The sequence below is a fragment of the Bos indicus genome, chromosome 6 (assembly GCF_029378745.1).
Source record: "Bos indicus isolate NIAB-ARS_2022 breed Sahiwal x Tharparkar chromosome 6, NIAB-ARS_B.indTharparkar_mat_pri_1.0, whole genome shotgun sequence".
In the NCBI taxonomy this organism is placed as follows: domain Eukaryota; kingdom Metazoa; phylum Chordata; class Mammalia; order Artiodactyla; family Bovidae; genus Bos; species Bos indicus.
This window is the reverse complement of record NC_091765.1, coordinates 98,720,051-98,787,968: the sequence shown is the minus strand read 5'-3', so window position 1 is coordinate 98,787,968 and position 67,918 is coordinate 98,720,051. Positions and strand designations below refer to the sequence as shown.

At 43.2% G+C, this 67,918-nt stretch overlaps 1 protein-coding gene and 1 long non-coding RNA gene across 3 annotated transcripts; one reads left to right on the top strand and one right to left on the bottom strand.

Annotated features, from left to right (window-relative positions):
• Positions 1–15,091: 15,091 nt before the first annotated feature.
• Positions 15,092–64,146, top strand: HPSE (heparanase). 2 transcript variants are annotated; one of them, XM_019963030.2, is made up of 12 exons: positions 15,093–15,471; positions 34,052–34,197; positions 36,705–36,830; positions 45,975–46,148; positions 48,487–48,655; positions 49,112–49,159; positions 49,701–49,794; positions 50,231–50,337; positions 51,887–52,001; positions 55,449–55,567; positions 56,722–56,868; positions 62,378–64,146. In XM_019963030.2, the coding sequence occupies exons 1-12, from the start codon at positions 15,215–15,217 to the stop codon at positions 62,535–62,537; spliced, it is 1,662 nt and encodes a 553-aa protein (XP_019818589.2). In that variant the 5' UTR covers positions 15,093–15,214; the 3' UTR covers positions 62,538–64,146. The 2 variants fall into 2 exon arrangements, with proteins under 2 accessions (XP_070647806.1, XP_019818589.2); XM_070791705.1 differs by lacking the exon at positions 45,975–46,148 and having other exon boundaries at positions 15,092–15,471.
• Positions 58,634–60,672, bottom strand: LOC139183666 (uncharacterized). Its single transcript, XR_011567263.1, has 2 exons — positions 60,130–60,672; positions 58,634–59,558 (listed from the first exon to the last, which is right to left on the bottom strand). It is a non-coding gene; the product is annotated as an uncharacterized lncRNA (long non-coding RNA).
• Positions 64,147–67,918: the final 3,772 nt, after the last annotated feature.

The following is a 67,918-nucleotide window of genomic DNA, read 5'->3' as shown; positions in this document are numbered from 1 at the left end:
TGGGAGGTTGGGGGGAGCAGATGTAAGCTTTCAATGTGTAGAATGGATAAACAAGGTCCTACTGTATAGCACAGAGAGCTGTATTCAATTTCCTATGATAAACCATAATGGAAAAGAATATGTGTGTGTGTGTCTATGTATAACTGAATCACTTTGCTGTACAGCAGTAATTAACACAACATTGTAAGTGAACTGTACTTCAATTTTTTTTAATGTAAAAAAAAAACAAGGTTTGCCTCTATCACCACACCTAATGATTTCCCACCTAGTTGCAAATGAAGTAAGTTAACAAGACCCAAGTTTCTCAGCCATAGTGTTTTCCATTTTCTATTCATTTTATGAATAGATGACAGTCTAATGCAATATTCAAATAATTGCACAATCATGCCCAAATAACTGTTCAATGAGAGTTGTAGAAGCCACTGACCATCCAGTTCATTGAGCATTCCAACATGCACTTTGGCCACAATCTGCATGCAAACAATTACCATTACAAGGCCCAAGTCACCAGCACTAAATCAGTTCCACCACAAGGCCTGTTTCCTACACAGGCCACCTTAACTCCTTATCTGGAGTCAACAAAGCAGGCAATATTTCCACTCCACTTCATAGCACTTATTTCTTAAGAGAGCCCCAAGCTAGCTGATTGCTCAGTCACTAAGCTATGGTATTCTCCAGGCAAGAATACTGGAGTGGGTAGCCATTTCCTTCTCCAGGGGATCTTCCCAACCCAGGGATCAAACCCAAGTCTCTTGCATTGGCAGTTACCTGATGCCTGGACCCAAACCAAGAACACAATAGATAGTGAATGCTACATGTAACATGGGATAGGACACCTCCTCCCTATCTCCTCAACTACTTCCCTATTTCCAGGGCATTTGCAGGAAATTTCCTCTTCGCCCACGTTTGCACTGTTTATACTGTTTATAGAACCAGAGATAACAATGAATAATGTCCCACTTAATTCACTTCATTGTGCTTTTTTTGGCATGAGTATAATAATTATCAGGGTCTTCCAGGCTCTTCCAGCTTCCCTGGTGGCTCAGATGGTAAAGAATCTGCCTGCAGTGCAGGAGACCCAGTTCGATCCCTGGATCAGGATGATGCCCTGGAGAAGGGCATGGCAACCCACTCCAGTATTCTGGCCTGGAGAATTCCATGGACAGAGGAGCCTGGTGGGCTACAGTCCATGAGATCACAAAGAGTTGGACACCAGTGAAGCGACTGAGCATGCATGCACGCCCAGGGCCTTCATCATCCCAGAGATAAGTGACCAAAATTGAGCAGTCTGTTTCCTCTGGGGACCTCTGAATAAATCCTCAGCTCACACCACAATAACCTACCTGGTTACCGTAAGTGACCACTGCGACTTATAGGTCCTTATTCTAGGAATACTTCCTGCTTTCTCTGACACCCCTAGGCTTACTTCCTGGCTCCAAGTACCTACTTTCCTATAGACATAGAGTGAAATACACATTTACAGGTATACATCGACATAAAGCTCATAGAAACAAACTGGGAACCTAGTCTAGAGCTGTAGAGAGATGCACATCCATGTTGTACAAACAGACATCCACCCAAGAGTGGAAACAGAATATCTACAGTTTGCTTTTTAAAATATAAATCTAGGACTCTCCTGGTGGTCAGTGGTTAAGAATCTGCCTGCCAATGCAGGGAACATCGGTTCAGTCCCTGGTTTAGGAAGACCCCACAGGCTGAGCCCACAAGTACAATGCTACAATTACTACAGTCTGCATGCCTAGAGTCCATGCTGTGCAACAAGAGAAACCACCGCAGTGAGAAGCCCAAGCACTGCAACTAGAGTGGAACTCCCACTTGCTGCAATTTAAGAAAGCCCCATGCAGCAGTGAAGACCAAAATTTAGAAACAAATTGTAGTATTATATAAAATATAAATCTTGTCATATCACATCCCTTCTCTGCTGCCAAAAGCTTGAAGCCCTTCCAGTGCCCTCTCTAGCCCCATTGCTACAGGGATATTTCAAGGCCCTGCAATGCCAGTCCCCGCACTCTCCAGTCCAGCACCCTCACCCATGCACAAGCCATCTCCTTGGCCTCGAATGCTTCCCACTCCCCAACTTTGCCATGTTGTTTACTCGTCATTCAGCTTTCAACTTAAGTTTTACCTCCATTGGAACAACCCCACCCACCCAAATTCAAATCTTTCAACATATGCATGTAAAGCACCATGATCATCTTTGAAACATCTGCCACACTTGCAGTTTCACTTCTGTGCGATTTTTATTTTTAATACCATCTGCCTCCCCAGGGAGACTGAGAGTTGCAGAGCACAGGGACTCCTTCTGCTTGCTGCTTCCTACTGCCCAGCCCAGTGCTTGACATGTTATAGGCACCCAATACATCTTTGAGGGGCTTCCCAGATGGGGCTAGTGGTAAAGAACCCACCTGCCAATGCAGGAGACATAAGAGACGCAGGTTTGATCCTTAGGTTGGGAGGATCCCTTGGAGGAGGGCATGGCAACCCACTTCAGTATTCTTGCCTGGAGAATCCCATGGACAGGGGAGCCTGGTGTGCTACAGTCCATTTCATAGCAGAAAGTTGAACACAATATGCGACTTAGCATGCATGCATGCACAACTTGGAATCACTAGATGAATTAATAAACATGTAAGAGCTCCTTGAAGAATAACATATGCTCAGTACATGTTAACTTCCTTCTTTCCAACCTCTGGCATATACTTGCTTTTAGTTTCTCTTTGCTTTATACTACAGTGGGATCACTAAAAAATTTTTTTAATTTTGGTCAGTCTTAACCCAATAACTGAAAACAACACAGTAGCTGTGTACCATGCTAGTGGTAAAGAACCTGCCTGCCAATGCATGAGACATAAAGAGAAATGGGTTCCATCCCTGGGTTGGGAAGATTTCCTGGAGGAGGGCACAGCAACCCACTCCGGTATTCTTGCCTGGAGAATCCCATGGACAGAGGAGCCTGGCGGGCTACAGTCCATAGTGTTGCAAAGACACGACTGAAGTGACTTAGCACGCATGCACCACAATCTGAAGGGAGCCACAAGTGCCTGAGAGATTGCTCTCACTAAGGGATTTCTGCAATAGGAAAATCTTAATTTTTCTAGACAGAAAAGTGAAAATATTATTTTCTGATGATGTTCTGAAATCAGCTGTTGTCCTACAAGTGTTTGCAGTTGTAGACCCTGGTAAACCTTCTGTGAGTCCCTAAAAACCCAGTGTCACAACTGAAGTCAATCCAAGGTCACACAGAAATGATGCCCCTCCATAATTATTGAGATTCACATGTACTGGTCCTAGTTTATTTGAAGGTTTTTATTTCTAAATCATGATCATCACAAAATTTGGGAGTCACTGAATCTGGGAGAAAATAGGGGGAAATCTTTGGACTTAGAAAGCTGGGTCCAAATCTACTTTATAAGATTATTGTGAAGATTAAATGAATCATAATAGTGAGTACTCATCTCATGAACACGTACCTCATATTGCATATGGAGCTAGATTGTGTTACATGTATAAGCTTAGCTAAGTCTCAAAGCAAGCACTGTGAACTATGCATTATTATACCCAGTTTCCCAATGAGGAAGTTGAGGCTCTGGGAAGTTGAAAAACTGGCCCAAATTGCACCCTCCCAAATTGCAGGGCTACGATGCTTGTGTTGGGTTGGCCAAAAAGTTAATTTGGGGTTTTCCGTAAGACAGGGGTTCACAAAAAACTCCAAACGAACTTTTTGGCCAACCCAATTAAAGCACTCTAGCTAGGATGTATGTAAGCTGGAAAGAAGTCTAATTATAAAGTGTCTCTGAAATGACAAGATCTATTAATATCACCATACAGCTTCCCTCCCGTGTGCCTGTATACTCTTATGTTACTAATATATTTTTATCTGGCATAGTGGATCCAACCGAGATCAGGATCCAGGAACTCATCGGATCTCAACCATCATTTATGAAGTCAGTTTTCTTCACTTCCTCATTTATGTTTTCCCAGTTTCCATATTAGTAACTCACATGTGGACCACAATGACCCACATCTCAGGATGTCACGAGAACTTACTCTTTAGGAAACTTGCAATGATCAATTTTTCAAATTGCCCAAATATTCCAGAGAAACCGGTGTGACTCTTGCCTCATGACAGCAAGGGCATGGGTGAGGTGGGGTGGTTGTAGAAGCAATGTCATGACAGAGGCAGAAAAGGAGCCCAGACATCTGCTTTTCCACCTCCATGTCTGTGGCCATATGATCTCCTGGGAACTAGGTGCTTATGCAGGAATTTTTTTCTTATGGATTGCTGAAGGATATAAACCTGATTCAGATTGCAAAATTACTAAGTCACGGATACATACATATGTAAAATATCCAAACTGTAACCTTCCTCAATTAACTATACATTTAATTTTTAATGAGAATTTGGAGGCCCAGTGGATAGGACTTAGAACTTTTGCTACTGGGGCCTGGGTTTCATCTATGGTTGGGGATCTAAGATCTTGCAAGCTCCGTGGTGTGGATGAAAAAAAAAACTTCTAAATTACTTAAGAATAGACAGATCTGTGAAAATTAGATACAAATTTCAGAATAATTCATTTGTACTTATTGCTTTATTGGAGGCACAATCTAAGCAGAAAATTCTAAGGGTTTTAATGTCATTTGCTTACTCAACGTTGATTGATGTGAGGGTGATTTGAGCTTCCATGAATGCAGTAGTAGTATAAACCCCATCTCTGGAGTTTATAATCCAGCAGGTGAGGCCAACAGGGAAGCAATACTAACAGATGTGGTTTGAGTTCTATCAAGTTCAGGATGCTGTGAGAGTGTGTCATGGGGAAATTCAGCTGCCTGGAGATTCCGGCAAAGAGTCTTTGAGGAAGTTAACATTTCAGCTGAGACAGGCTGCTGTTTCCTCTGGGTTCTATAACTGCTTTCCCATGCGGATTCTGACACTTGGAAATGTCAATGTCTCAGAGCTTGGGTGCTCACATGTAAAATGAGGATAATACCCACTTATTGGTGTTGTGGGAGTAAGTGAGAAGACAGGTAAAGCATCTCTCGCGGTACCAGGCGCAGGTAAAGCATCTCTCGCGGTACCAGGCGCAGGTAAAGCATCTCTCGCGGTACCAGGCGCAGCCAATCCCAAGTGCACGGCTGGGTTTCCCAGGTGTGCCCAGTCACCTCCAGCTCTTTGCAACGCCATGGACTGTAGCCAGCCAGGCTCCTCTGTCCATGGGATTTTCCAGGCATATATACTGGAGTGGGCTGCCATTTCCTCCTCCAAGGAATCTTCCGAACCCAGGAATCAAACCCAAGACACCTGCATTGCAGGCAGAATCTTTACCACTGTGCCGCCTGAGAAGACCAGTCCATGGAGTCACAAAAAGTCCAACAACTGAGCAGGCACCACGCAAGCACCACCACGCAAGTGGTGCTTGTTATAATGTTGTAGCCACATGTTTCAGGAAACAAACTCACTCAGAAGGACAATGCAGATAGTGGAGTGCAGTTTATTACACCAGTGGGGCCAAGGTAGAGTCTCCTCTTAGCCAAGGACTTCGACCAGTTTTTGTGAAAACCTTATATACCCTAAGTGTATGTGCCCAAACCCACTTCCCCAAATTCCCTGAAACTAGTCTGAACAAAGGAAAAGAAAGATTCAATCAAAGTTAACCCATGATTCATATGCCTTAAGCGTAGGTAGTTAACAGTGGACAATTATCAATAGGACTGTGGTCATACCCCAATAAGTATAATAGAATGTATGATTCTATTTGGTTACACAGATAATTAGGGTATTCTTTTAGGTGAGGGTTCCAGGAGCCTGGTTTTCTAGTTGGTATGTCGTTTCCATAGATACTGGGCCATAGCTCAAAATCCACAGTCCGGCCCAAGATGGAGTCCGGCTTTCAAGATAGAGCCTGTTCTGTTTCCTCCTTAAATAATGAATTATCAGTGTAGGGATCAAAGGGAAACTGAAGAAAAATTTGGCTGACAGGTAAAGATAAATGCATCAGGAGGAAACTTGGCGAAGGATCCACATTCAAGGGACAGTCGCTACCCCTTATTTGTAAGGGTTTCAGTTCAGTTTAGTTCAGTCGCTCAGTCGAGTCTGACTCTTTGTGACCCCCTGGACTGCAGCACACCAGGCCTCCCTGTCCATCACCAACTCCCAAAGTTAACTCAAACTCATGTCCATTGAGTTGGTGAAGCCATCCAACCATCTCATCCTTTGTCATCCCCTTCTCCTCCCGCCTTCAATCTTTCCCAGCATCAGGGTCTTTTCCAATGAGTCAGCTCTTCGCATCAGGTGACCAAAATAATGGAGTTTCAGCTTCAGCATCAGTCCTCCCAGTGAATATTCAGGACTGATTTCCTTTAGGATAGACTGGTTGTGAAGGAGGAAACAGACAGAGCTGGACTCCATCTTAGGCCTGTTCATGCTGATCATGCTCAGCCACCTCTCCAATGGACTCTGAACTCTGTGCTTAGTGCCTATGGAAACTACAATAGAAGGATAAGACGCCCTCTGGACAGGGGAGTCTTGAAGATCACATCCAGGTTAGTCATTGCCTAAGAGAAAACATACTCTAATCACCCCTCCCTGCCTCCGGACAGGTCATAAATTCTTATTGATTATTAACTGTTTGAACACATAACACATGAATGATGGGATTATTGTGATTTGTGATTGTATTTACCCGTCCTTTGTTTTATGTAAATCTCAAGGAAATTGGGGTGGTGGGTTCGGACATGTACACATGGGGTATAAAAGATTTTCACAGATGCTGCTCGGGGTCCTTGGCTAAGAGGAGTATAATAAACTCTCCTCACCGGTATAATAAACTGCACTCCACTATCTGCATTGTCCTTCTGAGTGAGTTTGTTTCCCGGAGTGCGTGGCTACAACATTTGGTGCATGGGCCAGGAAACTCCTCACTTTGAGGGGACAGGTCTCATTTGAGGCCACCCCGCGGCTTTGTGGCTTGAATCTCCTAGAGGGGGGAAGGCGCCTCACCCCTCTGGAAGAATTCAGCCTTTCAATGCCCGGTTTCTTCGCTTTGGCAGGTAGTGAACGGCAGCAAGAGAACTGAGCGCTCAGGTGAGGAGGAACCCACCCGGCAGGGTGGAAGAGTGGGCCTGATCACCCCCCTGGGAGGGACTAGAAGGGGCACGGACCCACAGGGGCCTGGATTAGGCAGGCAGCAGCAATTGCTTGGTACACAGGTTGACGAGTGCGCTCGGGTTTAGGAAGGAAATTTGTGAAGGTCATTTAGGAGGTGTGTCCACGCTGTCTCAGGGAAATTATTACCAGCGATAGCCAGGGGATTTTTAGGATAGAAAACTGGTCCTTGTATTCTTGTATTCTGCCCTCCCCCAGGAGGTGTCCCATCTGTTGTGAAATTTTTGACCCCCTCGGAATTGTCAGGCTAGAAGGAGGAGGATACATAAGCGAGAATGAATTGGCTTTTCCGGAGACGGCTTGGGATATAGGATATTTAACCCATTTGTGTTTTCATCCACACCTGATCAAGCCCACCAAGGTAGAACGGACTTTAAGGGAGAAACAGTCTTGGACCACGTGGTGTTCTGGTTCGGCTGTGCTGACCTGCAGGTGAAGACACGCCGATCCCCCTTCTCCCTCTGGGATCTGGCAGGTAAGGCTCTTCTCACCCCAATTAAGAAGGAGGCAGAATGGCAATTTAAGTGTCATTGAGTGGAAATATCAGAAGTACATAGGGTACTGAGAACTTCATAGAACGAAAAAGAAAAGTAGAAGAAGGTCCGAGAAGGTAAGCAAGATGGGAGGAAGTGAATCTAAGGCAACCGTATTGGAGTGCATGATTAAAAATTTAAAGAAGGGATTAGGAGGAGACTATGGGGCGAAGATGAAGCCTAACCGCCTCCACATACTCTGTGAGGTCGAATGGCCCCCTATGGGAGTAGGATGGCCACCAGAGAACACCATGAACTTACAAATAGTGGAAGCAGTCTAGACAGTAGTCACAGGAGAGCCAGGACACCCGGATCAATATCCATATACTGACTCATGGCTAGGGTTAGCTCAAGATCCTCCTACTTGGACAAGGTTCTGTATCCAGAAGGGAAAGGGGAAAATATTAATGGCACAAAAATTCACTGATGATAAAAAAGGAAATTCTACAGGATTTGGACAAGGACGACCTGACCCCTCCCCCATACTGGATAATGACGCACCTGCCTCCCAGTGCTCCACCATGACCGGAGGCCGCCTTAATGCCCCATCCAGGGCCAGGTGAAGTCCTGCAGCAGCTGTTGCTCCTCTGCCAGCTCTCCCCGAGGTTGTAGAGCCACCACCTTGGCAGGCTCCGATTCCGGTGACAGAAGCCTCTGGCCAACACTTCCAGGATCCAGCTCCAGCTGAACTGCCCAAGCTATACCCCCACCTCTCCGGGTAAGTACTGACAAGAGGGGGAGGGAGATGCTGGAATTAAGCAGAGACTGCGCTCTGCCAGAGAGCCGGAGGGAACGAAAGAGAACAGACAAGAGATTTGCAATGCTAGCTGCTGCTCTGGGAAAGTCTATCTCGGGCCCTCCAGAAAACCTCATCTGCCCCAGGGACAGGACAGTCCTTCAACCGGTCCCAACGGAGGCCCTGGACCCCGTTACAGCCAAACCAGTGTGCCTGGTGCCAAGCTTTTGGCCACTGGAAGAATGAATGCCCTAAGGCAAGGAAGGAAGAGGAAGCTCCCGCAGTTGTGGGGCTTGCTGACTTGGAAATTAAATAGGGCTGCTGGGGCTGAGATATCAGGTCCCCGAGAGCCCATGGTAACCTTAAAACTGGGGGACCAAAACATTGACTTCATGGTGGATACAAGAGCAGAACTGTTAGTAGTAACAAAACCTGTGGCACCACTGTCCAAAAAGACTACCACTGTAACTGGGGTATCGGGAGAAGTGGTGATTAAATCATTTTGCCAGCCCAGAAAATGTCAGATGGGGGGCACCAAGTGATTCATGAATTCCTCTATATTCCTGAGTGCCCAGTACCCCTGTTGGGAAGATACTTGTTCTCCAAACTAGGAGCACAAGTGACTTTCTCCCCTGAGGAGAGGCTCACCTTCCGGATGGACACTATGACTTATTTGCTGTCTTTCTCAATACCACCCCAAGATGAGTGGAGGCTGCATGAGCCTCCAAAGGAAGAACCGGCTGGGCCAGAAGAGCGTGAGAGAGAGCTAACTCAATTATTCCCTGAGGTCTGGGCAGAAGACAAACCCCCCTCCCCCCAGGCTGGCTAAACATCAAGCCCCAGTGATAATAGAACTCAAAGCAGGCACCATCCCCGTTAGAAAGCGCCAGTACCCACTACCGATAGAGGTCTGGCCAGCATACTGCCCTACATCAATAGATTGAAACAAGCGGGCATTCTAGTAGAGTGCCAGTTGGCTTGGAATATGCTGATCCTGCCGGTCAAAAAGGAAGCAGGACAAGACTATAGGCCTGTACAGGATCTCAGGCTAGTCAACCAAGCTACTGTGACTTTACACCCCACTGTTACAAACCCCTATACCTTACTTAGCCTCCTCCCGCAGAGGCCTAAAGTTTATACTTGCCTAGATCTCAAGGATGCCTTCTTCTGCATACGCCTCGCCCCAGCGTCGCAGCCCATCTTTGCCTTTGAATGGGAAGATCAAGTCGGGGGCACCAAACAACAGTTCATCTGGACTCCCCTACAAGGGTTTAAGAACTCCCCAACCATCTTTGGGGAAGCCTTGCTTCTGACCTGAACTCATTCCATCCGGAAGAGTATGGATGTTGGCTCCTACAATACGGGGGTGACCTGCTGCTGGCTGCAGAGACCAAGGGAAAATGCTAGAAAGGAACAAAAGCACTGCTCCAGCTGCTGATGGAAGCAGGTTACCAGGTGTCGAAGAAGAAGGCCCAGATCTGCAAGGAGGAGGTAAGGTATCTGGGGTTTGTTTTAAAGGACACAAGGTTCCAGACCCTAGTTGGGTCCTATATACTGATGGCACTAGCCTGATAAAACAAGGACAATGGCTGTCAGGTTAGCCAAAGCGGAAGGGGCCATCAAAACTGAAAAGGGATGGTGGGAATTGCCAAGTGACAAATTATTGGCACCAGAGGAGCTGGCACACAATCTGGTAAGCCAAACACACCAAGCGACCCACCTAGGCCATGCTGCCTGCTCACAGGTTAATGCTGCCTCTCGGGTATTCAGGCAAAAACCTCCAGGTATTCAGCTGAAAGGCACGCTGCCCTTTGAACACCTGGGAGTGGACTTCACTGAAATGAAACCTCACCGACTACCATTACCTGCTGGTCATGGTATGTATGTTCTCGGGATGGGTAGAAACTTTTTTACCTGGACTGAAAGAGCATCAGAAGTAGCCTGGTGCCTGCTTAGGGAAATAGTTTCCAGATTTGGACTTCCTACCAGCATTGGTTCAGACAATGACCTGGCTTTTTTTATGGTGGCTCAGAGGTTAAAGCGTCTGCCTCCAATGCGGGAGACCTGGGTTCAATCCCTGGGTTGGGAAGATCCCCTGGAGAAGGGAAAGGCTACCCACTCTAGTATTCTTGCCTGGAGAATCCCATGGATGGAGAAGCCTGGTAGGCTACAGTCCACGGGGTCGCAAAGTGTCGGACACGACTGAGCGACTTCAGTTCAGTTCAGTTAGTATAACAAGTAAGCAAAACTTTAAACATCAAATAGAAACTGCACACTGCATATAGGCCAGAATTCTGAGATGGTGGAATGAACCAACCAGACATTATAGAGACTCTCCAAGTGGATCATAGAGACTGATTGCTCCTGGGTGGACTTGCTTCCGACAGCTTTGCTCAGACTCAGGATGACCCCACAGTCCCATGGCTCTTCTCCATATGAAATTGTGTATGGCAGGCCCCCTCCCATAATAAAACAGGTGTCAACAAATTTGCCTTCGTAAGGGGGGATAGGATTTCACAGCAGATGGAACAGGGTAAGGTAATAAATCGGGTAACTAAGTTTGTATGAGAAAGGGTGCCATTCTCCCTTGGGGAACAGATTCATGAGTTTACGCTTGGTGACCAAGTATGGGTCAAAGATTGGAAACATGATTTGCTAGCCCCTTGGTGAAAGGGCCCTTAACCCCTACTGCAGTTAAAGTTGCACGTATTGTCCCTTGGATCCATCATATGAGGGTGAAGAGAACATACCACGCAGACCCAAAAAACGCTCAGTGGACTGCACAGAGGGACCCCGCTGACCCTCAAGAGACTAAGACCATCCTTAAGAAGAAGGAATAGAAGATCCTGGACGAGCCTCTTCAGGATGAAGCCACACAATCAACTCCTGCTGCTTGCCCTCATCAACGTGATTTTGAATTTAACTTCCGTTTCAACTCAGGACAATGTTTTCATCTCATGGGCACATTCCTACGCAGACTTCCACAACACTTCCAACTGCTGGATATGTAGGGCTATGCCTCCGTAAGTGATGGATGGATTTCATTGGTGGGTGTCACTGCTCTGCTAAGGAGATTTTAAACCATTCTGCTCTTTTCTGGGATGACAAAAAGAGACTTTCCTCTCTCTTGTCAATCATAACCTCTCCTTGCTCTCTTGGTGTAAGACCTACAGTCAATAGACTTGGGTCATGCTGTTACATTTGATATAAATGCCAGTGGAACAAAAGCCTAAACTACAACAGTTCAGTTCAGTTCAGTCGCTCAGTCGTGTCCGACTCTTTGCGACCCCATGAACCGCAGCACGCCAGGCCTCCCTGTCCATCACCAACTCCCGGAGTTCACTCAGACTCACATCCATCGAGTCAGTGATGCCATCCAGCCATCTCATCCTCTGTCGTCCCCTTCTCCTCCTGCCCTCAATCTTTCCCAGCATCAGGGTCTTTTCTAACGAGTCAGCTCTTCGCATCAGGTGGCCAAAGTATTGGAGTTTCAGCTTCAACATCAGTCCTTCCAATGAATATTCAGGACTGAATTCCTTTAGGATGGACTGGTTGGATCTCCTTACAGTCCAAGGGACTCTCAGGAGTCTTCTCCAACACCACAGTTCAAAAGCATCAATTCTTCCGTGCTCAGCTTTCTTTATAGTCCAACTCTCACATCCATACATGACTACTGGAAAAACCATAGCCTTGACTAGACGGACCTTTATTGACAAAGTAATGTCTCTGCTTTTTAATATGCTGTCTAGGTTGGTCATAACTTTCCTTCCAAGGAATAAGCGTCTTTTAATTTCATGGCTGCAGTCACCATCTGCAGTGATTTTGGGGCCCCAAAAAACAAAGTCTGACACCGTTTCCACTGTTTCCCCATCTATTTGCCATGAAGTGATGGGACCAGATGCCATGATCTTAGTTTTCTGAATGTTGAGCTTTAAGCCAACTTTGTCACTCTCCTCTTTCACTTTCATCCAGAGGCTGATTAGTTCTTCTTCACTTTCTACCATAATGGTGGTGTCATCTGCATATCTGAGGTTATTGATATTTCTCCTGGCCATCTTGATTCCAGCTTGTGCTTCCTCCAGCCCAGCATTTCTCCTGATGTACTCTGCATAGAAGTTAAATAAACAGGGGGACAATATACAGCCTTGAGGTACTCCTTTTCCTATTTGGAACCAGTCTGTTGTTTCAGGTCCAGTGCTAACTGTTGCTTCCTGACCTGCATACAGATTTCTCAAGAGGCAGGTCAGGTGGTCTGGTATTTCCGTCTCTTTCAGAATTTTCCAGTTTATTGTGATCCACATAGTCAAAGGCTTTGGCATAGTCAATAAAGCAGAAATAGATGTTCTTCTGGAACTCTCTTGCTTTCTTGACGATCCAGCAGATGTTGGCAATTTGATCTCTGGTTCCTCTGCCTTTTCTAAATCCATCTTGAACATCTGGAAGTTCACATTTTCATGTATTATTGAAACCTGGCTTGGAGAATTTTGAGCATTACTTTGCTAGCTGTGAGATGAGTGCAGTTGTGGAGTAGTTTGAGTATTCTTTGGCATTGCCTTTCTTTGGTATTGGAAAGAACACTTTTATAGTCCTGTGGCCACTGCTGAGTTTTCCAATTTGCTGGCGTATTGAGCGCAGCACTTTCACAGCACCATCTTTTAGGATTTGAAATAGCTCAACTGGAATTCCATCACCTCCACTAGCTTTGTTCATAGTGACGCTTCCTAAGGCCCACTTGACTTCACATTCCAGGATGTCTGGTTCTAGGTGAGTGATCACACCATTGTGACTATCTGGGTCATAAAGGTCTTTTTTTGCACAATTCTTCTGTGTATTCTTGCCACCTCTTCCTAATATCTTCTGCTTCTGTTAGGTCTATACTATTTTTGTCCTTTTTTGAGCCCATGTTTGCATGAAATGTTCCCTTGGTATCTCTAATTTTCTTGAGGAGATCTCTAGTCTTTCCCATTCTATTGTTTTCCTCTATTTCTTTGCACTGATCACTGAGGAAGTCTTTCCTATCTCTCTTTGCTATTCTTTGAAATTCTGCATTCAAATGGGTATGTCTTTCCTTTTTTCTTCTTAGCTTTTCGCTTCTCTTCTTTACCCAGCTATTTGTAAGCCCTCTTCAGACAGCCATTTTGCTTTTTTGCATTTCTTTTTCTTGGGGATGGTCTTGCTCCCTGTCTCCTGTACAATGTCACGAACCTCCGTCCATAGTTCATCAGATTCTGTCTATCAGATCTAGTCCCTTAAAACTATTTCTCACTTCCACTGTATAATCCTTAGGTATTTGATTTAGGTCATACCTGAATGGTCTAGTGGTTTCCCTACTTTCTTCAATTTAAGTCTGAATTTGGCAATAAGGAGTTCATGACCAGCGCCACAGTCAACTCCAGGTCTTGTTTTTGCTGACGGTATAGAGCTTCTCCATCTTTGGTTGCAAAGAATATAATCAATCTGATTTCGGTGTTGAACATGTTGTGTGGCTTTACGTCCTGAGTTTCAGATGTTGGAACATGGAATACTTCAATGCTCTGCTAAATACTGTTTTCATGAGAAACTGATAAGAAATGTTTGGAGTTTTGATCTATTTCCAGGTGTAGGTTAGCTAATGCCGAGGTCAGAATTTTTTCAGGCAAAAGTAAGATGACTGGGAAACAGCACTCCGGCCAGAGAACACACAGTTCATCAGATTTTGGCAAGCTGTAAGGGCTTCACTCATAGCTCAGTTGGTAAAGAATCCGCCTGCAATGCAGGAGACCCCCGTTGGATTCAGGCCTTGGAGAAGATTCGCTGGAGGAGGGATAGGCTACCCACTCCAGTATTCTTGCGCTTCCCTTGTGGCTCAGATGGTCGGGAGACCTGGGTTCCATCCCTGGATTGGGAAGATCCCCTGGAGAAGGGATAGGCTACCCACTCCAGTATTCTTGCGCTTCCCTTGTGGCTCAGATGGTCGGGAGACCTGGGTTCCATCCCTGGATTGGGAAGATCCCCTGGAGAAGGGAAAGGCTACCCATTCCAGTATTCTGGCCTGGAGAATTCCATGGACTGTAGAGTCCATGGGGGTCTCAAAGAGTCGGACACAGACTCAGCAAATTTCACTTTCAGTGGCTCAGCTGGTGAAGAATCCGCCTACAATTCAGGAGACCCCGGTTTGATCCCTGGGTCGGGAAAATCCCCTGGAGAAGAGAATGGGAACCCACTCCAGTTATTCTTGCCTGGAGAATCCCATGGACAGAGGACAGAGGTTCCTGGTGGGCCCCAGGCTATGGGGCCCCAAAAAATGGGACACGAAGTGACAGGCAAGTGTTCCAAACGCCAGACGAGAGTGAAGCGATGTATGCTCACTGGAGGCTTTAGTTGAAGTCAGAAGCCCCGTGGGCGCCACGGGGAGGACCTGGAAGGAGGAACCACTGGCCTTTTCGCTAACTGACTTCATGCTTCAGGGAGCCAGGTCCGGCGTGCCCAGCGCTCCTCCCCCCAGAGCTCCCCGGGCCTCCCGGACGCTTGGCTCTGGGCCACGTCCGCACCCTTCGAACGGGTGTGGGTGATTTCGTAAGTGGACGTGACACAGCCACCGTGGGGGAAAGCGTACCGGGAAGCGGGAGTGAGCCTGGAGGCGGGCGCGGTGGGAGGGGTGAGGGGAGGAGGGAGACAGGGAGGACCGCTGAAAGGACGCCGCGCCCCCGGCGTGAGGAAGTGCACAAGGTCTCGGCGCTGTCTGCGCGAGGCCGGCTGCAGGGGCGGCCAGGTGAGCCGGGGATGCTCGCGTGCAGGAAGCCGGGGATGCTCGCGTGCAGGAAGCTGGGGCTGCGGCCGCCGCTGCTGCTGCTGCTGCCGCTCCTGGGGCCGCTGGGTCCCTGCTCCCCGGGCACCCCAGCCGCAGCCGCGCCGGCCGACGACGCCGCAGAGCTCGAGTTCTTCACCGAGCGGCCGCTGCACCTGGTGAGTCCCGCGTTCCTGTCCTTCACCATCGACGCCAACCTGGCCACGGACCCGCGCTTCTTCACCTTCCTGGGGTAAGTGCGGGCCTGCGGGTCCCTGGCCTCCTCGCTCCTGATCTCCTGACGTCCACGGCCGGCCCGCCGGCCACTCCTCCTCTCTTTACTCCGGGACCTTCTCACCTTCTGTCTCTCCTTTCTCTCTCTCTGTCTCTCCCCAGCCACCCCCGCTGCTGGGTCCCCCGAACCGCCCTTTTCCGCCTTCATTCATTCAGCAAGTGGTGCCTGAGCGCCAACTGACGGCTAGATATTAGGGGAGACATTGAGAAAAGAAACTTTACAACTGCCCCCAGAAACTTGCAGGCAGGAGGGTACCCACCAAGCGCACCTGGAGGGCTTTGAGCGCTTGAATTTGCTGCCCAGTGTAGGACAAGTAACTCTGTGCCAGGCTCCAGTCTCTTACACGCTGGTAGTGTTGTAGCCACGCGTTCTGAAAAAGAAACTCACTCAGACGGACAATGCAGATAGTGGAGTGCAGTTTATTACACTGGTGGGCCCAAGGCAGAGTCTCCTCTTAGCCAAGGACCCTGACCAGTTTTTCTGAAAACCTTATATACCCTAAGTGTACATGTCCAAACCCACCTCCCCAAATTCCCTGAAACTAGTCTGAACAAAGGAAAAGAAAGATAAAATCAAAGTTAACCCGTCACTCATATGCCTTAAGCCTAGGTAGTTAACAGGGGACAATTATCAATAGGCCTATGGTCATACCCCAATAAGCATAATAGAATTTATGATTCTATTTGGTTGCACAGATAATTAGGGTATTCTTTTAGGCAACAGAGAGTCTAGGTAAGAGCCCTGGGCTCTTCCATCCAGGGGGCCTGGTTTTCCAGTTGGTATGTCTTTTCCATAGATACTGGGCATATAGCTCAAAGTCCACAGTCCAGCCCTAGATGGAGTCCCGCTTTCAAGATGGAGCCTGTTCTGTCTGTTTCCTCCTTCATTCCCTCCTCTTGATGCTCTTAACTCATAGTATGAGCATCATTCATAGGGCTATATTGCACCCTGACTCTCCGACCTCTAATTTGGGAGAACGACATCAACCTTTGGGTTACAAAGTTCATGATACATTGTAAAATAAGGGTCCACAAAGCAGAACTATCAAAGCAAATATAACCGTGGTAAATATAGTTTTCCACCAGTCACCCTTCACCCAAGATAGGACCGAAGTCCAAAAAGGAAGATTATCATCAGATGTAACTTTTACCTGACCTTTCATGTCATCTAGGGTGGCTCATATATAGCCAGATAAACTAGGAATATATAGACAACATTCAACTTTAATTAGAGCACAGGTCCCTCTTTGTACTGAAACTATGTTTAATCTCAAGATGATACCAGCAAATCCTTGTACCAGCAGTTGATCGTAGAGCTTCACCTCTTTTTCTTCTTTAAGATGATCTTGGTTTCACGGGGATCATTGGGGTCCTTTTGTGTAGTCCGCTCGGCGTCCTCCGAGTCTCGTGGTATGCTCTCTTCACCCTCATGTGGAGGATCCAGGGAGTGACACCTGCAACTTTAACTGCAGTAGGGCTGCTAAGAACAACAGTATATGGACCCTTCCAATGTCGGGCCAAGGAGTGGTGTTTCCAGTCCTTGACCACACCTGATCCCCAGGCACAAGTTCATGAATCCGTGCCCCAAGGGGGAATGGCACCCTTTCTTATACAAAATTCGTTACCTGATTTATTACCTTGCTCAGTTGTTCCATCTGCTGTGAAATCTCATCTCCCCTTACATGAGGCAAATTTTTTATTATTTTTATTTTACCTGTTTTATTATGGGAGGGGGCCTCCCATACACAATTTTGTATGGAGAAGAGCCATGGGACTGTGGGGTCATCCTGAGCCTGAGCAGAGCTATCAGAAACAAGTCCACCCAGGAACAGTCAGTCTCTAAGATCCACTTGGAGAGTGTCTCTTTAAGTGTCCGGTTGGTTCCTTCCACCATCTCAGAACTCTGGGGCCTATATGTTGTATGTAATTTCCACTTGATGTTTAAAGTTTTGCTTACTTGTTATACTAAATCAGCTACAAAAGCCAGGTCACTAAACCAATGCTGGTAGGAAGTCCAAATCTGGGAACTATTTCCCTAAGCAGGCACCGGGCTACTTCTGATGCTCTTTCAGTCCGGGTAGAAAAAGCTTCTACCCATCCCAAGAAGGTACATATTATGACCAGCAGGTAATGGTAGTGTCGGTGAGGTTTCATTTCAGTGAAGTCCACCTCCAGGTGTTCAAAGGGCAGCGTGTCTTTTACCTGAATCCCTGGAGGTTTCTGTCTGTGCTGAGAGGCAACATTAACCTGTGAGCAGGCGGTGTAGTTCTGAGATTTTGTCCTGCATAGGGAAGAGAGTCAGGGAGCCAAGAAATATTTTCCAATTTGCTCTTCCAGTTTATCACAGCCTAGATGGGTTGCTTGGTGTGTTTGGCTTACCAGAGTGGGTGCCAGCTTCTCCAGTACCAATAATTTGCCACTTGGCAATTCCCACCATCCCTTTTCAGTCTTGATGACCCCTTCTGCTTTGGCTAGTTGGTTTTGGGCTTCAGTGTATTTTGGAGAGTCTAGCGTTACCTGAGGTAGCTCTGCCAATATGAGAGCTTTAACAGGGGCTTCTCTTGTCACCCCCAAGCCCTCGGCTGCTTGTTTAGCGGTCTTATCTGTCAGTCTATTCCCTAAGCCCGGCGGGTATCCTCTTTTTGACGTCCTCAGCAGTGTATGACTGCCACCCTTTCTGGTTCCCAGGCAGCATCTAATAGGGTCTTAATTTCTTCCTTATTTTTAATATCTTTTTCACTAGCTGTCAAAGGCCTCTCTCCTTATACAGAGCCCTGTAGTGAGGCAAAAGCATGCCTGGAGTCTGTGTAAATGTTTGTCTTCTTACCTTTTGACAGCTGGAGGGCCTGGATTAGAGCATATAGTTCGGCCTTTGAGCGGACCAGTGTGATGGCAGAGAGCGAGCCTCTACGATGGTTTCTTCCGTGACTACTGCGTATCCCGACAGTCATTGTCCTTGTTTCACCAGGCTGGTGCCCTTGGTGTACAGGACCCAGTCTGGGTCCGGGATTGGCTGGTCTCTCAAGTCAGGTCTGCTGGCATATTTCCTTGCAATCATGTGAGGGCCCACCCCCTCCCACAAGAAAGAGAGTGGCCAGATTCAGGGCCTGACAAGGCTCAGTAGTAACATGGGGGTTCTCACATAACAGTCCCTGGTATTGAGTAATCCAGGATGTTGACAGCCATTTATGGGGGTCGCCTCGCAGGAGAGTGTTGACCTCATGCGGGACTTTTATGAACAAATCTTGACCCAAAGTCAGCTTAGTTGCCTCCCGGACCAGTAAGGCAAATGTAGCAACTGTCCATAAGCACCCCAGCCACCTAGTGGCAACATTGTCCAGCTGATTAGAGATAAGTCACAGGTCTGTCCTGTGTCCCCATAGTCTGGGACAATACTCCCATAGCCACCTTGTCCTTTTCAGTCACATAAAGAGTAAATGGCTTAGTGAGGTCTGGCAGGCCCAAGGTGGGTGCTGACTTAATTGTACCGGGTTTGAGTTCTATTACCAGTGGGACTTGTTTTGCAAATCTGGGGTGAGTTGTCTTCCACCCAGACCTCAGGGAATTGTTGAGTTAACTTTCTCTCTGGACTGTTTAGCCCGTTAGGTTTCCCTTCCCGGAGATCGTGCAACCTCCATTCATCTTGAGGGGTTACTGAGAGGAAGAGTAATAGGTGGTTGAGCCCACTTGAACTGTGGGTCTTTCGTTGGGGGAAAGGTCACTTGTGCCCCCAATTTAGACAGCAATTCTCTTCCTAACAAAGGCACTGAGCATTCAGGGATGTATAAAAATTCATGAGCCACTTGGTGTCCCCCATCTGACATTTTCAGGGTAGGTAGAGACACAAAGGCTGCATTTATCACCATCTGAGACCCAACAGCCTCTGGCTGGGTCTGTTGGCGTATAAAGTCTATAAGGTGGCATAGTCTTTCGCAGAACTCAGAGGGTGATTCGCTTTCCTTTCCTTTGAATCACTTCGGAGGGTTTTGCGATACTCATAGTTTTTCAGGCCCCCCTCTTGAGACCTTGTAAAATAGTCACCCAATATCTTTCCAAGTGGCCCCTCCTTTTTTCTGTGTTACAGTCCCAATTGGGCCTCTCATCGAGAGTGGCTAATTCTGCCCACCGCTGCAGGTATGCAGTACCCTCAGGTGCCATTTCTCTTAACCATTTTTTGGCCTCAGTTAGGATCCTGTGTCTTAAAAAAAAAAAAAAAAAAGGATCCTGTGTCTTTCCTCAGTGCTGAGAAGGGAGACTAGTAGTTGGATTATGTCATCCTATGCAGGGAGGTGGGTTCGAAAAATAGTCTGCATTAGCCTAATCGTGGCTTGTGGCTCCCCCGAGTACGGTGGAGCGTGTCTCTGCCAGTTTAATATATCCGCAGAGGAAAATGGCTGGTAATACTAGGTTACAGGGGGCTGATGGTAGTGCCTCTTTCGTCCTGAACTGGAGGCTGTTGTAGCTCTCTGAGGGGCATCTGTAGTGGGGTTCTTTCCCCCTGTTCCTTGGCAGAGCACAGCCTCTGTCTAATTGCTGTGTTTTCTTCCCCCTTCCCATCAGTACTCACCGGGAGAGGTGGATGCAATCTAGGAGGTCTAGCTGAGGTGGAATTCTGGGGGCATTGACCAGAGGTCTCCATTGCTGGGATTGGAGCCTGCCAAAACGGCGGCTCTATGAACTCCGGGAGAGCGGGTGCAAGAGCAGTGGCTGCTGCAGGAACTTCAGCTGGCCCTGGATTGGGGAGTGAGGCAGCCTCCGGTCCTTGTGGAGCGCTGGGAGGCAGGCCCGTCATTATCCAGTATGGGGGAGGGGTCAGGTCATCCGTGTTCAAATCCTGTAGAATTTCCTTTTTTATCATCAGTGAATTTTTGTGCCATTAATATTTTTCCCTTTCCCTTCTGGATACAGAACCTTGTCCAAGTAGAAAGGTCTTGAGCTAACCCTAGCCATGAGTCAATATATGGATATTGATCCGGGTGTCCTGGCTCTCCTGTGACTACTGTATAGACTGCATCCACTATTTTTAAGTTCATGGTGTCCTCTGGCGGCCATCCTACTCCCATAGGGGCCATTCGACCTCACAGAGTATGTGGAGGTGGTTAGGCTTCATCTTCACCCCATAGTCTCTTCCAAAACCCTTCTTTAAAATTTTAATCATGCACTCCAATACGGTTGCCTTAGGTTCACTTCCTCCCATCTTGCTTATCTTCTAGGACCTTCTTCTACTTTTCCTTTTTGTTCTGTCTACGAAGTTCTCAGTACCCTATGTACTTCTGATATTTCCACTCAATGACACTTAAATTTCCATTCTGCCTCCTTCCTAATTGGGGTGAGAAGAGCCTTACCTGCCAGATCCCAGAGGGAGAAGGGGGATTGGTGTGTCTTCACCTGCAGGTCAACACAGCCGAACCAGAACACCACGTGGTCCAAGACTGTTTCTCCCTTAACTTTTAAAGTCCATTCTGTCTTGGTGGGCTTGATCAGGTGCGGGTGAAAATACAGATGGGTTAAATATCCCATGTCTCAGGCCATCTCTGGAAAAGCCAATTCGTACTCCCTTATATATCCCCCTCCTTCTAGCCTGACAATTCTGAGGGGGTCAAGAATTTCATAGCAGATGGGACACCTCCTTGGGGAGGGCAGAATACGAGCACACAAAACCAAGTTTCTTCTCCTAAAAATCCCCTGGTAATTGCTTGGTAATAATTTTCCCCAAGATGGCGTGGACACCACCTCCTAAATGACCTTCACAAATTTCCTTTCTAAGCCCTAACACACTCGTCAACCTGTGTACCAAGCAATCGCTGCCACCTGCCTATTCCAGGCCCCTGTGGGTCCATGCCCCTTCTAATCCCTCCTGGGGAGGGGCGGTGATCAGGCCCCCTCTTCCACCCTGCCAGGTGGGTTCCTCCTCACCTGAGCGCTCAGTTCTCCTGCTGCTGTCCACTACCTGCTAACATGAAAGGTCCGGGCATTGAGAAGCAGAATCCTTCCAGAAGGGCGAGGCGCCTTCCCCCCTCTAGAAGATTCGAGCTGCAAGGCCGAGGAGTAGTCCCAAATGGGACTTGTCTCCTCAAAGTGAGGAGTTTCCCAGCCCATGCAGCAAATGTTGTAGCCACGCGTTCTGGGAAACAAACTCACTCAGAAGGACAATGCAGATAGTGGAGTGCAGTTTATTACACCGGCGGGCCCCAGGCGGAGTCTCCTCTTAACCAAGGACCCTGACCAGTTTTTCTGAAAACCTTATATACCCTAAGTGTACATGCCAAACCCACCTCCCCAAATTCCCTGAAACTAGTCTGAACAAAGAAAAAGAAAGATAAAATCAAAGTTAACCCGTCATTCATATGCCTTAAGCCTAGGAAGTTAACAGGGGGCAATTAGGCCTGTGGTCATACCCCAATAAGCATAATAGAATTTATGATTCTATTTGGCTACACAGATAATTAGAGTATTCTTTTAGGCAATGTAGAGTCTAGATACGAGCCCCGGGGCTCTTCTATCCAAGGGGCCTGGTTTTCCAGTTGGTATGTCGCTTCCATAGATACTGGGCACATGGCTCAAAGTCCACAGTCCGGCCCAAGATGAAGTCCTGCTTTCAAGATGGAGCCTGTTCTGTCTGTTTCCTGCTTCAGTAGGATGGTTAAAGAAAGAAGGAGGAGGTGGAAAAGGTCATCAGGAGAAAAAGCTTACTTATTATCCTATAATAAAACTTTTATTTTTTTAATGTTTATTTATTTGGCTGCATAAGCACACAGGATTTTTAGTTGCTGCGTGTGGGGGTCCAGCTCCCAGACCAAGGATGGAACACCAGCCCCTTACATTGTGAGTGAGTCTACCCCTTCCATTGTCTCAGCCACTGGATCATCAGGAAAGTCCCAATAAAACTTTTAAAGGGTAGTTTTAGGTTCACAGCAAAATCGTGCCCTAGGTAAAGAAATTTCCCGTAATACAGTCATTTAAAATTTTTTAATGTTACATCAGTGATACCTGGGGGATTATTATAGTGACGTACAGAGCCTTAACAAAAAGCTCTCTCTCCAAGATAAGGCTGCAAAATGTGGCATTGCTTTATCAGCTGGAACTTTTTTCTCCTTTGAGGAAGACTGAGCCTGGTGTAGGCAGGTTCCCTGACCCCTGCCGGTGAGTGTAGGCTGATCCTGAGATAGGGCACTGCCAGACCCAGGTCATCTAGGCCATTCATCTGGGTCATGTGAGCCTCCAGAAAATGCCACACCTTTCACCCAACTCAAAACAACTGGGTGTCCTGCCATTACCAAACACCTACAGTCTGGCCTTCTGTTGTCATTGCTAATTCTAGTTATTTACTATGCAAATAGGGCTCAGAGGTAAAGAATCTGCCTGCAGTGAAGGAGACCTGGTTGATCCCTAGGTCAGCAAGATCCCTAGGGAAGGGAATAGCTACCCACTCCAGTATTCTTGCCTGGGTAATTCCATGGACAGAGGAGCCCGGAAGGCTACAGTCCATGGGGTCGCACAGAGTCAGACACGACTGAGTGACTAAGCAGCAGCAGCAGCAGCAGCACTGTACAAATAAAAGCACATAGCCTAATGGTCGCACGACTGACACTGAGAGGAGCCTTGATTCCCAACTCTGTCAAAAATGGGTGGCTTGGTTTTTACAGGTTGCTTGGCAACTTCAACTTTAGAGTGGAACTTCTAAAACCTTCTTGTAGGATTGTGATGAGCATTTGATGAGATAATAAATAAGTACTTAGCATAATGTTTGACAGTGCTCAAATTTTAATTGCTTCTTTTGTTTGTTTTTTGTTTAATTGCTTTTTTGTTAATTGCTTCCTAGAAATTGATGAATATTTGCTAACCATTCATCAGTTCTCTGTGGATTTCTTTCGATGGTCATTAACCTCTATCAAGAATGTCCTGGTGGGAAGGAGTTCCCACTTTGAGCCCTTCCCCTTACTCATAGTGAGCTGATACTGGGCAGCCCCCAGTGCTGGTTGAGAGAAAGATTACTCTGGAGAAACACTGGGCTACAGGGCTCCATATGTGAGGACCCCAGGCCTAGAAGGGATGTGAGGAGTGGGGATGGGAGGATGTGATAGGGGAAGAGAGAATGGGAGGTGCCTTACTGCAAACAGAAAGACTAATAACCATTTACTGAAATGTGAGAACTTAAGTCCTTTTCTGCTATTGTGGCCAGCATATACCCTACCCCTCCCCTCCCCAAAGAAGAGCATTTGAGGATCCCTTCCTGGGGAAACAAGTCCAAAAAACCCCTGAAGTATGACTTTTGGGGTTCGGGTCTGATCATCCTGCAATCAAGCTAACCAATTCACAAGCAATACCCTCCCTCCCCGCCCCCCCACACGCCCTCGCCCCAGTCCCAGTCCCAAACACAACTTCCATCCTGTGATTTAGTGAATGGGATACCCTCTCCTCTTCTTAAATGCATCTCTTAATTTCTCATAGCACTCTTTCTTTCCCCACTGGTTTCCACCTTTTTGTTAAAGGCTGGAGGATAATGAAAACCAAAACAGTATAGAGTGCAATTAATAAAACTGTTTGCTTACAAAACACAGAGTATTATTGTTCCCAAGGGCTCCAGGGCTGGCTCCCGTATGAGCTCCTACTCATCTTCCATGTCTACTTCCAGAGGCATCTGCAGGAATATCCATGCAATTCTCATCTGAGACCTTAAAGACCCCAGCTCAGGAGACATAAGCTCCTTCCCCTTCTCACCTAGGACAGAGCTTCTGAGTCTGAGCTTCTGGCAGGTCCATCTCCCCAGGAGGGTTGGCACAGTGCCCAAAGTGAACTTGTCATCTCAAAAAACAAAATATTTAGCTTCCATCTCAGAAAACAACCCAGGGCTTATCTGTCACAGGAGCAGAGAGTCACGTGGGCATTTTTGTATTTCATTTCCTCAAAAGTTAACTGCTTGGATGAAGAGCTGAGCAGATAAAAGCTGAAATACTAAGAAGGAAAGTATTATAAAAATAGCTGACACTCATTGCGCCGTCATCACAGGCCAGTCCCCGTTCTAAGCATCTCCTGGGTATTAGTTCATTTAGTCCTTGCTACAAAACTCTAAGGTCAGGACTATTATTATCCTCATTTTTAAAATGAAGAGGTTGAATCTTAGGGAGATTCAACAGCTTGCCCATGGTCAGCCAGCTATGAGATGAAGGAGCAGAATTTGAAACCAGATTCTAATTGCACAGACACGAGGACACAAAAAGAAAGTAAAGCACTTTATATTTTTTTAAAGGCAGCAGAGGAGGGATGGGAGAAAAAGATCGTCTGGAAACAAACTGAGATAACTGATGGAAGGAATTGAGAATAGGAAACTCAAGGCCCATACCTCGATGGTACTTCAAAAAAGACCTCAGCAAATTCAGTCAGATGATTCTGGTTCCAGTTTCCCATAATGGCAAACAGATGTGTTTTGGGGTTTGTTTGTTTGTTTGTTTCCCACATTTGCAATTAGAGAACATGGAGTACATAGAACTTCAATGACAGTGAAAGAACAATCTAGAATCAGAAAGGAGCATCTTTTCAGTGTGTCCTCTTCCCGGAGGAAACTCATCAACAACCCAGGCAAAAACTTCCTAAGCCCGAAGATCTGGTTCTCAAAGACGGGAGGACAGAGACCAGCATAACTCAATGGAAATAGAATGTGGGCCTCATGTGCAAGCCTCGTAATATAATTTAAAGTTCTCTAGTTCAGTTGAGTTCAGTTCAGTTGCTCAGTCGTGTCTGACTCTTTGCAACCCCATGAATTGCAGCACACCAGGCCTCCCTGTTTATTACCAACTCCCGGAGTTCACCCAAACTTATGTCCATCAAGTCGGTGATGCCATCCAGCCATTTCATCCTCTGTTGTCCCCTTCTCCTCCTGCCCTCAATCCCTCCCAGCATCAGGGTCTTCTCCAATGAATCAAATCTTCACATGAGGTGGCCAAAGTATTGGAATTTCTTCTAGTAGCCATACTTAAAAAAGGTAAAAAGAAACAGGAAGAACTTATTTTAATATTGTATTTTGCTTAATACAAAAGTATCCAAATTATTATCATTCAACATACAATCAATACAAAATATTAATGAGATATTTTACACTGATTTTTGAACCAAGTCTTCAAAGAAATCTGGTGTGTATTTTATATTCACAGCATGTCTCAGTTCAGACTAGCCACATTTCAAGGGTTACCGCATGTGGTTACCATCTTGGCAATGCAGCCACATTTCAATCAAGGCACATATTAAGCACAGTTCACTAATTCAAGATAAAAATTAGAGTGCTGAGCCAGTGGTAGAAATCAGGAATGCTACAGAGAAAAAAACAGTGGTGCAACACAGTGACTATGCAGTAAAAATGCAGCTGTGTTTGCTTTTCAAAAGGATTTGAACTTTGGTTCCAGTGGTTAAGACTCCAAGCTCCCAATGCAGGGGGCCCAGGTTCCATCACTGATCAGGGAACTAGATCCCACATGCTTCATGGCATGACCAAAGAAATAAAACTGGTTTGCTTATTTTATTTCAGCAAAATACATCTCCTTTTGCCAATTCGACAAATACTTATTATTTGTAACTTTCAATAATCAGGTTCCTTTGTCTTCATTGACAAAGTTGCTTTTCATCTTGGGAAAAGCACTTATCAGCAATGCCAAATGCATGTTTGGACAACTGATGTTTGCTTCCCTCATGGCTCAGACAGTAAAGAATCCTCTGCAATGCAGGGGACTTGGGTTCCATCCCTGGATTGGGAAGATCTCCTGGAGAAGGGAATGGCAACCCACTCTATTATTCTTGCCTGGAGAATTCCATGGACAGAGGAGCCTGGCAGGTTCGAGTCCACTGAGTCGCCAAGAGTCGGACACGACTGAGCGACTAACACTTCTGTGTGCCTGCTGCTGAAAGAAAGAACCACAGCCAGCAAAACAACTGAGGGCAATCACAAGCCATAGGCTCATATGTTTTGACCCCTGAGACTCCCCTCTGGTTGAACAGTGCTCACTAAGCTCCCTTCCCTCCCAAACTATTCACTGTGCAGCCTGGAGCCCGTGCATGGTAACCCTGCTCCATCCTCCTTGGAGAAAATTCCTGCTTCTTCTTTCAGTTCAGTCGCTCAGTTGCATCCAACTCCTTGTGACCCCGTGAATTGCAGCACGCCAGGCCTCCTTGTCCATCACCATCTCCCGGAGTTCACTCAAACTCATGTCCATCGAGTCGGTGATGCCATCCAGCCATCTCATCCTCTGTCGTCCCCTTCTCCTCCTGCCCCCAACCCCTCCCAGCATCAGAGTGTTTTCCAATGAGTCAACTCTTTGCATGAGGTGCCAAAGTACTGGAGTTTCAGCTTTAGTATCATTCCTTCCAAAGTACACCCAGGGCTGATCGCCTTTACAATGGACTGGTTGGATCTCCTTGCAGTCCAAGGGACTCTCAAGAGTCTTCTCCAACACCACAGTTCAAAAGCATCAATTCTTCGGCGCTCAGCTTTCTTCACAGTCCAACTCTCACATCCATACATGACCACAGGAAAAACCATAGCCTTGACTAGATGGACCTTTGTTGGCAAAGTAATGTCTCTGCTTTTCAATGTTCTATCTAGGTTGGTCATATGAGCTCTTCTCTGAAGACCCAAGTGGAGACATAGATGCCACTTCTCCTCTGAAGTAGCCCTCCGGAGTAGAAGCTGTGCCTTGTCCAACACTGCAGCCCCTTCCCATTACTGGCTTATTAATACACATGACTATTCATGATTAGATAATATTTTCCATCTCCAGACTTTATGGCCACCTTATAGATTCCCAAGAGGGAAAATATAGCTAGACTAAGCTAGGTTTGGATTTTAGCAAGAAGAAAAATGAGACAGGAGTTTGGGGGTGTTATCATAAGAATGACTCATGGAATAAACCAAGAGGCCTAAATCAGATACGGAAGGAATAGAAAAAGAAAGAGGCTGTTCAGTAGAGGTACTTAAAAAAATAGTTGTACTAGGATCCACAGACTCAAAAAAACCTAAGAGAGTGAGGAGTTTAGTCCAAGAATAGAAGTTTTAAGAGTTCAGATGTCAAAGGTTCTTAGTGATGGATCGAAAAGAGTCGGACATGACTGAGTGACGAACACACACATTTTAACCATGGGGCTTCCCTGGTGGCTCAGAAGTAAAGAATCCGCTTGCCAATGCAGGAGACGCGGGTTTGATCCCTGGGTTGGGAAGATCCCCTGGAGAAGGAAATGGCAACCCACTCCAGTATTCTTTCCTGGGAAATCCCATGGACAGAAGAGCCTTTGGGGCTACAGTCCATAGAGTCGAAAAAGAGTCAGACACAACTTAGGGACTAAACAACACTTTTAACCATGTTTAACTGCACAGTTCAGTGGCAGTAAGTATATTCACATGGTTGCGCCACTCTCCCCGTCATCCATCTCCTGAATTTTCCACGTTCCTACACTGAAACTCTGTCCCCATTAAACACTAACTCCCCATCTACCTGACCCCCTCAGCCCCTGGAATCTACCAATGTACTTTCTATGATTTTGACTATTCTAGGTACTTTGTCTAAGCGGATTCAAACAGTATTTGTCTGCACCTAATGTATCAGTTCAGTTCAGTTCAGTTCAGTCGTTCGGTCGTGTCCGACTCTTTGCAACCCCAAGAATTGCAGCACGCCTGGCGTCCCCATCCATCACCAACTCCCGGAGTTCACTCAGACTCTCGTCCATCGAGTCAGCGATGCCATTCAGCCATCTCATCCTCTGTCGTCCCCTTCTCCTCTTGCCCCCAATCCCTCCCAGCATCAGAGTCTTTTCCAATGAGTCAACTCTTCACATGAGGTGGCCAAAGTACTGGAGTTTCAGCTTTAGCATCATTCCTTCCAAAGAAATCCCAGGGCTGATCTCCTTCAGAATGGACTGGTTGGATCTCCTTGCAGTCCAAGGGACTCTCAAGAGTCTTCTCCAACACCACAGTTAAAACCATCAATTCTTTGGCGCTCAGCTTTCTTCACAGTCCAACTCTCACATCCATACATGACCACTGGAAAAACCATAGCCTTGACTGGATGAACCTTGGTTGGCAAAGCAATGTCTCTGCTTTTGAATATGCTATCTAGGTTGGTCATAACTTTCCTTCCAAGGAGTAAGCGTCTTTTAATTTCATGGCTGCAGTTATCATCTGCAGTTTTGGAGCCCAAAAAAATAAAGTCTGACACTGTTTCCACTGTTTCCCCATCTATTTCCCATGAAGTGATGGGACCAGATGCCATGATCTTTGTTTTCTGAATGTTGAGCTTTAAGCCAACTTTTTCACTCTCCTCTTTCACTTTCATCAAGAGGCTTTTGAGTTCCTCTTCACTTTCTGCCATAAGGGTGGTGTCATCTGCATATCTGAGGTTATTGATATAGTGGAATGCATTTTTTAAGTTTCATTTAATATAAGATCCATGGAATTTATACAGTCCATGGAATTCTCCAGGGCAGAATACTGGAATGGGTAGCCATTCGCTTCTCCAGGGGATCTTCCCAACCCAGGGATCAAACCCAGGTCTCCCACATTGCAAGTGGATTCTACCACCTAAGCTACCAGGGAAGCCCAATATATGATCACTGACCTTCATTTACTGAGAAATCCAATAAATACCTTTCAATCCTTGTCTTACTTGTCTCTACTATGGGTTGAATGTCTGGATGGCCCCCCTACAGTTCCTATGTTGAAGTCCTCATCCCTGGTACTCAGTCTGTGACCTTATTTGGAAATAATGTCATTGCAGACACAATTGGGCTTCCCAGGTGGTGTGGTGGTAAAGAACCCACCTGCCAACACAGGAGACCTGGGTTGGATCCCTGGGTCTGGACAATCCCCTGGAGTAGGAAATGGCTACCCATTCCAGTATTCTTGCCTGGAGAATTCCATGGACAGAGGAGTCTGGTAAGGTCTCAAAGAGTCAGTCACAACCGAAGCAATTAAGCATGCACACACGCAGACACAATTAGTTAAGAACTGGTCATACTGGAATGGAGTAGGGCCCCATTCAGTATGACTGATGACCTTATAAAAAGGCAGGATTTGGAAACAGACACACACACACAGAGAACACCACGTGTACTTGGAGCTGTACTGCTCTGAGAAGCTTTCAGAAGCTGAAAGAAAGGCCTGCAGTAGATCCTCCCCCAGCACCTGCAGGGGGAGCATGGCCTTGCCAACATCTTGATTTCAGACTTCTTGCCTCCAGAGCTCTAAGATGACACAGGTCCATTGTTTAAGCCACCCAGTTTGTGGTGTTTTGCGACTACAGCCCTAGCAAACCAATTCAGTCTCCTAGAAGCATTTGGCCAGAGTGACAACTGAAACACTTTCTCATCCCTTCAGATTGGTGTCACGGCCATGTCTGGCGGTTTCCCCCACCACTCTAAGGTTCTTCACCACCTCTTCCTCGAGCTTGTCTCAGTGGTGCTGTTCCCTAGGCTTCTGACCTAGGCCCTCACCTTCTTTTTTATTATATTTATTTATTTATTTGGCTGTGCCGGGTCTTAGTTGCAGCATGCAGTATCTTTAGCTGTGGCATGCACACTCTTCAGGGTTGAACCTGGGTGCCCTGCATTGGGAGCACAGAGTCTTAGCCACTGGACACCAGGGAAATCCCGAGACCTTCTTTTTTCACTTTACATAATCTCCTGAGTGGTTTCATCTCATCACTTGAATTACTGTTCAGGCAGTGGTGTGTCAAGCAATGTTTCACAACTGGCTGTCTGAGGGGAGAGGAGACTGATTTATGGGGTTTTTTTTTTTCCGATTTCTGTAGTCTAAACACCCCCTCCATGGCTGATTTCAAACTGCCAACAGTTAAACACTGGTTCTCAAAACATAAAAGTTGGCTCTCACAAGCTGGTACCAGCCAGTGTAGGGTGGCTCCCACGCACCTCCGCTTTTGTGTCAGAGATAAGCAACTTATTTTTACACATACAGTAAAATAAAAATACCTGCAGACGTTTCTTTCCACTAACGAACTGTTCCAGAAACGCAATACCTGCCAGAGCTTTCGCGTGTTCTTTGGTTATTTCCATGTCATTGTGGTGGTGGTGGTGATTATTTTCCTCCTTTCTTTTTTCCATGTGTGATAGAAATACCGTACCTTTGTTCAGTTTTGTTTTTAGGACAAGCTTGCAGGTGTTTTAAATCTGGCTTTTGTCAGAGAGCATCAATATTGTTTCTCAAAACAAGAAAAGATTCCATTGCAAAGGAGACAGACAAAAAGGTCCTTGATACAATACTCTGAAACATGTGATTTCGTTTACTTGGCAGAAGTCATAGCACTGGGTTTTAATTTTGTTCAGGAAACGGTCTATGTCTGACCCCTCATGCCCTGTTGTCAGGCTAGACTCAACTGTTCATGCACTTGGACATGCTTGCTGAGTCGCTTCAGTTGTGTCCGACTCATTGCAACCCTATGGGCTGTAGCCCACCAGGCTCCTCAGTCTATGGGATTCCCCAGGCAAGAATACGAACCTTTATTAAGCACCAGCTGTGTGCCAGGTACTTGTCTAGGTTTCATCTGGGTGCTGAGGAGATTCTGATGATCCAGACAGAGTCCCTCCTTTCACAGAGCTTAGCTTGAGATGGGGGTGGGATAGATAGTAAACCAAGGAAATGCAATAGAAAGCTAATTTCAGAGACTGCTGGATGCTCAGAAGAAAACAAAGGCAGGGTAATGTGGTTGAGAGTGACTTGAGGGGGTACAGCCACCACTTCTGGGAGCCAGGCTGTGGTGCTCCGACTTCAGAGGCAGGCGGTACACAGACGCCTGCCTTGAGACCCGACAGCTCCTGCTGGTACTCGTGTTCCCTTCATTTCCCAGAGAGCGCCATTTCAATTGCTTACAGACATCAGCCCCACAAATCTAAAAGAACTTCCTCTGTCACCACACACAACCAAAATGGAAATCAAGGACCAGTATCAGTGCCTGGCCAAAAAGCAGTGGGACGGGGCCAGCCTGAAGTGACTTTGCAGAAGTTCCTTGTATCAGGTTTAGGGCTGCAACTCTACCCGTGGGCTAGGGGTTCACTAATTCACACCAATGGTTCACATTAGTGGAACCACACTAGCCAAAGCACCAAAGATAAGCACGGGAGAACTGATGCTTTTGGTGCTGGAAAAGACTCTTGAGAGTCCCTTGGACTGCAAGGAGATCCAACCAGTCAATCCTAAAGGAAATTAGTCCTGAATATTCATTGGAAGGACTGATGCTGAAGCTGAAGCTCCAAAACCTTGGCTACCTGATGCAAAGAGGTGACTGATTGGAAAAGACCCTGATGCTGGGAAAGATTGAAGGCAGGAGGAGAAGGGGACGACAGAGGATGAATGGTTGGATGGAATCACTGACTTCATGGACCTGAGTTAGAATAAACTCCAAGAGATAGTGAAGGACAAAGAAGCCTGGTATGCTGCAATCCATGACGTTGCAGAGTTGGACATGACTGAGTGAACAACCACAAAAGGGTAACCACACTAGTGGTTCACACTAAGCATTTACTGACTTTTAGACAGAGGACTCACCTCCACTTTATGTGTCTTCTGAGCTCCAGACACACATGGCCAGGGGCCTGATGGAAATGGTTATTGATGCACCACTGGTATCTTGCGACACTGAGCCCCATGCCTGCCTTCATCCTTGTCTCCAGTCTAATGCCTATTTATTTTTCATCTCATCAAATGATATTACCATCTTCCAAGATGCTTCCCAGGAGTAATCTTGGATTCTTCTCCAACATTCCATTAAATACTCAAGCTAGTATTTCTGGGTTTCCCAGGTAGCTCAGTGGTAAAGAATCTGCCTGCCAATGCATGAGGTGCAGTTTCAATTCCTGGGTGGGGAAGATCCCCTAGAGGAGGAAATGGCAACCCACTCCAGTATTGTTGCTGGGAAAATTCCATGGACAGAGGAGCTTAGTGGACTATAGTCTGTGGGGTCACAGGGTCAGACATGACTGAGCATGCATGCACACTAGTATTTCTATCTCCACTTGTGTCTTGAATTTATTCACCTTGCTTCATCCCTACTTTTGTTACCTGACCTCAGTCCATCACTTTTTTTCAATATTAACATGACCACAGTCTTGGTCCTTCTATTCAGTGATTTACACTGCAGCCTGGGATTCTTTTCTAAAACAAAAGTCTGATGCAGTCATTTCGTTGCTTTAAATCCTCCCATGGCCGCCATCTTATAAACCAGAACTCCTTCCAGGACATGGCAGCTCACCAGCCATCCATGATATGGTCCTGCCTGCCTCGCCAGTCTATCCTCTCCCACACCTCCCTGCCCCCAGTCTCTAGGCTCAAGCCACACCTTGAGCATCTTAAAAGAACTTGAAGTATTTTTGAGGGTCCCTGAACCTACGGTGGGTCCTGGCACAAGGAGATGAAGCACAGAGTGAAATTTGTTCAGGGATGTTATCAATGAGGAATTGATTGAAATCCCCAGCAGCACCAGAGAACTCAGGGAATGGTGGCATCTGCCAGGAAATCCTCAGAACCTCTTGAAAACAAATGGGAATGTTAGCTCGGACCAAGTAAGGATTCAGAAGAAAGTCGTTTCCACTTTGCTACGAAACCAAATGAAGCTAAACTGTAGGAAGGGGGAACAGGATGTCAAGAAATATTGGCAATTAGTTCTCTGGCATGATTTTCCAATTTGAAACAAACCCACATATAAACTAATTAACTGGGCCATTTTGTGAACACACAACATCAGGCCCATGTGTTTTAAGAGCTTTCCAGAGAGCATGGTGGCCAGGATCCCATATGTGAGGCTTCAGAAATACATGGAAGCTTGTTCCTGTTACCTGCGTCTTCTGTTTTCTTAGTATTGTTCACTAAGTATTCATGACATCTTCATCTTTCTGAGAGAATGGATTATAAATCATTTGAATTAGGTTCTATAACATTCTGTACTATTCTGAGCACCTAACAGGAGGATTTTTGGCTTGATGACGTATGCCTTTAGAATTGCTTGAATAGGAAGTGTCCTTGGTGGATAGGAATTAGAATCTTACACCATTCTAAGTCATTTGACTTATATTGAAAAGGATAGTTTTCCTTGGGGTGGAGGTGGAGGTTGGTGAGGGAGAGGAAAAGGACATAAGTCATTTATGAACTTCTCTGGGAACAGAAATTTTTGAGGACAATATATTTTTCAAAGAAACACAGAGTCATCTTTCCTGTAGTTTCCACTCTCTCATGTCTTTTCCTCCATCAGTCACAGAAGATTAAGAACTCTCTCAAAGTACTAAACACTATCCTGCTAGTCAGGTTGAAATATAAGCTCTTGGCTGAGTCAGCACTCCCAGTTGCTTTCAGATGCCTAGAAGAGCAGCCTTGCAATTAGGAAGATTCCAGTTGAGACAATGTCCCCGAGAAGTGATATGACTTGTCTCTCCAGTGCCCTTGCAGCTAGATGTTAGAAAATGGGTCCACCAAGAGAGAAGGGAGTCAATGTGTAGAAGTCATTGTCTTGGGGAAAAAAATAATTTTAATTTCTTGCTTGTCTTCATAACAGTTCTTCAAAGCTTCGTACCTTGGCCAGAGGTTTGGCTCCTGCATACCTAAGATTTGGTGGCAACAAGGGAGATTTTCTCATTTTTGACCCCAAGAAGGAACCAGCCTTTGAAGAGAGAAGTTACTGGCTATCTCAAGGCAACCAGGGTGAAGTTTTTTAGAGATTACCCATTTATTTGAATTCACTTGAGTCGGTCACAAGCATTCTCAGAGAAGAGCGGTTTGTCACATCATCAATTGATAAGAGATGAAGGGCTCCCAGTGGAACTGTGGGGATGCCTACACAAAAGGAGGAAGCAGTGGGCAGGTTTCCTCCTCTTGATGTTCTCAGGAATGTGAGACATGGGGGGCACAGGGAAGGTGCTGGACATGGCTTTAAGAGAGTTAGTGTTACTCACTCAGTCTTGTTGGACTCTTTGTGACTCTATTGACTGCAGCCCTCCAGGGGATCAGGGATCAAACCCAGGTCTGCAGCATTGCAGGAGAATTCTTTACCATCTGAGCCACCAGGGAAGCCCTTAGGAGAGTTAATTGTGCTGTAAACAGAACAAAGATTGCAGCTAAAGGGCAGAGCTGCCTAGAGGAACCTGTGGGGAGAAATGCACCAAAACAGAGAATATTCCCTGCTGAAGAGACAGCACTGATCGAAGCTCATTTATTCCAGAAAATGTGGATGAAAGGTGTAATAAGGGGATGTGGAGATATGCTCTGTGTCTAAGAATGGATTTTAAGGCTTGATTTGTTGGGCAGTGGTTCTCAGACTTTATTGACTATACACAGTCACCCAGGGGGAGTTTGAATATTTGAATTCCTGGGCGCCAACCTTAGATTACAACTTGAGCAAGCTCCTCCTTGTGATTCTAAATATTAGGAGTCTGTGGGCTTTATCTGAGAACTATGCTAAGGCACCACAAGGATTTGCCCTGTGTCTTTCATAAGTGCTATACAGACATCAAATGGAAGTTAAATTAGTATGTTAACAATTATTGAAACTACCATGTACATCTGAATTACAACAATGTATTATGTATATATTAATGAACAATATTTTGCTATTTTATATCTTACATTGTTTTGTGGTTAGGAAGTGTTTAGAACTGTTAATCAGTAACTGGGCCAAAGTCGATAGAATAGTACTTAGAAAAACTGAACAAAAGCCAGGAGGGTTTTCCTGGAATAACACATTGGAGTATGTTTAGACCTGGCCCTTTCTCCCCAGTCAGTCATATGCCTTTTGAAGTTCTCATAAGTTTACATAGGAGACTGTCCTTCGTTCATCAGTTTTCTTCATCCTGGGAGACAGGATCACTGGGATTATCCCAGTGCTTCTGAAACATCCTTTATGAGGGGCTTCCCTGGTACCTCAGACTGTAAAGAATCTGCCTGCAGTGCAGGAGACCCAGGCTTGATCCCTGGGTCAAGAAGATCCCCTGGAGAAGGGAATAGCTACCCACTCCAGTAGTTTTCATTCTGTCTGCCCTCTGATGGATGAGGATAAGAGTCTTATGGAAACTTCTTGATGGGAAGGACTGACTGTGGGGAAAACTGAGTCTTGATCTGATGGGCAGGGCCATGCTCAGTAAATCTTGAATCCAATTTTCTGCCAATGGCTGGGGCTGTGTTCCTTCCCTGTAGTTCAGCCTGAGGCCAAACTATGGTAGGGATAAAGATTAAAGGGAGGAGGAGAAGGGGACAACAGAGGGTGAAATGGTTGGATGGAATCACTGACTCAATGGACATGACTTTGAGCAAGCTCCGGGAGATGATGAAGGATAGGGAAGCCTGGCATGCTGCAGTCCATGGAGTCTCTAAGAGTTGGACATGACTTAGCGACTAAACAACCCACTCCAGTATTCTTGCCTGGAGAATTCCTTGGACCAAGGAGCCTGGTGGGCTACAGTCCATGGGGTCACAGTGTCAGACCTGACTGAGCGACCAACGCTTTCTGAAACATCCTTTTTATGAACACAGGATGGATGAGGCACCCACTGTCAGGAAGTCAGACTGAAGCTTCTGAGAAAGGAAGTCACGGGGGGCCAGCCAGTCCTGGCAGCCCAAGCCTGGCAGCCCTGCTGCCTCGTGATAAAGAAGTATGACAAGTACTGTCCTGCCAGACAGGATGGGGTGGATTTGTCCAAGTACACACACTGTGGTCTCGGGAGCTTTGATGATACCAGATATGAAGTAATATAAGTCAGCATTCCCTGTCCTACCATTTTGGCAAGAGGAGATTGCCACAAAGCAGATATAGTCCATGCAAAGCAAATTGCTATGTAGTTTGAAAGTGAATTTTAAGAGAACTGAACAATGTTTTGTCTTCCAGGGGGGTTCTCTAGTAATTTCAAGTTTCGGAGAAGCCTCCTGAATTGCTAAATAACTTGAAGTTATGTGCAGTGTATCTGTGTCCAGTATACGTGTGGTGTTTCTTAGGAAACATGCCCTTTGGCTGTTTGTTTGTTTGTTTTGGTGGTGATTGGTCAAGCAGCAAATTTGACATGTATAACAGAATACATCTTTCTCTGATCTTAGACCCCAAAACCAGAAACTCAGCTATCCTGCTTTAGTTCACATATATAGCTAGGTAAATAAGCATATGGGATTTCAACCTTATCATTGTACAAGTAGATTCTCTGAATTATTCATTTCATTTGCAGATATTTGCAAATCCGGATCCATCCCTTCTGATGTGGAGGAGAAGCTGCGGTTGGAATGGCCCTTCCAGGAGCAAGTGCTGCTCAGAGAACAGTATCAGAAAAAGTTCACAAACAGTACCTACTCAAGTAAGAAATGAAAGGCACCCTGCTGGTGTCCCAGCCCCCGAAATGTTTGGATGGCTTGAACTTGGACTAAAATTTAAGAGGCCCTATAGCAGTCATGGAAAGCTGCATAATCCTCAAATGTTAGCAAGAGTTAGTGGACATTCTTGAACCCCAAGTTTCTGTTTTCTTTACCTGACTTTGCCTACTAGCCAGGGAGTCATTCAGTCTATTTTATCCACAGTATCGATAGTGTGTATATATCAATCCCAATCTCTCAGTTCATCCCACCGCACCCCCAGCTTTCCCCTCTTGCTCTCCATACATTTGTTCTCTACATCTGTACCTCAATTTCTGCTTTGCAAATGAGATCATCTGTACCATTTTTCTAGGCTTCCCAGGTGGTGCTAGTGGTAAAAAAAAAAACATGTCTGCCATGCAGGAGACATAAGAGACTCAGGTTCGATCCTTGGGTCTGGAAGATCCCCTGGAGGAGAGCATGGCAACCCACTCCAGTGCTCTTGCCTGGAGAATCCCATAGACAGAGGATCCTGGTGGGCTGTAGACCATAGCGTCACAAAGAGTTGGTCACAACTAAAGCAATATACCATGCATGCACATACACATATTGTTTTTTGAAATAGATAACTAATGAGAACCTACTGTATAGCTCAGGGAACTCTACTCAGTGCTCTGTAGTGACCTAAATGGGAAGGAAATTCAAGAAAGAGGGAGTATATGGATACATACAGCTGATTCACTTTGCTGTACATCAGAAATTAACACAACATTGTAAAACAATAACAATTTTTAAAAAGAATCATTCATTCACAAGCTAATAATAACCTTAACTGCTCTGAAGAATTAGGAAGTCAAGGAAGACATGAATACATTTCTTGAGAAAAAGTAAAATACAAAAGTGGGAAGAGTGAAATGTGAAATCATTCACACCTCTTTGTCCATTCTGTTTCCCCTCTCAAAAACAGCCCCTGTGATGAACTGTGTATCCCTGGCAGGGCAGCTTTCTCATTTTCTTTCCTGCATGGCTTTGAAAACATAAGACTAGCTCAGCTAGCCAGGAATTTATTTCCATTCGTGGAAACAGTTTTCCAGTGTTTAAACAGGATGATGTTGTCACGTGTGTCTGTGGGTGTGCTCTGTGCTCAGTCGTGTCTGACTCTTTGCATCCTCATGGACTGTAGCCTGCCAGGCTCCTCCATCTGTGGAATTCTCCAGGTAAGCATACTGGAGCAGGTTGTCATTCCTAAACCAGGGCATCTTCCCAACCCAGGAATCAAACACATGTCTCTGGCATCTCCTATACTGGCAGGCAGATTCTTTACCACTCTGCCACCTGATGTTGTTACGCAGGTCTCTAAAACAAACAAGCAATCCTTATCGAACGTGAAATATACTTTTATCTGAAAGTTGATGCTTTATACCCAGCTAAGGGATGATGTTGCCCGAGATCTCAGTTAAGAAAATGTCCTGTGTAGATACTCTACAACTATCTTCTTTTGACTTCTGAAAAATAAATGATCTTGAGAAGATGCTACACATGGGCATCACCAGATGGTTGACACCGAAATCAGATTGATTATATTCTTTGCAGCCAAAGATAGAGAAACTCGATGCAGTCAGCAAAAACAAGACCGGGAGCTGACTGTGGCTCAGATCATGAACACCTTATTGCCAAATTCAGACTTAAATTGAAGAAAGTGGAGAAAACCACTAGACCATTCAGGAATGACCTAAATCAAATCCCTTATGACTATATAGTGGAAGTGAGAAATAGATTTAAGGGACTAGATCTGATATACAGAGAACCTGATGAACTATGGATGAGGTTCATGACATTGTACAGGAGACAGGAATCAAGACCATCCCCAAGAAAAAGAAATGCAAAAAAGTAAAATGGCTCTCTGAGGAGGCCTTACAAATAGCTGGGAAAAGAAGAGAAGTGAAAAGCAAAGGAGAAAAGGAAAGATATAAGCATCTGAATGCAGAATTCCAAAGAATAGCAAGGAGAGATAAGAAAGCCTTCCTCAGTGATCAATGCAAAGAAACAGAGGAAAACAACAGAATGGGAAAGACTAGAGATCTCTTCAAGAAAATCAGAGATACCAAGGGAACATTTCATGCAAAGATGGGCTCAATAAAGGACAGAAATGGTAGGGACCTAACAGAAGCAGAAGATATTAGGAAGAGGTGGCAAGAATACACAGAAGAACTGTACAAAAAAGATCTTCACAACCAAGGTAATCACAATGGTGTGATCACTGACCTAGAGCCAGACATCCTGGAATGTGAAGTCAAGTGGGCCTTAGAAAGCATCACTACAAACAAAGTGAGTGGAGGTGATGGAACTCCAGTTGAGCTATTCCAAATCCTGAAAGATGATGTTGTGAAAGTGCTGCACTCAATATGCCAGCAAATTTGAAAGACTCAGTAGTGGCCACAGGACTGGAAAAGGTCAGTTTTCATTCCAATCCCAAAGAAAGGCAATGCCAAAGAATGCTCAAACTACCACACAATTGCACTCATCTCACACGCTAGTAAAGTAATGCTCAAAATTCTCCAAGCCAGGCTTCAGCAATATGTGAACGGTGAACTTCCAGATGTTCAAGCCGGTTTTAGAAAAGGCAGAGGAACCAGAGATCAAATTGCCAACATCCACTGGATCATCAAAAAACAAGAGAGTTCCAGAAAAACATCTATTTCTCTTTATTGACTATGCCGAAGCCTTTGACTGTATGGATCACAATAAACTGTGGAAAATTCTGAAAGAGATGGGAATACCAGACCACCTGACCTGCCTCTTGAGAAATCTGCATGCAGGTCAGGAAGAAACAGTTAGAACTGGACATGGAACTGGTTCCAAATAGGAAAACTGGTTCTAAATAGGAAGACTGGTTCCAAATAGGAAAAGGAGTACATCAAGACTGTATATTGTCACCCTGCTTATTTAACTTATATGCAGAGTACATCATGAGAAATGCTGGGCTGGAGGAAGCACAAGCTGGAATCAAGATTGCTGGGAGAAATATCAGTAACCTCAGATATGCAGATGACACCACCCTTATGGCAGAAAGTGAAGAATAACTAATCAGCCTCTGGATGAAAGTGAAAGAGGAGAGTGACAAAGTTGGCTTAAAGCTCAACATTCAGAAAACTAAGATCATGGCATCCGGTCCCATCACTTCATGGCAAATAGATGGGGAAACAGTGGAAACAGTGGCTGACTCTATTTTTCTGGGCTCCAAAATCACTGCAGATGGTGACTGCAGCCATGAAATTAAAAGATGCTCACTCCTTGGAAGGAAAGTTATGACCAACCTAGACAGCATATTCAAAAGCAGACCTTGCCAACAAAGGTCCGTCTAGTCAAGGCTATGGTTTCGCCAGTGGTCATGTATGGATGTGAAAGTTGGACTGTAAAGAAAGCTGAGCGCCGAAGAATTGATGCTTTTGAACTGTGGTGTTGGAGAAGACTCTTGAGAGTCCCTTGGACTGCAAGGAGATCCAACCAGTCCATTCTAAAGGAGATCAGTCCTGGGTGTTCATTGGAAGGACTGATGATGAAGCTGAAACTCCAATACTTTGGCTACCTGATGCGAAGAGCTGACTCATTGGAAAAGACCCTGATGCTGGGAAAGTTTGAGGGCAGGAGGAGAAGGGGATGACAGAGGGTCAGATGGTTGGATGGCGTCACTGACTCGATGGACATGGGTTTAGGTGGACTCCGGAAATTGGTAATGGACAGGGAGGCCTGGCATGCTGCGGTTCATGGGGTCGCAAAGAGTCAGACGCGACTGAGTGACTGAACTGAACTGAACTGAAGTTAAATTGGGCTAGTCAACATTTCTAAGAGTATATTTTTGACATTAAATTATTTCTTTGTAAGATTTTACTATAAACTATCTGAATTCCAGTGTATCCAATGAATTTTTAAAAATATTTTTAATGTATAAGGTACAGAAGCAAAATAACATGTAAGAAATCAGAAAATAGGTTATATGCTAATAGAAAATGTAGTCCTCTAAATTATTTTTTGCATTTTGAAGCAGAGGACTGTGGGGGAAATACTCTAATCCTTTACTGATATGATCTATGGGACTTCCCTGGCAGTCCAGTAGTTAAGATTCTGTACTTCCAACGGAGGGAGTATTGGTTTGATCCCTGGTTGGGAAAGCAAGATCCCATCTGCCACATGGTGTGGCCAAACATTAAAATATATTTTAAAAAATTAAAAAAATAATATGATCCATGGTTGAACAAAATTTGGCATAACAGGGCCTTCTCAGATCCCATTAAAAGAATGACAGAAATCCAAGAAGCCCACAGCAGGAAGGTCTCATTTGTAATAAATCATCTGATATAGGCCTGCTAGGAGAAGAGGCCATGGTATTAGGCATATAGAGCCACACATTTTTTCTTGATCATCTTAAACATATTCCAATTTACCTTAAATTTTTCCTTAAAAATGTTTGCTGCCTCACATGATCTTTTTAGAATCAAGATGGTAGGTTTTCAACATCTTTTCCCTGCCTCTGGAACTTGGACCTTCCTAGTTTCTACACCAGGGGAAAGCCCTTCTTTCACTAACTGTGTTGCTGGGTCAGTATAAGCCCAGCCACCCTGTTGGCAATGCTACAGTGTATGAAAAATACTACAGACAGTTAATTGTGTTTGGAAATATTTTGACTTCTGAGTTGAAAATTTCTATTTTATTCTGCATGTCTTAGAAACATAGAGATAGAAAATTTGCTGCATTTGGTCTGGGCACCAACTCATTGCAGGAATAAGTATCTAAGAAGCTCATAGATGTTGCCACACCTGGTTCTGCATCCATGGCCAAGGCTGGTAATTTCTGAGTAACTGAGAGTGGTATCATATGATGGAAGAGGTAGCAAAAGTCTGTTTTGTTCTTTGCTTAGTTAATGGCCTGTCCCTTTGAAACAGGTATCCTAGAAGCTCTGGGTAAGTTTTCTAATTACAGGACACATTGGATGCTGTGTTTCACTTAAGTAGAAGATGACAACAACATTTGTCATGAGAATATAAATTCACATTGTAAATCTGTCTGGGCAGGAAAAGGAAGCAGTGTTACAGGTGTGATTTTGGGTGTGACTGCAGAAAGGAGGATTCCTTTATTAAAATAATCATATTTAATGAGCTATTTTTTTTCTCTCTTTCTTCTCCACCTTCTTTCCTCATTGTTCCACTCCCAGACTGGATGCTGGACACACCTACATAAATGGAAATGGTACAATAGTCAGTGCCTATGTTTAATGGTTCATTTAGATTATCTTGGTCCTGGGGAGTTTTCCACCCTCTCAGACAGTGAGAGATAAGAGACTGGATAATGACTGGAAATTGGATAATTAACTATGAGTTTTCTTATTCTTATTTTGAGGAAGGAATAGGTTGGGTGAGTTTTATTTTATGTTTTAAATTAATTTTTATTTAAGTGTAGTTGCTTTGCAATGTGTTAGTTTCTGCTGTACAGCAAAGTGACTCAGCTATGCGTATACATATATCCCTTCTTTTTTGGATTTCCTTCCCATCTAAGTCACCATAGAGCACTGTGACAAGTTCCCTGAGCTATACAATATTTTCTCATTAGTTATCTATGTTATACAAAGTATCAATAGTGTCTATATGTCAATTTCAATCTCTTAATTCACCCCATCCCCCACAACCCTCCCACCCCCACCCCCACCCCGCCACTTAGTGGGTTTTTTTATTTAATTATTTTTGGCTACACTGTGTCTTTGTCACTCTACTGGGGCTTTCTCTAGTTGCAGTGCGAGGGCCTCTCATTGCAGAGGCTTCTCTTGTTGGGGAGCACAGTCTCTAGGTACGAGGGCTACAGCTCTTGTGACATAGGGGCTCGGTAGTCTAGGCTCACAGGCTCTAGAGTACAGACTCAATAGTGTACTCGAAAGTGTACTTAAAAGTGTGGGATCTTGCCTGACCAGGGATTGAACCTGTGTCTCCTGCATTGGCAGGCAGATTCTTAACCGATGGACCAGCAGAGAAGTCCTGCAGTTTTATTGGTCAAGAGTGAATTTGAACTCTGTAAGACACAGCCTTTATCCTAGGAGATGTTACTGCTATACAATTTGAAGCTACTTAAAGTGTATTTGGAAAAATGTGGAGATAGAGGAAGAGTAAGGTATGAACTGAATAAATACTTGAAAATGTAAACATTCTAGGTTTCTTGAAAATGCTATAAGCTTTGTTGTGCTTCTAGGCAATAACAGTGCTTTACATCTATAAGTTTTCTGTGGTTTACAAAGGGTTTTCCCATGTGCTATTTCAGCTTGGTTCCGTGAGGCAGATGGATGATGGTACTAGTTCCAGGTCTGTAGATCAGTACCTGAGGCTCATGCAGGATGAAGGGTCATCACTGATGATTCAGTCTGTAAGTGGGAGGTAAGGCCCAAACTCAGATATCTGATTCTTGGTTGAGGACACGTTCTCAACTTGATTTGCTATAGATGTGTAGAATACAGCTGTGACCATGCCAGTCAGAGGGCCTTTATAACAGGCTCTAGTAATATGGCACTGTTACCAAATAGCTCTGTGATATTGGGCAAAGCTCTTTATTTCTTTGGGTGTCAGTTTCCTCATAGAAAAATGAGGATGGGCACCAACTCATTGTAGGAATAAGTATCTAAGAAGCTCATTGATGTTGCCACACTTGAGGAGGACTCCATAAAGGCCATAAAGGCCCACGCTGTCCTCCACTGCAGCCCTAAGAGCCCAGGAAGAAGCTGCAAGACTCAGAGAGCTTTTCAGCCCCCGATGTCTGTAAGTCCTTGATGATAGGCAGTAGTTTTGTGGAAGTGGGTGACAGAGCAAATATCAAAAACACCAAAAATAGCTTGCTAGTGTCATTACCGCTCCTCAGCTATTATGGGCAGTATTAAATCTATGGTTTCACTGCTATGGAAACCCAAGTAGTTCAGGCTGAAGACTCAGAAACAAAACCAAGACAAAACCTCTTTTAAGGAGAAAGGGGGTAAATTTGCCAGATACAGATTTTTTTAAAACTAGGGGAGGGACTTCCCTGGTAGTCCAGTAGTTAAGAGTCCAAGCTCCCAATATAGGGGTATAGGTTCAATCCCTAGTCAGGGAACCCACAGGACATGGCCAGAAAAGATAGAAATTTAAAAAAAGGAAAATGAACTAAAGGAGTGAATTTCTGTTTAATAGATAACTCTAAATATACATTAAGATCACCAGATTTTTGCAGATACTAATTGATGTAAAGATGACACTCAAAAATTGTTGCCAGGCTTCCCTGGTGGATTAATGATAAAGAATCTGCCTGCCAAGGTGAGAGACGTGGAATTCAATCCCTGGTCTGGGAAGATTCCACATGCCACAGGGCAAGTAAATCCATGTACACCAGCTACTGAGTCAGTTCTCTACAGCCCGAGCTCCACACAAGAGAAGGTACCGCAGCGAGAAGCCAGTTCACCACAGCTAGAGAGTAGCCACCACTGTCCCCAGCTAGAGAACAGCCCACGCAGCAACAAAGACCCAGCACAGCCAAAAATAAAAACAAATAAGTAAATAAAATAAATACACGGTTGCCACTCTCAGAGGTTAGAGGCTAGCTAATGGTTAAAAAACAGAGTTCAAAAGTTCCAAAGCTTTAAAAATCCCTTAGTGACTCCGTAATTTTTTTTTCGCATCACATCTAGCCCAAAAGAAATGCCTAAGAGTTTTCAATTAAACTGTTAGGTCCGAACAACCTAATAGTAATAGTTTTCATCATGTCCAACAGATGTTGATGTGTTCCCTTGCAAATTTAAAAGATCCTGCAGTACCCTTGTAAGTTGAGTTGCCTGGTTAAATTTTAATTTCAAATAAACAATCATTTCTTTACTGCAGGTTTTTCTCAAATATTGTATTTCAGTTAGTTCAGTTCAGTTCAGTTGCTCAGTCGTGTCTGACTCTTTGCGACCCCATGAATCGCAGCACGCCAGGCCTCCCTGTCCATCACCAACTACCGGAGTTCACTCAGACTCACATCCATCGAGTCAGTGATGCCATCCAGCCATCTCATCCTCTGTCATCCCCTTCTCCTCCTGCCCCCAATCCCTCCCAGCATCAGACTCTTTTCCAATGAGTCAACTCTTCGCATGAGGTGGCCAAAGTACTGGAGTTTCAGCTTCAGCATCATTCCCTCCAAAGAAATCCCAGAGCTGATCTCCTTCAGAATGGACTGGTTGGATCTCCTTGCAGTCCAAGGGACTCTCAAGAGTCTTCTCCAACACCATAGTTCAAAAGCATCAATTCTTTGGCACTCAGCTTTCTGACATACACTAAAAACTATTCATTATTTATCTGAAGTTCAAATTTAACTGATGTCAGATGTCCTGTATATTTATCTTCTAAACTGTCCCAGTAAATTCACTCCTCAGGGTGCCTTAAGGCCAAAGGAAAAGTGGACAACAGAGGCTGAGGTGGTTAGAGAGTATCACTGACTCAATGGACATGAATCTGTGCAAACTCCAGGAGACAGTGGAGGACAGATGAGCCTGGCACGCTGCACTTCATGGGGTCACAAAGAGTCAGACACAACTTAGCGACTGAACAACGATGAAAGGCTACCTTGGCGCTGAGTTTGGAAACCACGTCCCTAGAGCCCTAAACCAGTTTTTTAAATGTAAAATTCCATTTGTTAATCTTTTGGATTAATACATTATATACATGATTTTTTCAAATAATGTTTTAAAAAGCTAATCAAAATTACCAAGTTATTTTGTGCCTGAGTTTGTGAGTGGAGATTTTTAGGTTATGAGGACTGGGACTTGTGCTGACTAATGAAAAGTCTGGCCTGTGCGTGCTGAGCACTGAGTTTTCCCAGTTCACCTGAGGTCACTTGAGCGAAACCCAAGTGTCAGACCAAAGCCTCTGGTACCTTCCATAGACTTGATTCAGCAGCTAAAACAAACAAAGTCACATTGGCTTTTTTTTTTAGTCCAATTTTTTTGGACTCTTATTCATAATTATAAGCACTCATTAGGACTAGAATTCCTTCCATTTAATACAGAAATAGTAATTCATTACGAGGAGCAAATCTGGAAGCCTTCATCACTTTGACATTTCAGCTGCCGACCTAACCATGAAATGGCAACATTTTTCTTTTAGAACACTCAGTGGATATGCTGTACACTTTTGCCAGTTGCTCAGGACTGAACTTGATCTTTGGTCTAAATGCATTACTACGAACCACAGATATGCACTGGGACAGCTCCAATGCTCAGTTACTCCTGGACTACTGCTCTTCCAAGAATTATAACATTTCTTGGGAACTAGGCAATGGTAAGTGCCTCCCACCTCCAGAAACATTTCAATAATAAGGAGATTCCCCTTTGGCATTATTTGTTCCTATTTATGACCTTTTTAATAATAGTAAATATGACTTTTGTCTTGGAGTATTTGTATAAATGCTCAATGGTGTAAGTTTGGAATTGTGGCAGAAAACTCCTTACATAGCCCAGATGTTATTGCTCATCCCAGTTTACATTTGAGCACTTCCACAGATCCCTTGCCTGAGGGAGCAAGAGATTGTAAGAGATGAGGGTTCAATCCCTGGGTTGGGAATATCCCCTGGAGGAGGAAATGACAACCCACTCCAGTATTCTTGCCTGGAGAATCCCATGCACAGAGCAGCCTGGCAGGCTACAGTCCATGGGGTCACAAAGAGTTGGACACGATTGAAGAAACTTAGCACGCACGCACAGCTCCCTGATTCCTTTGACATCTTTAGGGTCACTTGGCAGGTCGCTTGGCAGGTTGGACTCAAGCAGTTTGCTTCTACCTTTCCATCCCTTCCTCTGTTCTCCTCTTGTTATTTAATCTCGGCAACCCCATCCTGATATTCATCTTAGGTTCAAGCTAGAAGTTCCAGGACAGAGTTCCCTCTGGGTCAAGCTCTTGAGTGTCTCCTTCTTCATTCTTTTTTTACAAGGAACTTATAAATTCTAATTAAAGTGGGTCTTCTCTGGTGGCTAAGATGGTAAAGAATTCTGCCTGCAATGCAGGAGGCCCGGATTCAATATCTGGGTGGGGAAGATCCTCTGGAGAAGGAAATAGCAACTCACTCTAATATACTTGCCTGGAGAATTCCATGGACAGAGGAGCTTGGTGAGTACAATCCATTGGGTTGCAAAGAGTCAGACACAACTGAATGACTGACGCTTTCACTTTCAAAGTGCTAATTAGCCACATTCACTGAAGCATTTGCAGTGCTTTGTCTATACATCAGCTAATGGAACTGAACAGAAAATGGAAAGTGAGATGGTGAATACAGTTTTGACCTTCATTTCATAGATGACCAAAGAGGCACAAAAAACATTAACTAAATATATAGCTGTGTGCGTACATCTGTGCTTAGTTGCTCAATCATATCCAATTCTTTGTGACCCCATGGACTGTAGCCCACCAGGCTCCTCTGTCCATGGGATTCTTCAGGCAAGAATACTGGAGTGGGTTGCCATTTCCACCTCAAGGGGATCTTCTCAACCCGGGGATTGAACCCATGTCTCCTGTCTCCTACATTGTAGGCAGATTCTTTACTTATAATGCTAGGCAATTATGAATTAGAGAAATCTTAGAGGAGTTAGGATTTGAACCCAGGCCATCTGGCTCTAGAATGAGGTCATTGCTCTCTTGAGACTTCTGTTCTGGAGGTAAGGAGCCAGACCTACCAGAAAGCAAGCAAAGAAGTGATACATATCTATAGTGGCATGTGTTATGATAAAGTCTAGCCACAGATTTTAGGGCTCGGTGGCTAAGGATAGCTAATAAGGTGAAGCACTGAAGCAGAATGGAAGGATAGAGGCAACCATATCCAGGCTTCCTGCAGCAACTACGTGAACCATCCTTACCTGTCTCTGTACATCCCTGCCTCCCAACTTTTCTACCCTACCCATCCCCAAGTCCTTCTGCTCTTCAGGGCAAGATAAAACAGTTATGTCATCACGTGTCCCTCTTCCTTGGGCTCCATTTTGCAAACAGAAGGTCTGGTTTTAAGGGTAAAGGAGAAGAGTAAAGTAATTTGGGAAGTAGATTAGACATTTCCCGTGCCTTCCTCCCATCTCTTCAGTTTTGTTACTTCCAGATTCACTTCATATATAATTTTCCCTTATAATTCTCAATAAGACTTTTTTTAAGAAGTTATCTTAATTTTTATCTGCTATTAAGATAACTTTTGACATTATGGAGGCAATATGGAGCTTCAAAAAATTCTAATTAGTGAAGATGACACATGCGTTTGGCATTTCACAGATAAACAATATAAGCTCAATAAGACTTTTAATTACCTTGTAGAAATGGGTTTTTAAATGCCTTCTCCTAGCACAATCTTTTTAAAAGTAAATTAGGCTATTAAATACCGGATACAGACTATTTCCTGAATATCCATTGGCTTAATATACCCATCATTAATTTCCAACTGTTTTATTATCCCCTCATACTTCAGTTATATAACTTAAATTTCTGTTTTCTTGTAATATCTTCTTTATAACTAGGTATTTTACCTTTCTTGACTTTGGATTCTAAGTTTTTGTAATGTGAAAAATACTCTGTTGTTTTTACGTTGGCTTCTAAATAGAAAAAAATTCTAGGTGAGCATTTATTTTGAGAATTGCTCTTTCAGAACCTAACAGTTTCCAGAGGAAGGCTGGTATTTTCATCAATGGACGGCAGTTAGGAGAAGATTTTATTGAGTTTCGTAAACTTCTAGGAAAATCTGCTTTCAAAAATGCAAAACTCTATGGTCCTGATATTGGCCAGCCTAGAAGAAACACTGTTAAGATGCTGAAGAGGTAAGAGCTAGAGGAAGCAGAACCATTTTTCTTAAAAATATTTTTCTTTGGTGAAGGATCCTCAATAAACCACCTGTTATTAAATAATCTTTGGACTTCCTTGGTGGTCCAGTGGTTAAGATTCTGTGCTTCCATTTCAGGGGGGCCCGGGTTAGGTCCCTGGCCAGGGAAGTTCTACATGCCACATGGTACAGCCAATAAATAAGTTAAGCCAATTTGTTGCCTGACTAGATGGTTTACCAAAAGAGCAAACACTGACTGGCTCAAAATATCAAAGATTTGGGGGCAAATGGCACCTGTGATTAAAAATTTGTATTAGAATTAGGAAGTTCGTGTTGCTTTATCCTAAAGTAGTAACCAGCCCATTTCTAGGGAAAATAACTTGTGTGCATATATTGTGTGCATATATTATCCACATAAGGATTAAGTGATAATACAATAGATTTTTTTTTCTAGTTTCCTAAAGGCTGGGGGAGAAGTGATTGATTCAGTTACATGGCATCAGTAAGTATGTCTCCTACTGTTAATACTAAGAAAGTACAGCTAGCTTTACTTATGACCTAGTTTTCAGACGAGATCGGGCGCGTTCAGAGTGGTATGGCCGTAGACTACTTATGACCTAGTTTTCAAAACAATGTTTTCATTAAGTGCTAATTGACTTTATAGTGTCTAAAGCAGCATTGTACTAGGATTTTAATATTAATAAAGCAAAGATTTTAACTAATTTTAAGTAACATGGTGGTTTCTACAAGATCAAAGCACACTTTCATTTAAGTCATGGAACAGATAAGTGGCTAAAATGAATATACTTGCCAATGAATGGATAACCCACAATACCTACACTTGTGACTATGTTTTCTCAAGACAGAGTAACTGGTCTCCTCCCATCTTATTCTCTCCTTAGTAGAACCTCTGCCTTTTTTTTTTTTTTTTTTAATAGCACAAGGGTGGGAAGAAGTAGAAAGGAGGACAAAGGTTGCTAGTTAACTTAAAAGCAGAAAGTAAAGTTTGGTGTTTCTTCCTGAATATTTTCTGAATAATTCAGCTACTATGTGAATGGGCGAATTGCTACCAAAGAAGATTTCCTAAACCCTGATATACTGGACACTTTTATTTCATCTGTGCAAAAAACTCTCCGGGTAATAGTCTTTTTTTTCTCCTCTCTTTTTAACGTAAAACCAAAGTACTTTGTAGTCTAGCTAGTCCTAAATTCTGTGGGTGTATAAGTTTACATGTTTTTCCAGTTTTAGAGAACAGGCACTAGGTCTTATTTACCTTCAGTTCCTTCCTCTTGGGTCTTACCCATGTATATTGATTCAAAATTAAAAATACTTCCCACAGCCGTTCGGTAGAATAAACTCTCGTAGTCTGTAAGAATGGGGTTATTTGCATTCCTTCCACACCTAGTATTCCAATAAATGTTAATTGCCCCAAACCTAAATGACTGTGAACATATTTTGTAACTGTATTGGATGATGGGTCTCGGGAATGCAAGGTTTTGAATGTGGAGTAATCTTTAGCATCGTATTTGGTCCTCTTGCTTGCAATTACAAAGGAGACTTTTCTGTTCCATAGATTGTTGAGAAGATCAGACCCCTCAAGAAGGTTTGGTTAGGAGAGACCAGCTCTGCGTTTGGGGGTGGAGCGCCCTTCCTGTCCAACACCTTTGCTGCTGGCTTTATGTGAGTGAGCCTGCACTTGTCTCAGGGACCACATAGTACTCTTCTGTTCTTCTATTCAGCTGAAATAACTCATCGGCCAAAAATCAAGGACCGTTTCTATGGCTGAACTCCAAAATTCATGCCAGATTTTGCAACAAAATGATTTACTAAATTAGTTGGACATCTTTAATGCATGGCCCAGATGAATCATTGTATGAATGAACTGCTTTAGAAGTTTTGTTCCTTAATTATGGCCCATAACTATGTGAAGCATTCCTCTCTCTAAAGAAGTACATGGTAAAAGAGTGTATCAAGAGCCTTGACCCTGAGAAGGATACTGAGTACCTATAGCTCTATTCATAGATTCTCAAGACTGTTTAGAGCCTGGAAGTAGGAGGTCACACCCGAGGGGCTGCCAATGAATTTAAAGATTTACTAAATCACTGCCTTCTCCAACCTCCACAAACTTGATTGCTTGAAAACCAACTTGTTTACTTACATTCTATTACTCGGTTAACGCTCTTAACCTAACGTTCTGTATCCTCACTGAGCTTTATTCTCTTTCCTCTTCTACCCTCATTCTTAGAAGCCCTGAATAAAGCACACATCTTTATCCATATTTATCCTTATGTAGGGGCATGAGGAATAGAGAAAAGAGTGGAGGTGTTTGTTTTGCCACTAAATAAAGATGGAGGGGAGTTCCCTGGTGCTCCTGTGGCTAGGACTTTGCCTTCCAATGCAGGGGGTGTGGGTTCGATCAACTGGTTAGGGACCACATGTCTCTAGATCAAAAACCAATCGCCAGTCCAGGTTCGATGCATGAGACAGGGCGCTCAGGGGCACTGCACTGGGATGACCCAGAAGGATGGGATAGGGAGGGAGGTGGGAGGGGGGTTCAGGATGGGGAACACATGTACACCCATGGCTGATTCATGTCAATGTATGGCAAAAACCACTACAATATTGTAAAGTAATTAGCCTCCAATTAAAATAAATTAAAATTAAATTAAATTAAATTAAAAAAAAAAAGAAAAACCAAAATGTAAAACAGAAGCAATACTGTAACAAATTCAATAATGACTTTAAAAATGGTCCACATTAAAAAAAAAAAAAAAAGATGGAGGAAAGAGGTGTCCATAGAAGCTTATTGTTTTGCATTTCACTGACCACCAGCAACCTTTACTTCATCCTCAACATGGGGATGGAGGTGGAGAGGTGGTGGGTGGGAGGATGAGCATGGATCCAACAGGATGGAGAACAATTGTCCATGTTGTCTAATTGTCTATAGTTGTGGGCATCTATGGCTTTGTAAGACGTTGTCCTACCCTGATAGGGGCTCCTATGGTATATTAATAGTCTTCAAGAATTTGTTATCATGCAGAAGTGTGAGAGCACATGAAGAAAAGGATAGTCTCTACTTCATCGGAATGTCTTATTCATGACTAATACCACTTTTCTGGTTTTCTGTCAACTCTTCCCACACAGAGGAATAAATCAGAATAGTGTAGAGGTAAAATTGAGTTATTTTGTTTTCCAAATCTGAAGAAAGCTTGGCCTCACTCTGTTCCAGGTGGCTGGATAAATTGGGCCTGTCGGCCAGGATGGGCATAGAAGTGGTGATGAGGCAAGTGTTGTTTGGAGCCGGGAACTACCACCTAGTGGATGGAAATTTTGAACCTTTGCCTGTAAGTGACCATTATTTTCCTATTATTGTGAGTCATTTAAAGTCTACTGAGGTCCCTCATTTTAAGCTTTTATGAGGAATCAATTCTTTCACTAAATTCAGTGCTCTTAGTAAGTAGCCAAACCATGGAAAGGTGGACTGGAAGAAATCTTAGAAGAAATCCACTGTAACATTTTTGTGTCTCAAGAAATTGAGACCCAGAAATAATGATTTCAACGTGAATCATTGGGGCCATGGCATGAGATTTTTTTTAAAGAGAGGGGTAATTTGAAATTTTATGACTTCAATTTTACATGATAACAAACTTGAATCAACTATTTTTCAAAGTAAACCAAAGTTGAAATTGCCATTAGTATCCAAGGTTTCAAAACATTTTTTATGTCATGAAATCATCATTTATTTAACTTTTAGATAAGCTAGTACCATGTATTTGTTCAAAAATATCACCCTAAGATTGGCTATTTTGTTAATAATCTTCAAGATATTTATGAATAAAGTCTCATTTGCACCCTATCTCCAACGACATCTGGTGCTAAATTAGGGACTGTAGCCTTTCAAATAAAAACCACCTTGAAGATATGCATATGAATAGCATAGATATAGCTCTGAGAAGTATGACCTTGATTTTTGTTATCTAAAATAGCATTTGAGAATATCTGTTTTCTAAGAATAATTCCTACGGGAATTATTTGAACACGGTAGGAAAGCTAAGAAGGTCTGCAAAAAGCACATGACAAATATAAGCTAGGCTTTTGTGGTTTACAGATATCCCCCTAAAATTGCTTTTAATCTATAGTGGTCCAAGCTCATGGAGCACACTGTTCATAATAAAATTTTTAGCAAAATGTCTTTCTACAAAATGGAATCTCTTCCCCAAGTCATTTATAATATGAGTTAAACCAAGTATGATCATTTCATTGAACAAATATCCAAAGTCTACTACTGGCCATTTCTTAAATGGACCTTAAACAAGGAAGAGAAGTAAATAATTTCTTCACAATGTGCTCTAAGTACAATATCTAGAAATTAGCTACCTTACCCTGTCACTCTTTATAAATAATGCCAGCTATTTATAATGTTATCTAAAGCTTCAAACACAAACTTTTGACTTCAGAATTCTTTGTATATATGCTAAATATATTTCTTCCTCAAGGTTTACAAGTCAGCTAGAAAAACTTGAAAGAGTAAATGGTACCATTGACATCTGCAGGATCCTAGGGAATCAGCCTTAAACCTATTGTACATGTCTGTTTTCTTATTCAATTTGCATAACAGTCCTGGAAGATGGCAACACAGGTGTCTTAGATTCATTTTTCTATGTATTAATTGTTTAATTAGAGGATAATTTCTTAATAATGTGCTGGTTTCTGCTGTACAACAATGCAAATAAATCATAATTTTATATATGTGTGTGTATATATATCCAGGAGAAGGCAATGGCAGCCCACTCCAGTACTTTTGCCAGGAAAATCCCATAGGCGGAGGAGTCCTAAGTTGCTAAGAGTCAGACCTGACTGAGTGACTTCACTTTCACTTTTCACTTTCATGCATTGGAGAAGGAAATGGCAACCCACCCCAGTGTTCTTGCTTGGAGAATCCCAGGGATGGGGGAGCCTGGTGGGCTGCCGTCTCTGGGGTTGCACAGAGTCGTTCACGACTGAAGTGATTTAGCATATATATATCCACTCTCTTTTGAGCCTCCCTCTCTCCTCCCATCCCACCCCTCTAGGTCATCACAAGACGCCAGGCTGTACTCCCCATTTTTCAAATGTTGTTCAGTCGCTAGGTTATTTTCTGTTCTTTGTGACCCCGTGAACTGCAGCACGCCAGGCCTCCCTATCCTTCACCATCTCCTGGAGTTTGCTCAAACTCATGTCCATTGAGTCGGTGATGCCATCCAACCATCTCATCCTCTGTCGTCCCTTTTTCCTCCTGCCCTCAATCTTTCCCAGCATCAGGATCTTTTCTTTTTGCATCAGGTGGCCAAAGTACTGAAGTTTCAGCTTCGGCATCAGTCCTTCCAATGAATATTCAGGGTGGATTTGCTTTTTCATTTTTCACACGGGGATGTTCAAATTAAGGGATACTTGTGGGATTTGCTGGAGGTCACACTGTCCTGTTGTTATTCTAAAGAATGCTATACAAGTCCTGGCTCTGAACCTGCTTGCTTTCTATCCACCCACCCACCTCCCCTCATAGAACCATGCTAAAGTTATGTCTCTTGTGAAAGCATTTAATTGATTCTTCTCTGTAAAATCTTAAGTCTCCAGTGTAAAATCTTAAGCAGAGAAACAAAAGCTGTTTGCCTATTAAGTCTGCTTTATCTCAGTTCAAGAGCTTCCCTATGGCTCAGCTGGTAAAGAATCTGCCTGCAATGTGGGAGACCTGGGAGGAAGGGTTGACGTATATATATCTAGTGAATTAAAAAATAACTTTCTTATTATGAAAAATTTCAAAGTAAAGGGAAAAATATATGAAGCCCTAATCTTGTTTAATCCATAATCCTACCTATCCCTCACCTCCCACTTACTGGATTACTTCTAAGCAAACCTCAGGTATATCATTTTATATGTAAGTATTTCAGTATGTTTCTCCTTTGGAAAAACATAACACAATATAATTATCACACTTTAAAATATTGACAATAACTTCACAGTATCATTAAATATTTAGTCAGTGTTTCACATTTTCCTTACTGTCTCAACTGTCTTTAACAGTTGGTTTATTCACAACACAATCCAAACAAGGTCCATATATTGCATATATTATGTCTCTTTTTTAAGCATTTATTATATCTCTTAAGCCTGTTAATCTTTAACTTCTCCCTCCCTCTCTTTTTTTTTTTGTCTCTTGGAATTGATTAATTAAACAAACCAGGTAATTTGCTCTATAATGTTTTCCACATTCTGCATTTTACTAAGGTTTCAGAGGCAGTTGTTTTAATCTATTCAACAGATAGAAGTTTTTATCTTTCAAACTTGGCTCTGTATGTGTACGTGAGTGTATGTGTACCTAAAATTTTTGCTTTGAGATTTTTCTCTTCTTAGTTTCAATTTGTCTTTCCTGATAGAATAATACTAAAATATTAATTTTCGCTACAAAGGCTATCCATGGTTTCCTATCTCAGGAAATTTTGAATTCTTGGATGACAGACAACACAGAATATTTAAACTGCCTCTGAGCAATCAGTTATATTCTTGAGATCTATCTCCTAGCAAACATAGCCCTCTGAATCACGGAAATATAGTCCGCTGGTGATGAACAGCAGCAAACAAGATACTGCCCTCAGATTCGCGGTGGCAACACAGACCAAAAGATGAATCCTTTTTAAATACCTCTAGAATAACAATCACACTGTTTGTAGGATAGCTATTTGCTTGACACTGTTTTTGTTAAAAAGTAAGTAAAGATCTATTTTGTCCCTCCCCTCTCCAATCACTCCAACTAGGATTATTGGCTCTCTCTTCTGTTCAAGAAACTAGTGGGCAACAAAGTGTTAATGGCAAGTGTGAAAGGTCCAGACAGAAGCAAACTTCGAGTATATCTTCATTGCACAAACACCAAACAGTAAGTGTGTAACACACCCTTTACCAATCAACAAGTTTTAATAAGTAAACACACAACTTCCTACTCTAACACCCTGCTGTCTTCTATCTATACAGTGGATCTAAGGTGTCTCGTTGTTCTTTATTTTTTTTCATTCTCATAGTAATATGGTGCCAGAGTCTAGCTTAAAAAAAAAAAAGGTTAAATGTAGGCATTTACAGTCCAGCAAAGATTTGTACAATGATATAACATAATACATAATAAAATTATATTCTGAATTTAAATAAAGAATAGTACAAATGTAAGTACATAAAACAGATTGCATATGCATGATTAATCAATTGAATGACTATGAATATAAATATGAATTCATATGAGTGAATAATTAGGTGACTATACTTATCATTTTGAATCATATCTGATTAATTTAATAAAGAAGAAAAATTAAAAGGTGACTGATAACAACTCTCATGTTTTCAGAAGTTTTAACCCAGTTTCTGGGATTGAGAGGCAATAGAGATTTTTATAGTACAATACTCTGGCTTTAGGTAGCAAAAAATATTTCTAAGTTTGAGATTTTTCTCTTCTTAGTTTCAGTTTGTCTTTCCTGATAGAATAATACTAAAATATTAATTTTAGCTACAAAGGCTATCCACGGTTTCCTATTTCACTGAGTGGGAGCTCTGTTTCTGGTGAGTGGCCCCATTAGAAATGGTGGGGAATGATTTAGGTGGATAAACTCTGTAAAATGTCGGTAGATTTAACTTTCTTATTTGTGTTGGTCTTTTCATAAGGTTAGAAAAAGTCTTGGTTTATATGGTTTGTAATATGAATTCATATGAGCCCACAAAATTTCCCTTTTACCATTTAACTTTCCTAAGTTTGAACATGTATGAGCTGACTGACTTCCTCACAAGCCAGTCTGGCAAAGCAGCAAAGATCGCAAAGTTTTGAAGTCCAGAAAACGGTTGTGTAAAGAGCAATATTTTTATCATGTTTTCAAAACAGGACCACATCAGCAGTCTGATATTATCATAACTGGAAGATGCAAAGAGGGCGCAGCATCACTATAAATACGAAATACATTTAGTATTATCCGTGATTATACTGTCACCAACTACTTAATTGCTTAAATTAAATAAACACTTTTATTGAGTTCATGTATTTGCTTTTAGCCCAAGGTATAAAGAAGGAGATTTAACTCTCTATGCCTTAAACCTCCATAATGTCACCAAGCACTTGGAGTTACCACATCACTTATTTAACAAGCAAGTGGATAAATACCTCATAAAACCTTCAGGACCCGATGGCTTACTTTCTAAGTGAGTAATTTTCTTGGTTCATTTCAAACTTTCACCCAAAGTGAATTTTATTGGTCTTTGTCAGAATACTGGGTGTTGACAGGGAGCAAAAGAAAAAAATCAACTATTCCAAGTTCTAACAATTCTTAATGTTCAGGAAGTTATATGTGAATACACACTAATACAGGTGTAACTCATTTGGTGAATCAAAGCAGAAGGATGGGAAGACAAATGACAGTTATCTTACAGAAATGTTTTCATTTCAAAACAACCTGCTGTATATCAGGATCCACTCAATGCATTGAGATTATCTGCTCCAAAAAAATAATCCTTGGTAATACAGTCACTAAAGCAAAAATACCTGTATGTAATTGCTATATAAAGGCATAGAAGTTGGTATAAATTATCATGTGTCATGGATGTGATTCTCTTACAATATCAGAATAGTTTTTTATTTGTTAAAGTGAAGAAAAAGAGTGGTCAGAAATGTGCCTTTTAGGTGAATTATTTAAAGTTGGTTCTTAAACATTTTACTTTTAAAAGCCCATGATTGAATATGTCTTTAAAAGCTTATAGGCAACAGAATACCCAAGGGACTTCCCCAGTGGTCCAATGGTTAGCACTCCATGCTCCCATCGCAGGGCGCCTGGGTTTAATTCCCAGTGAGGCAACTAGATCCTATATGCTGCAACTAAGAGTTTGCATGCAGAACAAAGACTGAAGATCCTGCATGTGCAAATAAGGCACAGCCAAATAAATAAATACTTTTATAAAACCAGAATACCCAAGATTTCTGTCCAATGTGTGTTGGAAGGAGCTCTTTTCTTCACGGCTGTTCTCACACCATGTGTGTGTGGTCAGTTGCTCAGTTGTGTCTGACTCTTTGCCACTCCATGGGCTCTGGCCCGCCAAGATCTTCTGTCCATGGGATTATCTCGGCAAGAGTACTGGAGTGGGTTGCCAGTTCCTCTTCTAGTGGATCTCCCATCTCTGCAAATGCTCTACAAGTGATGTTTTCAGTGACAGCATCAGAACCTGAAAAAGTGCCATAAACATGCTTTCTCCAAAGTCCTATCCGCATAGACAAACATTATTAACACTGGGTACCATTCCATGATCTTTTTTCCTGTCCTTTATTTTACTATATATAACTGTAATCATACAACTTCTAATACGAGAAATTGAAGGAGAACCCACAAGTTTTCCCAAGTATCTTTCCATTTATAGTCTTTGTAGACATTTTAATGGGCTGCACGTTTTATAAAATACCATGGCTTGCTTACTCATTTTCCTACTGTTTCCTCCCATACTTTTTCCCCCTGTTATAAATAATGTATATTTGAATAACAGATACTTCTCTCTTTGGGGATTTTGACACTTTTTAAAGTTCTTAGCATATTTGTGTCTGAGGCCGAGGAGGGAAAAACTTCTCTGAAGTAGCTGAATAATAGTTGTAGAGTTAGATATATCTTAAGAGGGACTTCACCGGTGGTCCAGTGGTTGAGACTCCGTGCTCCCGATGCAGGTGTCACAGGATCGATCCCTGGTTGGGGAACTAAGATCCTGAGTGGCCAGCAAAAAGCAAAGTCTTCGAGATCATTTTCGTCTAGCCTTAATGGGTATCTAGGGCCGTCCAGCCCTGTTTATTTCCTCTCTGTTGGATCTCACAGCCTCTGCTGGTGACTGCTCTCTGTGGCAAGAGAAGGTGCCTTTGGGTCTTTCATCTGCTGCTCTTAGTTCTATTCTCTGGAGCAGAGGATGGAATCTGCACTTCATGCCTGCGGACAAGTGGGTTTAGAGGATTTTTTTTTTTTTTTTCTCTTTCTGGTAAGGGAGAGTAGCATACACTCTGTGTTCATTTTTATTTTCAATTAGGTGTCAATGTTGTAAAAATTGACAAGTATTAAAATATCTGGATTTCTAGCTTTCCTTTGAAAATAGGTGCTCTGGCAACTCTGGGGTGTTTTCCCAATTCGATGGAAATGAACTGGAGTTCATTTTAGACAACTCATCCAGCTCTCTGTTCCCCTTAGTCCCTATGTGACCCTGCTGTCATAGGCCTGTCCTACTGCTGGTACATGTCACTACCAGACCCCGAGCATTTGAGTTTGCTACTCTTAATCTGATGACTATATATTACTTATATTTTTCTCTCCTTAAAATGTTGCAAAAGTATCCCAGATATGTTTAATGAATGCACAGTTTGCACATATGCTCATGCTAACGACCTCACGGTCTGGTAAAAAAGCATAGAGAAGAATCACTGAAAAAACTGGGCATATTGAGCCTGGAGAGATCAGATCAGATCAGATCAGATCAGTCGCTCAGTCATGTCCGACTCTTTTCGACCCCTTGAATCGCAGCATGCCAGGCCTCCCTGTCCATCACCAACTCCCGGAGTCCACCGAGACTCACGTCCATCGAGTCAGTGATGCCATCCAGCCATCTCATCCTCTGTCGTCCCCTTCTCCTCCTGCCCCCAATCCCTCCCAGCATCAGAGTCTTTTCCAATGAGTCAACTCTTTGCATGAGGTGGCCAAAGTACTGGAGTTTCAGCTTCAGCATCATTCCTTCCAAAGAAATCCCAGGGCTGATCTCCTTCAGAATGGACTGGTTGGATCTCCTGTGGCAAGAGAATGTGCCTTTGGGCCTTTTGTCTGCTGCTCTTAGTTCTATTCTCTGGAGCAGAGGATGGAATCTGCACTTCATGCCTGCGGACAAGTGGGTTTAGAGGATTTCACCAGTTTTCCAAGTATAAAGCATGAAATATATAATGATTACCTTTAAAAAGTTAGTTTCCACTTAAATAACTTGTATAGTGCCCATAGAAGGTCCTGTATCATAAGCATTTAATAAATATTTGAACTGAATATACGTTAACAAAAAGCAGTATTTTATAGTTATCTCAGATGAATTTTGCCCACCTTCTCCAATTCTACCAAATCTGTTGCTTGCTAATTCCTTCCAGCTCTATTTGGTCTGAAACTTGACAAGCATGTCTTCTATTTCTTGCCACCATATTACTAACTTAGAAATAGAAAATAAGATACTATCTTCAAATAAAACCCTACCCTTATTGGCCAGCCCAATGAGGAAATATTCCACATGCTTTAAGCTTACACTCAGTATACAGATAACACCCTAAAGGGTGTTATAGGTGAATAAAGCTAAAGCTATATTCATAGCTGATTAAACAGTGTAGACAGGTAGATTAGATATTATCTTGCCCATGTTTCATCATCTTAACCCAGAGCAGCATTAATTTACAGTGATTAGACTTACCTTTAAACACTGTGACCTCTCCCAAAGACTTTCTGACTTTTTTTGCACCCCTGTCACAGTCCTCAATCTCTTGCAGAAGAGCTCTAACTATCACCGTTTAGAGATGTTGTCAAGACCTATTTTTGTTTGCGGTTTCCTGATGGTGGTTGTGGCGTTTCCTTCTCCACCCCTTGCAGGAAGTGCTGTGATATAGGTGCTGAGACAAAGCTTGGGTTCATGTGAGTTGAGTGTAACTGCAATGCAGGCTTGTTAGCCTTCAGCACAATTATGGTTATCTTATTACATCTTTAGGTACAGAGCCCGCAACTGGGCATTTAAGCAAGGAATGCTGCTGCTAAGTCGCTTCAGTCATGTCCGACTCTGTGCGACCCCATAGACGGCAGCCCACCAGGCTCCCCTGTCCCTGAGATTCTCCAGGCAAGAACACTGGAGTGGGTTGCTATTTCCTTCTCCAATGCATGAAAGTGAAAAGTGAAAGTGAAGTCGCTCAGTCGTGTCCAACTCTTAGCGACCCCATGGACTACAGCCTACCAGGCTCCTCTGCCCATGGAATTTTCCAGGCAAGAGTACTGGAGTGGGGTGCCATTGCCTTCTCCAAAGCAAGGAATAATGGAAACTAATTTCTCTGCTGACTGATACTTAGTAAGGATAGAGTGTGAGAGCTCTTTAAAAATGAAAACTTTATAACAATGCTAAACTGGAAACAAGTGTCTAACACTAGACAGTTCAGTAAATAAACTAATATGCTTGTACAATGGAATCTTGTGCAGTCATTAAAATGCTGCAGTGGATGAATGTTTAATGGTGTGAGCAAGCAGATGTTAGGATATGTTAAGGGGAAAAGAATTGAGTTTTAAGAGACTATATACTGTATGCTCATTTTTGTTCATATGAAAATATGTATGTTCATACATACATAAAAAAGAGATGAAGAAATATACATCAAAATCTTAAAAATGGTCATGAGATAGTTTGCTTCTGTTATATTTATCTGCATGATAAGGATGATGATAGATAATACTTTTACATGCTTACTATGTACAAGGCACTGTTATAAGTGTTCTACATATAACATATGTATTACATGTATGACATAAACTCTGGCATTAATCTAAATTTTCAACAGTATAAAACTTTTTCTTTATAAAAATTTCATAACATAAAAACCATTTACAAAAAAGATGAAAGAGATAAAAATATCATTTAGAATTATGGAAGTAACTATCAATAAAACGAAAAGTAGACTAAAGCTTTTCTTCCTAAGCTCTTACTTATATAAGATTTGTTGCCCTAAGAATATATTTCTATGTTTAGTTGCTTTAGTCGTGTCTGACTTTTTGTGACCTCATAGATTGTAGCTCACCAGGCCCCACTGTGCATGGGGATTCTCCAGGCAAGAACACTGGAATGGATTGCCATGCCCTCCTCCAGGGGATCTTCCCAACCCAGGGATGGAACATTGCATCCCTGGGTTGCAATTTCCCACATTGCAGGCAGATTCTTTACCATCTGAGCCACCAGGAAAGCCCAAGAGTATATTAATTTGATTTCAATAATAATAAATATACATAACACTTGTCCTTGATTTTTTTCTATTTTTGACTCAGTTTTTAATTTAGATATTAATAGTGAGATGCAAAGAAAACAATTATTTTTTTAAATCCGTAGTTTAGCTAAAGAAAATCATTTTTCTTCACCACAGCAATATATATTCTACAAAAGTAGCTCAACAGCTTAAGAAAATGAATACATACCTCCTGGGAGAAGGGGAGTAAGAGGGTTTATGGACATAGTTACAAGTGGGAAATTGACGGTCATTTTGTATGTTAAATTCGTGCAACTCATATTCCATCTTTTATATTTGCTTCATATCTAAATGTTTACAATTACTTACCATTCCCCCCCAAAATGCCACAAATCCAGAAGTATGTCATCTTCATCCTTTTTACACCTCCGTCATCTTGCCTAGTATGGATTGTATGTGCTTCATTTTCTGTAAGGGGCCGAATAGTAAATATTTGGTGGCTTTGCAGACCATATGGTTTCTGTCACAACTGTTCAGCTCTACCAGTGTAGCTTAAAGGTCCTCTCGGTCAAATACCTACCTGACATTGTGTTCAAATACAAGTTACATAATATAAACTGCCACAGAAAAAAAATTGGGGCCTTAAAAAGTTCTCAGGACTTTTATAGAGTAGATGGAAGAAGTACAGCTTGGCTAACCTGGACGCATCTTTCCCCTTTGCAGATCTGTCCAGCTCAATGACCAAATTCTGAAGATGGTGGATGAACAAACCCTGCCAGCTTTGACAGAAAAACCTCTCCACCCAGGAAGTTCACTGGGCATGCCACCTTTCTCATACGGATTTTTTGTGATAAGAAATGCCAAAGTTGCTGCTTGTATCTGAAAATGAAAGATATGTACTAGCCTGGAGATTGAATTTTTGAGTGTTTTGATAAGAGGAAAGCAAAATTCAAACTATCGGAAGGCGAGCAGATGTATTACAGACCCAACGGGTGGGCGATTTCGAGTCCCTGGGAGACTCTCAGTATGAGATTTAGCACAGAATTTTGTTCTAAGTGGACCCCTGCTAATAATAAGCCAATGCCAAACACCATGGTTATATTTTTGCATGTAGTATTTTAAGGTTATTAAAAATGTACATAATATAATACAGCCAGGAGGCAAGTATGTGAAGGATATATTATTAGTTTCAAGAAAGTATTTAGTTGTTTTTATTTAAAATAAAACAGTTGCTAGAAAACTGTCAGATTCTTCCCTCATATGCTATCTCTACAGGCTGCTATAGAAAAAGTTTACTATCACAAGCTCCAAATCGTCTATGAAAGAGCGACAATCTCTTTGCATCTTAACAGAGAGCTGAGTTCAGTTGCTGTTTCTCTTCCCTCTGTTCTGTTTGTCTTTGTCAGTAATACCATGTGAGAAGACAGATGGCTAGAGGTGATAGCATTTTAAAAAAAGATTAATGACAGTTTAGAGGGAAGGGATTATATACACTTCAAATGAAATAAAAAATGACTGCAAACGAAATTGATTTACCAGGAGGAGAAAATTCAACTCCGTACATTACAAGCATCTGTTCATGTTTATCTCTGTTAGTGACGCAGTTGTGTCCAACTCTTTGAGACCCTGTGGACTGTAGCCCACCAGGCTCCTCTGTCCATGGAATTCTCCAGGCAAGAATACTGGAGTGGTTGCCATTCCCTTCTCCAGAGGATATTCCCGACCCAGGGATCAAACCCAGGTCTCTCTCATTGCAGGCAGATTCTCTACTGTCTAAGCCACCAGAGAAACCCCATGTTTACCTTTAATTTACCTTAAATTCTTGTTTTAGTTGGCTGCAAGTAACAGAAAACCCTGATTCCAGTGGCTTGAACCACCAGACATTCATAATCCCACATAATGAGAAGTTCAAGTTGGGTGAGCTCCACTGCTGAAAACGTCACCAAAGAAACAGGTTGCTTGTATCTCTCTGCTCTGTCACCAGCTTCATTCTCAAGCTGGAGGCACGATGTCTATAGCTATTCCATGGGCCCATTCAGACCTGGCAGGAGCCAGAGAAAGATGAGCCATTTTTTCTGTCTTCTTCATAGACTTTTGAACTTCTCAGAGGTTCTCTCAGCAAACCTCTCTTCCTGTCTCCTTGTATCATATTGGCCAGGAGGGGGTTGCATAGCCATTGTCTCCAACTGCCAACATCAGTGAGATTCCTCCAATTGTCTCCTAATAATCTTTTGGAATGGAGAGGGTGTTGAGAAGTCTATGACACTGACCACTGCAGCTCCCTGCTTTTATCAGTAACAAAATGTATTATTTTCTCCTGTGTCTTAATTCTAAGAAATATAATTATATTTATGCCAGCTATGAATATTGTCTCATTTAAGTACATTTATAAAGCTGGTATCTAAAGTTTGGAAGCTTTAATATCCTTAAATTTTATATGTCAGTGGTTTTTATATTTTCACATTTGAAATAAAGTAATTTTTGTAACCTAACATTACAGTGATTATTCTTTTAATAAAGCTTAAGCCTACATCCCTTGTTTTCTTCACTTCTTTGTTTACACCCTGACCTTTGTCCTTTCAGCCTTCCCTACACCAAGAGTTGACCTTGAAGAAAAGAGACCATCAGGCACAAACATAATTTCCTCCCTCATCATGGAGATCAGATCATGATCAAAGTTCAATCCAGTCTATTTTTCTTCTCCCTGTCCCCTCTGCCACTTAATAAATTCAAGGCCCAATTTTTCACTGGTATTGTTATAATCTCCTAATTGGTCTCTTTGACTTTGCTTAAAATTCTTAAAAATTTTAATTGGCTTAAATTGGCTTAAAATGTGCTTAAAAATTAAAATGGGTCTCCATTCCCTTAGCAGATAGGTCCTTCCACAACAGCACCTGCTGTTTTCTTTGGCCTCAATTCTTGTTGCTTACCCCATGTCTGTTCTCCCAGCCATACGCTGGTTGAATGATCTGGACAAACAGCCTCTTCCACCTTTTGCTTCTGTACCTTTAGTGCTGCTCCTTCTGCTCTCCATCTGGACTCTTCTAACCGTCCTCTCTATGCGGCAAACTTTTATGTTTATTAAGACCCAAGGTCTTCCCTGGTGGTCAAGTGTCTAAGACTCCAAGCTCCCAATGCAGAGGGCCCAGGTTCGATCCCTGGTCAGGGAACTAGATCCCACATGCTGCAACTAAAGACCCCACATGCGTGCTAAGTTGCTTCAGAGTCGTTCACGTCCACCTCTGTGCGACCCCATGGACTGTAGCCCACCAGGCTCCTCTGTCCATGGATTTCCCAGGCAAGAATACTGGAGTGGGCTGCCATTCCGTCCTCCAGGGGATCTTCCCCACCCAGGGATTGAACCCGAGTCTTTCACGTCTCCTGCATTGGCAGGCAGATTCTTTACCACTAGTGCCACCTGGGAAGCCCCAAAGATCCCACACGTCACAGCAAAGATGGACGATCCTCCAAGCTGCAGCCAACACCTGGAACAGCCAAATAAATAAATAGTAAAAAAAGAGAAAAGACCCAGCTCAAACAGCAGTTGCAATGCCTCCCCCATCATCTGAGTGGCTTTAGTCATATTTCTTTGCTCCTATAGCAGTTTAGACATTTATTTTTGTACAGTTGAGGATAGTCCACTAGTTTTTAAATTAGTTCTTAGGTTACTTTATTAAATGCAACTTACATGTTCATTTACATTCCCATAGACCTTTCAAAAGACACTAACAAGGCTAGTTTACCTGAAACTGCAGCACAACAAACTTAATAAGGCAAATCTGCATAGTTAACATAATATTTCTAAACATCCCTTAAAAAAATTTAAAACACATACAAAAAAATTCTTATACATCTAAAAAAAAATCACACACAAATTTAGTAGATCAAGTTCCCTAAGCATTTAAACACCTTAAAAACAACATTAATCACAAAACCTATATAAATACAATTTGTACAAAAATGTCATGCCAAAGTTACAAATTTACTATCCTAGCCAGAGTTAACAGAATTCCCAGTTCAGGGCCTCTATACCAAGTATGGTAACAGTTAGCATTTGATTTAGAGAATCTAGAAACAGGATATGGAACCACTAGTGTGTTGGGTTCAACCCCTTCCTATGCTTAGGTAGCAGATGCTGGGGTCATCTAAAGCAAAGTCTGAGATACTTGGGATCCAGTAGTTTATTTGGGATCTCAGGAAGCAGGCATGAGAGATCAGGGAGCGTGAGATGGAGGAAAAGGAAAAGCCAGTATTGCGGTTTGTTGTTGAATTTACTGCAATAGGCAACGAGCGTTCAGTTCCACCGGTACCATGAGAAACACGGATGCCTTTCATAACTTTTCTCTTATTACTCTCATGTTTCTTAGCAGCTATCATTTCATACTCACTTTATTGTCAATTATAATTTTCACAAAGAACATCTGCTTCACATAAAATAGTTTTAAGGCCAAACTGAAAGTGGTGAGGAACTCTCTTCAGACAGGAGCCGAGGGAAAGACATACAAAGAAAGTGTGGAAACAGGAAAGAAGAAATTTTCTGGCTATCATTTGAAACTTAGTTTGGCTATTTGTGACTGGTTATCCTTAGTATTTTGATCGCCTAACCCTGAGGCAGTTACCAACTAAAGTGACTCAGCAGGTATGCATTTAAACCACCACAGCACAGAATCACATCAGTCTAATAACCTCCTTGTTTAATTAATTTAATAGAACACATGGAGGAGGATGGTTGTGTGATCAGGAGGTACTCTCTGGCAATGCTGACCCTTGGCCTAAACATCATACTTGTCCCCCAGACACCCTATGAAGACCCACATCCTCAAAGAGTACCCTTATCCTAGGGTCAGTGCATCCTCAGAAGCTCTCTATTGTCCTCCACTGAATCAGGATTGCAAGAACGCCTGCCCCTCTGCAGCAGATCCCAACTGGCAAAATATTGTAACGTTTATAACTGGGGGAGGATAGGTAGGAAAAGTCCACCTTGGATGGCTAGACCTCATCCCCAGAGGCAGGCGTATGACCCTTTGCCTGAAGTGCTTATCTGTCTCAGTCTGTTTGTTTTGGCTGCAAATGAATGGCAGTCTCTAGGTTACTCAATATCATTGCCCTCCAGTTATGTGTCCTTAACAGTGAGCTCATCTGTTTCCAGCTACTGAAAGAGTAAGTTACAAAGCCAGCTGGAACAAGTACGCTTCAGCATGCTACTTCTCTCTCGTCCTTGGAGCATATCTTTTATTTTCACAGAAAATGTCCTAAGCTGAATCTAGTGACCTGATTGCAAACACTTGCCTGTTTGTTTCTTTAAGGAAGGAAGAAGTTTATGCAGGTTAAGTTTCTATTAGGACTAGAATGGCTATACCTTTAAGTCCCCCTCTGACTTCTATATACATATTCATGTATACATAACATTTATATATGGAACACATATTTACAAATATTTATATAATATTGTCATATAAGAAAAAGATTTGATCTTTGCCCCCAGTTCTTGGCACAAAGTTCCTGAAACCCTTAGAATTTCCTGAGTGGTAAGAGTGTCTTATCTCATTCGTAAGGAACCCCCTTTGAGCACAGCAGAATTTATACTAAAGAGGGGACTTTTAGAAGTGACCGTGTTAATCGCTCAGTTGTATCTGACTCTATGTGACCCTATGGAGTGTATGTAGCAGGCTCCTCTGTCCATGGAATTCTCCAGGCAAGAATACTGGAGTGGGACGTCCTGCAGGATGGAGGCTAGCAGCAAGAAGAATCAACCACCTGTTAGTGAGTTGGAAACTTTACTCCCACTCAGACCTCCAGAGGGGGCAGAAGGACAAAAGACTGAGTTCAGTCATCAACGGTCAGTGATTTTGTCAATCATGCCTATATAATGAGGCCTCCATAAAAGCCCAAAAGAACAGGGTTCAAGGGCTTCAGGGTTGGGAACACATGGTGGTGATGGGAGAGTGGTATCTGTCTAGAGAGAGTGGAAGCTCTGTGCTTGCCCTATTCATCTCTTCTATCTGGCTGTTTCATAGTTATGCTCTTTTATTAAAAAAAAAAAGCAAAACTGATCATTGGTAAGTGAAATGTTTTCCTAAGTTCTCTGAGTCACTCTAGTAAATTAATCTGGGTCTTGGGAACCTCCAATTTATAGCCAGTATGACAATGGCAAATGCATGCATCCTCAGTCATGTCTGACTCTTTGCAACCCCATGGACTGCAACCCACCAGGTTGGATTCTTTTACCAGGTGGATTCTTTTACTACTGTGCCACCTGGGAGC

What these genes read in the sequence shown, in the direction of transcription:
- HPSE (XM_019963030.2), top strand. Translation starts at nt 15,215, where the DNA reads ATGCTCGCGTGCAGGAAGCCGGGGATGCTCGCGTGCAGGAAGCTGGGG. An exon ending in CACAAACAGTACCTACTCAA is followed by an intron (nt 36,831 to 45,974) that starts GTAAGAAATGAA and finishes TTTTTCTTTTAG; the next exon opens with AACACTCAGTGGATATGCTG. An exon ending in GAAATTTTGAACCTTTGCCT is followed by an intron (nt 52,002 to 55,448) that starts GTAAGTGACCAT and finishes CACTCCAACTAG; the next exon opens with GATTATTGGCTCTCTCTTCT.